Below are 72,089 nucleotides of genomic sequence, written 5' to 3'. Positions count from 1 at the left end.
TGCCCTGAGCACTGTAGCAAAGCAGAGGAGAAAGACAGAGAAATGGTTGTGGTTGGTATGGACACAAGGCCTGAAATGATCTTTGTCTGTGGTAAAGTGTAAATACTTGTAATGAGATTTTATTCCAAGTTTTTAGACCGTTTCTATTGTGCGACTCATGAAACATCCACCCACTGGGGCAGCTGATATATGCAAATGATGGAGTAATGAGATGTGGATTTAGTCTTGGATCTTGTACTCTTATATGCTGTTCTTCAAAAAAGTTGAATATGTTGAGGTTTTTAGAGGTTTTATTTATTTATACATCCAAATATGTTGGTTGTTTTTAGCTAGTGACATATAATATATTTCCCATTTTGTTTGAATGTGGCTATTTGGTTAAAATATGTACACATTGGTCTTAAGTTACTGTTTTTCCTGTCTTTAACCAAACGATATACTGAGTGTTCTTTCTTAGCCCTGTGACTGTTTCTTTAGCTGAATGTCTTCTGAGACGGAATTGCTGAGTGTGCTTTGGGTTCTGTGCTTATTTCAAAGAATAACAGAAATAGTTGCATAAGGTTTTTGGCTTGTTGAGCTTATTGGAGTAATTTCCCCACAACCAAGCCTCCTGGGACTAAAAATGTGATTTCTCTGGTCTAAAAAACATCACCCAGGATCTCAGAATGGGCTGTATGTGAATGTATTTACAGTAGAAAGAGTTGATAAGTTAATGAATTTTAACACAGAGCTCAGATTGACAGCCCTTGGTGAGGGCCTTATTTCATAACCCAAAGCTAGTCAAAGTGGGGAAGCCTTGCCAAATTTGGACTCAATTCTCCATTAAAGAATCTTAACACCAGGGCACTAGTCCGTTAAACATTAAGTCATTACCTGTTGGACAAATCAGTAGGGGCTGGGCCATTCACTGAGCTGGCAGTGGATTCTACAAGGCTCTGATTGTTCAGTCTTGGCAGGCTGAGTTGGAACAAGTGGCTATATGGTGCCGCAGGGTGCAGAACAGAATACTAGAGCCTCAAACTGCATCTTCACATCTTCTGCCCAGTTTCTGTTTTCAGTGTGTACACAGCACAATGCCTATGTATATAATGTATAATATATACTTTAGTCCTCCTTATCCTAACATACACAGTTATACAGAGACATAAAAAGGGGTATTTATTGGCAACTTTTTTCCTTTTTGAAACATTTTGTGCTAATTAGCAGTGTGAAAAATTAATTATTCTTTTGTACCATGTCATTCTCACTTGATAGATTCTGAACTGAATTACAAAATAAATATTAGATTTCTGTGTAAGTGTTGTGTTCCATCTACTGTAAAATAAACACACATGCAACCTGAACATTTGTAAAGATATATTTTAGCCAAAACCTGAGAATGAACAGTGGCATAATCTCACTAAAGCACGTGTTTATAAGTTTGTCACACATTTTGGGTATATGTAGTTAAGGTCCGGGCAGCACGGTGGTGCAGCAGGTAGTGTTTCTATCACACAGGTCCAGGGACCTGGAGGTTGTGGGTTCACGTCACGCTCCAGGTGACTGTCTGTGAAGAGTTTTGTGTGTTTTCCCCGTTTCTGTGTGGGTTTCCTCCGGGTGCTCCGGTTTCCTCCCACGGTCCAAAAAACACACGCTGGCAGGTGAATTGGCGACTCAGAAGTGTCTGTAGGTGTGAGTGAATGTGTGTGTTGCCCTGTGAAGCACTGGCGCCCCCTCCAGGGTGTATTCCTGCCTCGGGCCCAGTGATTCTGGATGGGCTATGGACCCACTGCAACCCTGAACTGGATAAGCAGTTACAGATTATGAATAACTGATTGAATGAATGAATAAAGTTAAGGTCCAACATCAGAGAATATAATTAAAACTACATATATTTTTTTTCAACCACCATGACAAATTGTTTATAGGCGAACAAGTTAATTCATTTTAAGGTAATTAAAAGAAACCATTTAGAAATATATATGAAGTGGTCAAAAGCTTATGAAAACCACAAAGAAATGTAGGCGCTTGTCTTATTTTCGAAAAAAAAAAAATGTTAGTGACTATAAACTGAAGAGTTCACAAGTCCGATTACTTTTTTCTTTTTAAAATTGTGTCCCCAGGGGTCTACTTTCATCAGGTAAAATTTAGAGTTGATACCTCATACTGATTTGAAGTTATTGAAGCTGGAGCAGACAGTGGACAGATGGCCTCTCCAAGTGTCTCTTTACACCCCAAGCTCTCCATAAGGAAAATGATTACTTTTACTGCAAATATACAGTGTATATATCTTGTCTAGACCTAATGTCAACAACTTAGTGTTTTTCTTTACTTTCTATGAGAAACTCGTCTCCTGTCCCTCACCAAATGGCCATTTACCCCTCACCAACAGTAAAAACCCTTAGTTTTTATTCTGATGTACTGAGTTTATTTCTGATGTTTACACTTGTTTCTCACCAAGTACGGTGTTCCTATAAATGACTGACGTGTTAAAAGGCGAGCGCTGCACTCTGATTGGCTGTAGAGCAAGGCAACCTCCCCCACACCCCTGCTGTATTTAAATGTCCTCAGTGGGGGAAATGTAACTAGTAAAAGACATCTAAGCTTTGAAACATGTTTATTGACTTGATTATTGTTTGTGGAGCTTGTGGCTGTCAAACAGAACCGTTTGAGTCTCTCTCGCCGTGTCTGGGTCTGTTAGGCGCTGAAAACATATGCGCTCTGCTGCGTGTTTGTCCCTCCTCCTTGGGTGCACATCGCCATAACTCTGCCCCTGATTGGTCTACAGACTTGATTGACATGTTGTTGGAAAACTGAGTGCATAAACTACGTTGCAGTAACATGGGTCCATGGGGATCATATTTTAACTATTTTTTGAAAATGTGTACTATTTTTTTACTCTTGACACAAACATGAGGATTACTCACGGACGGTTTGACGGAGAAGTTTGACTCAGATTTAGTCTCGTTTTGAAGGGGACTATCTAAGGTAAGCTTAGATGCGCTGCTTCGCTAACTTTGTGTGTGAGCCGCTTGTGGGCTCAATGATGTCTGCATGTAAGATGGCAAAATGGACGCAAGGGGCGCTCTAACAGCTAGAATGACGGAGCTGCCCACAGCATTGCCCGTGTGCATTGTGTAAATATCGGCCTCTTGCGCTAATATATCGGCCGATGCCGAGTTTATAAAAAATGCCAAAAAGATATCGATATATCGGTTGATCACTACTACAGTTTGTTTCCGACTTCTTTGAGTTTCATCCTCTCTGTATTTATCCTGTGGCTACTGTAACAAGCTCACTTCTACTACATTTGAGTTCAGCCTTAGAGAGTGAAAGGAAAGGGGGTGGACTGGATTTGGCGGAGTGTGAGGGAATGGTTTTGAAAGAGAGCAGTGGTGTGCAGTCAAGCACTTTTAAACATTCAGAAAAGGAGTAACAAAAATGTGGATGGAAAAAATTATATGTAATAGCCAGAGACATTAAACAATTCAAACAGGCTATGCTGCATACTTTTGGTTACTATAGAGTGTGGTATTAACCAATCAGTACTTTAGGGGCACTCCCTTGTGTGTGTAACTGCGGCCCATGCTGATGATTCTTTGAAGGGTTCTGTAATGTATCTCTGTTAGCTAAACGACAAAATTTGACCAATCACATTCATGAGATTTTATTATGGGGTTGGCCCATAGCTGTCCCCCCTTCTTAGTGTTCTGAAGTTCATTTAGCTAGCGAGGTTCATATGATGACAGCAAATTAGACAGATAATGTGGCATACCTGACTGAAAATCTTTTTCAAGGCTGTCCTTCAGTGAGAAACTGGGAACAATTCAGCAAGTTCAATCAAAGCCACCTATAAACGTTAATCAGAAAGATATTTTTCTGTATGCACTTTCTGTAAGATGAACTATGAGAGTTATGCCTTCCTAACATCTAGCCCCCTGCATCAGAAGCTGTTTTGCTATGTTCGTAAACTGTTTGGGACAGATTTTTATTGCACGTGGTAATTGGTATATCCAAGACAGCTACATTAAACCAAGAATTTGTGCTGCATCTGGATTACATTTTGAAGCTAATGATGCTCTGTCGAACTCGTATCAACCATCCACTCAGCAAAGCAAAGAATGGATTTTAAAGATTGCGCTGTACTTCTTTACTGCATTTCTTTTTTCCGCCTCAATTGCCTGTGTATTATTTTTGCTAGACAGACGATGTGTCCGAAACTGTGCCCTGTTCACTATGTAGTGCACTATTTTGGGGTTCCACCATTTTGTAGTACTGTCTGAAAACATAGTGGACAATTTTTCAGTGCAATCAAACAATCCCGCAATGCACCGCAGAAAGTAGTGCACAACCCATGTACACTAGCAGATATCAGATTACCCCTCAGTTCGCTGTCTTGTTTGGTGAAAACCCGCATGAGGTAGTGTTTGAAATCACTCACTACCCTCCTGAATTCAGTTCCCTATAATATTGCATTATATAGTTAATAATATAGGGAATATTGAATAGGGAGCCATTTCGGACACAGTGAAGGTCTAGCCTTTAGGGGTCATGATAAAAGTGACAGCTCCATAAAAAGAGGTAATTACAAATAATTTCTTTCCTTGCATGAAGAATGGGACAACTATTTTGGTCATCACCTACCTACATCAACTAAGCAGCCTAGAGGAGGAATTCAGCAGCTGGCACTGGCCTCATTTGCATCTTTATCCAAGGCTTACGGGGAGCACTTGCACTCCATGAAATATTTCACAGGGAAGAAATCCAGAGACATTCTACATTTTCTTCAAATGAATGGACTTACTGAAATCCTCCATAGACCAGTCTCTTGTTGGCTTAATTGTGATGAACCCTGTGTCAACATCCTCAGTTGAATAAAGCTTCTTGGCTCTGAAGAGAAAAAGCTATGCAAGAAACACAACACGACAAGACTGCTGTCCCTGGCACTCATCGTGATCAAGAATTCGCTGATGGAACTGGAAAAAAAAAATGTTTTTATTGTGGGCTGTGCTTGAAGGATTTGGGGATTTTGTCAAAATATGTTTCTCTGAAAGTTAGGTTTAGAAAAAAGGACTGGAGTTTGAAGAGTAGCCTGAATAATATTTCTATGTTACATTTTTGTAATTTGTAGTTTTATGGCTGTAAATATTTTGACATCCAAACTAAAAGGTCCCACCTTAATTTTTTAGGGTAAGTTTGTTGTGCATTGACAGGATGTGAGTGGGTTGCAGGGCTGTAATATAGAAGGGCTACCCACTGTATGCACTGCACAAGACTGAAAGGGAGACTTTGAGAAAAGACAGAAAGGGAGAAAGTGAATGAGCTGAGGGCTGCCTGGCAGGAAAGGGCGCCATCAGCAGCTGCTCTATGAGTCTTTTTACATTCCAAGACATTTTCAAAAAAAACAAAAACCTTAATACACATTGCAGGAGCTGGGGGAAAAAATGAGTGTTTCAGGGTATGCAAATAAAGCAGCTTTCTCTCGCACTCTCACTCTCACTTACTCTCTCTCACACACACACACACAAGCATCCAAAACACAGCACAAAACAAGATGTTGGAGGGCAGCTAAAAGGGATGTGTGTGTGTGAAAGCCCAAGGGGCCCTTCTGGGGCCAAACTGACAGGCCTCCTTGACCCTGCATCCGTTTTCCTCTTTTCTCTGGCAGGCTTACACTGAGGCAGCTAGCACCTGTAGTTTGCAAAACAAACTGTCCATGTATCATTAAAATCTAGGTTACATTACACCCCTGAAACCTTAGATATCTAAAGTTATTGCTGTTTGCATATTACATAATGGCTGACCTACTTTTTTCACATTTTCTATCAAAGCTAGGCATGTGCTACAGTTGATATCATTACTATCATTTTCTAATCTTTAATTGTGATATTATCTTGCACACATCAACATGGTGTATGTATGAGATCATACAAAATGTGGTAATCTGACAGTCCTTGGTGATTGCACACTGCCCTCGCTTTGATTTCCTTTCTGAATTCTAGTTTTGAGTCTTAATGCCTTTTTTTCTTGCTATCGTTGCTAACGAGTTGCTATCGTTCTTGTGAAAGCATGAGAAGAGTTTCTATCACACAAGGTTCTGTACTTCCTTGTCTTCCCCCTGGTGGTATGAAACAGAAGCACCCCAGCAGAGACTAAACTTTGAGTCTTGCTCTCTGCCTGATTTCTATAGGCAGATCCATGTGTTTAGAGGAGGACTGCATTAGCAGAATCGTGATAGCTGTGTGCTCTTTGCGGAGTCTCGTAAAACCTTTACATTATTCCCAGTCTGTCTGAAGAAGTTCCTTTGCTCAGTTTGTCTCTCTTGGTTCCAGCATTGTCTCCAACCAAATCCCCTTTGAACAGGAGTCAGAAACTGAAGCAGCACATCATGTTTTATGTATCCCTTCATACACAACAAAAGCGGAGGAAACTGGGGCAGGAACACGAGATATGGCTTTGCAGCTGTGAGCCAGCTTTCTTGTCCTTGAAATCATTGTTAGCAGCTTATAAAATGTGAAGAGTCATAGAATTTCACCTAATGATCCAGGGGATTCTAAAGCTGAAAAATGAAATTGCTCGTATTTGTTGTGCATCTTTAGTTCTGCTGAAGATAAAAATATCTCCAAGTGTGAGCAGCTAATAGGAGCTTTGAAAATGTCCTGGATGGTGTTATGTGTTATGTAACCCTGAGTCTGTGTTGCTGAAGCAGTCATTCTGAAGCAGCAGCCGTCTGCTGGCTGGATGTGAAATGTTTGATGTCTCTCAGAGCTGCACTGGGTTTGGCACAACTGAAAATTCTCCTAGTGAACTCTTCCATGGACCTTCCTTCTGTCACATCCAGAAATACCTGAGCTTAGAAAAGAACAAAAACACATGAATGAACACAACTATATAAAGTTTTTTACTGATAGGATATGGATGCATCTTAATGTCACACACACATGTTCTGTCCTGTGCTCTTAATTGCATCTTATGAAAGCAAGACTAGCATTCGGTTTCATTTCAGTTATTTACTTACACCTACTACTCAAACTGTAGGTAACCACGACTAAAGCCATTTATCTACCACACTTGATAATACTCAACAGTAGGACAACTGATAATGGTCAGTTTACAGTGGTGTGAACATCTGTATAGAGAGAAAAATATGAGCACTGTTTGTTAGATTGTAGAGAGGCAAGGCAAACTGAGAAGTGGGAGACAGAGGAAAGAAACAATGGAAAAGAGAGAAGACTGAAACAGAGGAGAGAACAAGCAAGTAGTAAAAAAAAGTAAAGGTAAAGGGGGTAAAAGGAGGACAAGGTGGGAGGGAGAGCAGGAGGTTAGGGCAGAGGAGAGGGGAAGAAATAAGAGTCATGAGGGTTGGGTTTAGAGGCCCATGGGAGTCACCTGCCTCATGGACAAATCACAGTGCTGTAGAGGTCAGCAAGGGTCGCTCCGTTGGCTCTTTTTTGAAATTTAAAATGCTAAAGCCTATGTAGAATGCGCCCTGCTAAAAACATTAATTTTTCCTCATTTTACTCACAGTAACTTAATCCTCAGAGGGTTTTTTTTTTATTATTGGTCCCTCCTATATGTAAAGCGTCCTAGAGTTTGGGAAAGGTGTTATATAAGTAAGTATAAGAATTTCTTCTTCTTCTTCTTATTATTATTATAAATCTCAGACATGACTGTGTGAGTTGCAGTGAAGTCTGATTCTCTGTTGGCATGGATCTGCTGTGTATCCAAAAGACGTTCAAGCCAAGTTTTACCACACACACATACACACACACACGCACACACTCTAAGTCAAAGTCAACTATACATACCCAGCAGGATAACCCTTAGGGGTTATACCCAAGGGGCAGTATGAAAAACACTGTCATGGTTATGGCCTTGCCATCATTATCAGCACTGGCATCATCAGCGCACCATTAACTAAGTCCTACCCAATCCCATTTTAGTAGTGAGGTTATACATGTATTTGGAGCTGTTGGTTTTCTTTGTTCATTAATCAAAAAGTCTAAATTGCATCTTCTTCCCCTAGCCTGTATGTAATTAATCAGCCAAGGCAAACTTGTTTCCTATTTTAGACTCTAAACCACATGTAACCTTGCTTTGACCTGCATCAAGATGAATAGGAATCTCAAACAGTTTTTGGTGTCATTGTTGCTGATCATAGAATTTTAGCTTTTTGAGTTAGTTTTGTTCAATTTATATAGATGACTCTATGTTATGTTGTATGTTGCAGGCTTAAAAACTTTCAAATGAAGATTTGTCGTAGATTTGTGATGATTAAGGTTTAAAGCAGTTTGCACAAGCTGGTGTACATAAACTTGTAGCTTTAGAACAAAATTGATTCATTCATTATGACTAAAGGTGTGTAGGATTTATTTATTCATATATATATATATATATATATATATATATATATATATATATTTGTTTTATTTTATTTTATTTTGCTTATTTGCTTTGATGTTTCAAATTAAGCCAGAAGGAGTCACTAGTGTGCCTTCTAGTCCTGATGCTTACAACACCAGATTACAAGTATGGTGAGATCCTTTTTGCAGGAATGTATGGATTGCTAGTGTTTGTAGCTTTGGAGTAAAGTGGCGGTGTGGGGGGTGATGGGGGTTAATGTCTGTCTCTTCTGTTCTGCTCCAGACACCCTGAAGATTGGCCTTTACCATCTGTTTCTCAGCAGGCACTCTCTCACCACTGTGGGTCGGCCACACATTTAACCTACAGCCAGACATGGCAGGAAGACACTGCTATGTTCACAGAGCAGATTAAGATTTAGGTCATGTGAGGTCTGTGCTTGGTTGTGTGACTGAGGGTGAGAGAAGCTGTTCTGTTGTATTTGTGCTGAGACAAATCCATCACTTTGATGACCTGCATGCCCTTCATGCCACAGTTTTACAGTGTATTCTCCTTATCTCCAGGAAGTAGAGTGTCTTTGAGGGCAGAAATGAGAGTGGATCAGTGGAAGTGGTTGTGGTAAGTGGAGTGCAACGCGACTCCTGAGGTCTGTGCCAATCGACTGGTATGCGATGAGGCTCGCCGGGGCCAGTGAGGTCATGGCAAAATCAATGAGCTGCATTGTATCAGTTTGCAGACAGTAATGCCTTGATTGATTACTTAACAGTGTGTTATGCTGCACCTGGTTGGCCCCTGGTCTCATGAGTGTCTCAGTATCTTCTGTGTGTCAGAGTACAAATTTTCCCTTAAATAATAAACTTTTAAAAAATGTTTTAGCATAGAGATTAAAAAAATTACAAATCATTAAGATTAGTTTGATTACATTGTATAGAAAGAGTGACATTTGATTTCTTTACAATAGTAATATTTGAATGTAAAGTTATAATAGATAATTTAGCTTGAGTCCTATTTGAATGGGATTAAAACTACTGAGATTCTCAGGTAATAATTACTGTACTCCACATCCTAAGATAAAACTAATCTTGTCTGAATATAGCTTTAGACTAGTGTTTTTGCCTCTGTCATTTACTAGCCGTCTTGACTTATTTGTTTCAGTGTGTTCAAAGTTTTTTTTTTTTATCCCCTATCCTGGCTTATTTATATTCTTTCCTTGATCCTCTCTGTAAACTGAGGGCAGGACCAGGCACGTGAGGATCCCTGTCTCCTCCACGTGTGTGTGTGTGTGTGTGTGTGTGTGTGTGTGTGTGTGTGTGTGTGTTTTGCAGTCAGGCAGCTCTTAGAGATGTGACCCACATACAGAGGTGCAAGCATAAACCAGATGAAATTGTTCTCAGAGTTTAACAGAGCCAATGCTGTCCTTTCACGTCTCTCACTGTTGTTCAAATAGTTTGGAATCACGTTTTATATTAATGATCATTTAAAATAGAATATTCTCTCATGTCTTTCATAATTTAGACACAAATTGACTTGAGAGTTTTGCAACAAAATATTTTTAATAACAGTTACCATTATATATTGAATCATATGTAATATATTGAATGCATTTTCCTTGAGATTTGAGGAGACCAAAAGATTGTGAACCAGTGAGCTCAGTCTTTTAAACATGGGACTAAAACCAGCTGTTGTAGTCATGAAGCTGTTAGTGTCCATTGTTAGACTCTATAAGGAGAGTCTGGTAGCTTTCACCAATTAATGTGGCAGGTATAGAAAAGGACCAACCACAAATCTTCTACTTTTGTATGATGTGTAGAAGGAGCCAGTCTTTATGATTTACGTCGGACCAGTGCCAGAGCCAGGACAAAACAATACGCAGAAGTGCGAATACACAGAGGTCCAGATAGCCAATCAGAATGCAGTTGGCACAATCCTGACAGTGAGGCTAGCTTAACACACCGAACGTATCAGACTCTCCGTGAACTTGTCGGCGGAGCATGTATGGCCAAGACTATGCCACGGTGAACAATGAGTGGGCCATACTTGCCTTACAAGCATGAGCAACACAAAAGAAGGTGTCTACTGCAGCACAAAATATAGATCAAACACACAATGCAAAGGTGCTTTGCCAAAAACAGTTGCAACCAGTTTGTTTGTTTTACGATGAATGTGCAGTAGGTTTCGAGGGAGGCGTTTGTTTAATGTGCTATGCACAGCATTTTCAATGATAAAAGCATAGCTGTCGTTCCTTGTGGCCTGCTGTAGTGCTTATATCTGCGAATATCAGAGGCTTGTGTGTGTGTGTCTGTTTTAAATGTGACAGTATATAAAAAAATTAATAAGCCATTCACATCCCACAATGTTTCCTTGTATTATACATCAATCAGCCATAACATTATGACCACCTGCTTGTTTCTGCACTCAACGTCCAGCCTCTCAGCTCCTTTGACCAGACAAGATCACTTTGCAGCTTTACAACTCAAAACTGTGGTCCACCTGTTACTCTGAATTTTGTTTGCCTTCTTACATCATGCCCTTCAATGGTCAAGACAACCACAGAGCAGGTTTGATTTTTGTGGTGAATCATTCTCAACACTGCAGTGACACTGTGTGGTAGTGTGTGTTGTGTTGGTTGAACCTACCTTGTTGATACACCTTGTAGATGTAAAGTCAGAAACAGTAGCTTATCCATTCATGCACAGATTTAGTTGGTTGTCCTATAGTCATTCATCTGTGGGCACTGGATTTTTTTGGTTGGTGGACTATTCTCAGTTCAGCAGTGACACTGAATGGTTTACAAATTGCAACAGCACTGCTACATCTGATCCACATTTACCAACACAACACACACTAACACATCACCACCACATCAGTGTCAATACAATGCTGAGAATGATCCACAACCCAAATCCACAACAGATGGTTTATATTCTGTATGCTCCTGCATGGTCAGTGGAGCTGAGAGAATGGACAGTGAATGTAGATAGGTGTGCATTTCACTTGAAGTGCATTCATGACATGCGGTGCACACAAGACAATTTGATTGGCTGCTCTGTATTAGGGCTGTCGCAATAACCACAATTTTGTAATGCTGCCCCTTTGACCTATGGCAAGAAACCACCACAACTGCAATGTAAAGATGTTTTACATTTTTTGCTAGGTCTGTGTTGTTTTACACTTCAGTGTGTGTGTGTAATTAATATTAAATACATTTTTTCTTAATAATTGTACATAAAAAAAAGTGACAGTGACAGTACTACCTGTATTGTGTCCCATACCACAAACTCAAGAATGAAAAAGCATGAATGGGTGGAGATAAACTGTTATAAGATAATTAGGCACACAGTACATGAATGCATTGCAAATTATGCAAAACAGGCCATTTTTGCAGATAAACATTTTATATGGACAGAGGGGATAACTGATATATTTTTTTAAAATATGCTGTGTTGATAAGTAATAAGAGTCTGTAGGATTTAAAGGGGTTAAAGTAGAGGCTGAATGTTTGTGTGTGTTTGTGTCCAGTGGGTGGCAGTGTACTCCTCCTCTCTTCCTGTTCAGGCTGAGGAACAGATGTGTCCCAAGGAGCTTAAAGCCACAACAGCTTAGGCTGGGCTAAACAAGCCTTTACCCACTGACCCCTCCCTTTCTCTATCTCTGTCTATGGATCTATGGATTTATGTCCTCAGGGAAGAGTTGAACCTCAGGAGGGCAGATTCTCATGAACAAGCACACAGACACAGAAACGAATGTGCACTCTCTCCCTGGCTATGACCTCTTCATGCTGTCTCTGTAAACTAATTACAGCCTTTTTCATGCTGCTGCTGTGTAGCTAACATTGCCAAGCAGGTGTCTGAGGTTTAGCACTTGCACATTTACAAGACTGCATTAGGCCTTGAAAGAACGGGAGAGTTAATGCAGCTTTGCTCAGCACTCTCTCAGCCCTTGATACCTGATATTGTTTGTTGCTGTTATACACGGCTTTCTCTGTGTGCCAATTCATTCCTTTTCAGGGCAAAAATATCCTGACTGAGGACAGCACGGTCTTGCGACAGGTAGTTTCACTGTTGCACAGATTCAGGGCCATGGGGCTGACAGTTTGAGCCCTGCTCCAGGTGACTGTCTGTGTGAAGTTTGGTGTAATCTCCCTGTGTCTGCTTGGGTTTATTCCAGTTGTGGTGGTTTCCTCCCACAGTCCAAAAACACACATTGTAGGTGGATTGCTTACTCAAAAGTGTCCATAGATGTGAGTGAATGTGAGAATGCGTGTTGCCCTGCAAAGAACTGGCGCCCCCTGGTGTGTCCCTGCCTTGCACTCAGTGAGCTCTGGACCCAAAGTACAATGAATGAATGAAAAATATCCTGACTGGAAAAAACTAAAAAAAACAGGAGTATTATGGATTGTCAGGACCAACAAACTCTTAATATTAATTTATTTTTTAATTAAACTTAGTGACACTGGTCACTGAGATTATGGTTAGAGTTATGTTTAGGTTTTAGCTCGAGTTAGGGTTAGGATTATTTTCCACGCTTTAAAGTAAATGCTGCTGTATAATACATTGCATCCTTTTTAACTACAATCTAGGATACTGACTTCATGACTATAGTGAACTATACGTGTGTGGAATCATTAATTGTTTCAGGGCTTGTTTTTTTTTTTTTTTTTTGGTTCTCAGTTACCTATAGTCTCTGCTACAGCTTTAGCATGCAGTAACCTCCAACATATATGTCTCTGCAGGTTTGTATTGGAGAAGCCGAGATTACAGTGGTGGTTTGGGGATGTGTAAAGTCTTCTCTTGCTCTGAAGTTTGGGTCTTAAAAAAAGGTAAGAATATTAATCTCATTGTCTTTCTGCACCTTCTACACTTTGCTGCTGTATTTTATGGAATCATTGTGTGCATAGTTCATTTAGGTCCATTGCACTTTTTGTCAAAATTGCCAAAAAAAAAGTTTCCTCACAGTGTTCACGCTCAGCCCTGGCTCTGTAAATGGTAAACCAACATAATGGCTCAGACCAATAAATGCAAAATTATTCCAGCCAGTCTGCAATAAGGAGTGTTTGTGCTTGTGCACAGGACAGGGGAAGGGGAGAGGCAGTGGACACTACCACAGTTGTTACCTTGGATACCTTGCTACCGTGCATACATAAGTTTGTAGGGTGGAGCTTCTGAAGGAGCACTGAAGGGTGGGGTGCATTTGTTTTGCTGTTGAATTCAAATGACATCAGTCCTTCTCTAGAATCATATACAGTGCCTTTAAGATTACATAAAAAGAATGTAAGCATCAAGTAGTGTAACTTGCACAAACTACCGTACAAGTGTTTGAAATATGTGTTTAAGCTGTTTTATGAAAAAGCAAGTTTTCCAGAACATGTTTTTTTTGTCTTTTTTTTTTATTTATTTATTTTCTTTATTTATTTTGTAGATGAGTTTTAATGCTAATGTAGTTAATAGTGCTTTGTTTTTTTGTGAGCTCCCGACTTACTCTTCACTTTTAAAATGGAACTACCATTCTGTTTGGATATAAGCATTCATTCTTGTTAGATACATTATATAATTTTGCACATTTTAATATTTGATATGATTACCTTAAATGCATTTGTAATTCGTTTGATACATAATTTAAAATATACATACAAAGTAGACAATGTTACATGGATTTGAACTGACATTGTTGGTGTCCAGCTTTTGTTCAGGGTTGATTAGCAGGCCCTGTGCTGGACAGTGATTAATGCCTTTAATGTGTGTCAGTCAGCAGGTCGGACCTGACCCGCATAGTAAAAAATAAAGTTCTTTGAAGTATATTTTTCTCTGGGGTCAGTTAGGTGATGGATGACTGAAGCAGTGTGTGACAGCAGCGATGGTGTGTGAGTGGGTGCTGAGGGGTTAGAAGTCAGGGATTGAAGGAACAGTTTTGTTTCTAACAGGGAAAGGGGTACAGCTGAGACAAAGTGACTGCTTCTCAATATTAGATTTGGATCTTGACAAAAGACCAGTGACACTTTAGCTGACATGAAGATAAGAGGCACTCTAGCGATAGTGTAGCCCTTTTTACTGGTTTATTAACTTCATAGGCTAAAATGAGGAAAAAAAATGAGGTTTTTTTGGTCTGAAAAAAAAGACAGCATACACAGACACAGGGAGAAGACCCTGGGTGCTTTGCCAGAGGGGATCTCTTCATCCCCACCCAGCTCTTATTGCTCTGGCCCTTTTGGCCCAGTAACTGCATGTGATTGACAGTAGCTCCCCAGAAGTAAGTAAGTGTGTGTGTGTGTGTGTGGTCTTCTTGGCAGCTGCTCCGCCCCCCCAGTCTCCATCCATACTCAGGCATCCAAACACAGCTGTTTCTTTCCTTCAGTAAATATACCTTGGCACTCTGCTGTATTTCTTTCTCTCTAGCTCTCCTTTGATTCGATCAAGTACAGACTTCAATTATATGAGTACTCCAGTGTTTTTATCTTCATCTGTACTATTAAGTATAATTTTTATATCCTCAGAAAAAGCCCATTTCCCATTGACGTCTCTTATGATTCAATGTGGTAGTTGTGGCCCATACCAATATCAAATAATGTTGTGTATATATCTGTCCATGTTAATAACAGTTTATGAAACATTTATTAAAAACAAGAAATTGAGGAAATATACCAAATGGGATCACTTTCCAGAAAACTTTAACACTCATTTATATAGGACTTGCAAATGCATTTGTTTAAAATACAATTGTAAAAGAGTTTTAATCAATGGCTGGACACTGCTTACTGTGGTGATGCTCGTGTATCAGAGCATGTTAATCAACTAGATATTGCTGCATCCTTTTTTTCTTTATGACACAGGAGTATGAGATTTCTATTCAGTTCTTTCTATTTAGCTGTAGACAAGTCTTTTTTCATCTGTATTTTTCTATGACCAAGTGTTCACAGCGTCTGTTCACACTGTGCTCTCTTCTTTTTGTGTTGTGTGATACTGTGTTTGTTTTTATTTACTTTTAGATGTATCCCTTCCATGGCCTAGTGCTCACACTCATAGCCACTAGACAAATTTTAAATGTGATTTCCCATTGAGCTGTAAACATAGCCAGCTGACCAAGCTCCTCGCAGCCTTTAGCCTTGGTCAAATTCATCTCTCTGCTTGGTCAGCTGTTCCACTCAGAAACATTTTCCCTCTGAACATGACGAAAAGACATTATATCCCTCATAAATGACATGGATTCCCAAAAGAAATTCAATGTTTTTTTGTTTTTTTTTCAGAACACATTTATATCTTGTCTGCTTATTCCAGCTCTAGCAAGTACAGGATTGAGTTGCCTGTTAATTTTATTATAACTTCCTTCTTAATGTTATACAGGGTTAGTTTTTTGGTCCATTTTATGTCTCCTGTAACTCTATTTATAATTCTGAACACAGCTACATTTTTACAGCTTACTACATTATTTTAAACTTTGAAGTCATATATTTAATTTTTTCTCCCATGTATCTACTAGAGATGTTCAGAAGTCAAGCTTTGAATCTTAAAAAGATTAATTTATTCATATTATTAACTGCAGGCATTTCAGTGTTTTATTAAAAATTGAAGCCTTGCTGAACCTGGCAAAATTTCTGACAATGGAGACATGATTGCTCATGACCACAGCAGTACTGACAAACAATGTCACACACTTAAATTTAGAAATGCATGTGTTAGAGGTTTTTTTTTTCATGCTGAAACTTCATGAGTTGTAGGTCTGGAGTTCAAGTTGAGTCACAGATGCCACCCGCCCCCCCAACCCCCCATCCAAAGTTATCTGTAAAAAGATTACATTTATTGTTTTTAACATAGATTTCTAAGGTTAAAATAATATTTCCAAAATTTTTTATGGTTGTGTATGTGCATGTATTTGCATGTGATTGATTGTACTGGCTGGTTGTTATGGTGCTGACTGCTTTGGCAAGGATAACAGCACTGGCCTGAACAAAATGCCAGAGAAACAAAAGCCCAGAGCATGCTGGGAGTTAATGGAAAGTGAGCCGGCAGGCGGGCAGTGAACAGCATTTGACACACTGCCGGCTCCCACCATTCTCCTACTAAGATTTAGCAAGAGAGCAGAGTGTGTGCACGTGTGTGCGTTTTAATAGGTGCCATGTTTTACCTCACGGCTCCGTCCCATAAAGCAGAGTCGATGCTGATATTGTGTCCTTGAATGATTTGCAACGTGCTTCCCTTCATTGTGCCGAAAGACTGCAGTGATCTCTCCGTTCCATTCCCCCACCCTCTTCTGCTCTTTGCCTCTCTCCCTCTCCCTCCATCCCCTCCCTTTTTTTCCTGACTCCTTTCCCATGTGCTCTCCACGGCTAATGACTGCCCCTGAATAGAGTATCGGAAATAAGTAATGAGAAGGTGAACACCTTTCATTGGAGGATTTAGGGTGGACTGTGGGATTCCTGTATTGATTTGAGTTGATCTTCTGTCCCAGCAGTGAAGCATATCTAATCCACTGTTTTTCTTCAGTCACATTATCATGACTCCAGGCCTCCTTCAAGTCACTGGGTGAAAGGTGGTGGATCTCTCTACTTAAGCTTTGTCGTTTAACCCTTTGTGTTACTGTTGTCTTTTATTCTATGGTTAGTTATGGCATTAATTAGAAAATTAATTTGATTTATTTACTTACTTTGTGAGTGGATTTGTGTTTACACCGGTGGCTTCTGCTTCATCAAGTACTTAGACTAAAACTATTAAACAAGACTGTGCTGAAAAATATTTGAGGTCAAATATTAATAATAAAACATGTCCTCTTGTGTTTTAAAACCTGATATTGACTGAAAGTTCAGAATCCATTTTAAAAGAGTTTCCTTGCAATGAGCTACAAACGAGAAATAATATTTTGCACTATCTGCAGTATATAAAATGGGTTTTTTTTGTTTAAAAAAGTTTAAATGGTTATTTAGGGTTAATATTATATTTTATCCAATTAGCTTTATGTTACATGAAAGGGTGTTTTAGTCTAAGTTAAACTTGGCATCTCAAATGAGAGCTAAGCGAAGGTGCTATATTTGGTGCAGTGACACTGGGTCATGAACAAGCAGCTGGGCCTGGTCAGGGCCATGGGCTGTGACTCTGTTTCATCCTCTTAAGCCCTGATCTCTCCAATACAACCAAGTGTCACTAACTCAAGGCCTCTGATATGTTATCTGATACAGTTGTGACAGTGTACTTTTTCTGGCACACTAATGATCTGAAAAAATGTTATATCAAATTTTGATGTCCACTGCTTTTTTATTAGACTTTTATCATTCTTGCACATCCTAAACCATAATATAGTGTCTTTTGAGGACTACTATTACATTAGCATATTTTCATTCCTTGAGTGAAATTACCAGAAAAAAATATTAAATGCCATAAACATATCCCAAAATATTCCCAACAAGAAATACAACAAGCTCTTCAATTGTCACCATAGTTATTGTTGTGGCTATTAGAATAGTAGTTGGTCCCCATTACAAACTCTCATTGTGCTGACTAGGCATTTTCTTTTGTATTTGCGTACTTGTATACAATAACTAGTCTAAAAGATTCCCAGAAGAAAAGAAGCTATAACTGCAGAATGCATCACATCACAGCAAACCATGTGAGAACATTCTCTCCACTGATTGGACAGACCTGGGTGGGACAGGGGCAAGAAAGTAAATTCAGAAGGAACCACTTTTTTTGGGACCAGACTGAGACCATCAATATGGTTGTATTCACACCTGCACAAACAAATGACATTAAGGAAGATAACAAATCTGTGTCATTTGTTTGTGCAGGTGTGAATACAGCCATATTGATGGTCTCAGACTGGTCCCAAAAATGACTAAAATGTTTCATATAGTTTTAATTAAACAGAGACAGATAAAGGAGAGGCTTGTCAATGGTCTGCATTCAGTGCACTTTTATTGACGTTGTGGGTTGCAATCTTCTTAAGAGCTGAATATAGCATTAGCTTTTGAACCAATTTTTGGAGCAACTGCTATTCAACTTTATTCTTTTAAAACACAAAAACCAGTTGTACATCACGTCACTGAAACATCTAGTTGAAAGGCTAAACATCAAGTGAAAGGCAAAATCTGAAAGAGAATTCTTACTTGAAAATTTAGTTCTACCTTAAAGTCTAAGCACCAGCTATATGAAAGGGTCAAACAAATAAATACATTGGAATTTGCGTTCCTAACTTGTGTTTATTGATAGTCAGAAAACATGTTATTTCTTACTAATTCAAGGAATAAGGTTTAAAAGACTGTTGGTTCTCCCCGGTGTTCGGAAGCTCTAATAGACGTCTTGCATGTGACATAGATGGTGGACAACAACTGTAGAAGTTGCACTTAATTTAATGCAAAATGACGAAAAGGTGTGTTGTTTTTGGCTGCAATAATCCAATGAACAGTGGGACATCTGTGCACAAATGGCCCAAAGATCCCAAAATATCCAGAAAATTAACTAAATTTGTCAACTTTAAACAGGCACTTTGGAAAGGACCGTCCGCTCACTCCGTTATCTGTAGTGCTCTTTTCACTGGCGCTTTTCCAACAATATGGGCATGTAAGGAAACCAACGAAAGGTGTTCAAGAGCCTCTGTAACATGGAGGTAAACAGGGTAAGTACGCTTACTTCGCCTGTTTTAGTTGGCGTTAGTTAACGTTAGCTTGACTTGCTAAACTTGGTGGCTCAGATTATACTCGGCTACGTAGCTAGTTGCATTACGGAGGTTTATAGTGTCGGATGAATTTGAGTTCGACTTCGATCACATTTGCAAGAATAATGGTACCTCTAAATTTGAGTTTAGCTTATTGCTAGGCTATTGTCATGAATAATGTTTGTTATTTAGCTAGCTAGATACTGTCATAACAGTCAGTCATAACGGTGTTTTACCGCGGCTTTGTTCAGCTGTTGTCCACTAGTGACGTCACGGTTGCATTCAAGAATTTCCATCAATTTAATAAAATTGTTAGTTTTAAAGCAAATTAAGCATGCTATTTTCATTTTAATTCATACTTATATATTTCAGTCACTAAAACATTGTGAAATATTCATGGAGGTCCATTAAGTGGTGCTTAGCCTTTAAATAGATGGCTATGCGAAACTAAAGCTATTGCTAGGATTTATAAACAAAACTAATTTTGAAACAATTCTTATTTCCCATTTGATCAGTTAAAAACACAACCCAGTGTATCATATCACTAAAACATCTGGCTACCCTAGTTGAATTCTCTATCTAGCCACTAGCTTTGATTCACTTTTTTTATATAAAGCACACAAACTATGGAGTTTTCTCATTTAATCTATATATAGGCATCTGTATATCTATATTTTATTCATAAATTACTTGCTTACCTGTGCAGGGAAAAATTCTCTGGATCTGTCTTTTAGTTTTGCTGTTTCTAAGCTGCCTCCATCTTTCAAACACATGGCCAATATTTCCTCTCATTTTACTCAGTGTCTGGAGCTTTTTAGAAGGGCACTTTTGCATTTTTGGGGTATTGTAAATTCTAACATTATATCTGTTTGCATGGTCACTTCATAGCTGCAGGATGCTATGTTTGTGTACCTGGCAACATGGGGGTTTGGACTGTAATGTAACAGAGTGCAGGATCTTAAGCCAAAGCTCCAGAAGCTCCTCTCCGGAATGGGTACTTCTCAAAGAGATACTGGCCTCAGCACCCCTCTCAGGGATGCCAGTATTTCAACTTAAGCTGTTTTCTTAATCCATGAACACACATAGACATTTTTAGACTAAGGACTGTAAATATATTACAGATTGCTCCTTTAAGTATTTGTGTTTCTGTGTTTCCTTGAAGCTGAGCAGGCATTTCTGTGAGAGCTGTAACTGAAAATCAATAAAGCTAGTGTATACTTAAAACAAACAGATACCGTGTAAACAGTGTAAATGCACTTTTAAAGGTACAACAGTGGTTTTGGAGTCCAGTTGTGTTCCCTAAAGGTACATTACATTGTCTTTTCCAGATGGAGAATATTTATGATATTATAGAACTGTGTAAAACTAAAGAAAATAATATAAATCCTGGAAATTAAATTGAGTGATATTAAATCTACAAACATATTAGAATATGGTACAATTATGTTCCCTAACTAAAGGTACTCTATAGGTACCTTTGAGGGTACTGCCACAGTGACAGCCAAAAGTACCACCATAGGGCACAATCAGGAAAAGACACACACACACACACACACACACACACACACATGACAGTCTCTATGTTGTTTCAGTAACTCACAAATGCAAGCAATGTACACTTTTGTTAATCTGGACTATTTCTGAAGTTACAATGCTGTATGTAATCTTTCCTGGAGGGTAAAGTGGCTTTACAAGAGAACATTGTCATTTACACACAGTGCACTTTATATTTTCATATATCAATATGATATATTCCCATATTCCCTAATCAATATGTTTTTGAAATGGCATCAGTTGTGTGTGTGTTTTTTGTTTTGTTTTGTTTTGTTTTTTTAATGCATAATATATTGTGAGGTTTATGCAGTATGCATCAACAAAATGAAAGGGGCAAAACTTTGTGTGATTCAGACCTCATTAGGACCTCGGTCCTCTCATTTCTTTGGTTCTTTGTCCTTCTCATTCTTGCATACCCCCAACCCCAGTAGATGAGGGGTTAAGTGTTTTGTAGGGGACTGTGTGTGTGTGTGTGTGTGTGTGTGCTTGATCAGATGGCTGGGTGTGTGTTGGATTAGAGCATGGCTCAGCCTGTTGTCCCCCCGCACCATCATTAGTCTCTCTGAAATGGCTCCATTCCGTTTGATTGCACTGCCTCTGACTGGGAGCTGAATGGGGGAACTGAACGGCTGGGAAACTTCCATTGAGCCTCTGTCCCCTCCCCCACGTATGCTCAATCAAGCAATCAGGCCTCTTCATTATGATCTCCAAAGATTCCCACATCTCTCGTCCCCTTAAACTCTAGGCTTACGGTTAATCTATTAATCTTAACATATGCATTTTTCCTCCAACTTCTAATATACCAGATCAGCCTGGACATGTTTGGTGTCTGAATTTGCTTCCTTAGTGTTTCAAGTAATAGACGCATTTTCTCCAATTAGCATTGTGCAAACACAGTTTTAAGCAATTGTGTGACTGAAGTTTGTATGCAGTTTGCATTTTGCAATTTTGCTAATAATGTTGACAGTTGCTGTGGCACGGTGATGCAACAGATAGTGTAGCTGTTACACAGCTCCAGGATCGTGGGGTTGTGAGTTCGAGCCTTGCTCCTGGTGACTGTCTGTGAGGAGGTTAGTGTGTTCTCCAAGTGTCTGCGTCGGTTTCCTCTGGGTGCTCGGTTTCCTCTGGGTGCTCGGTTTCCTCCCACGGTCCAGAAACACACATTGGTAGGTGGATTATTTACTCAAAAAAGTGTCCATGGGTGTGAGTGAATGTGTGAGTGTGTCTCGCCCTGTGAAGGACTGGCGCCCCCTCCAGGGTGTGTTCCGGCCTTGCATCCAGTGATTCTGGGTAGATTCCGGACCCACTACAACCCTGGTTACTGACAATAAATGAATGAATGTTGTAAAGGGGAATTTGACCAAACATATTTTGGCTACTCACATTTCTTGTTTTTTTTTTTCTGGAACTATTGATTTAAGACATAATATACAGTAGCTTTTTTTAAGGCTGTGATAAAGGAGTTCTGGATCCATTGACAAATTTCTGAATATTAAGAGGTTAAACCAAGAGATAATGCTTTTGTATGTGTGCATGAGTGTGCAATATCAAGTTAAACCCCCTAGTGAATATATGTGCAGTTCATGTTCATATGATGACTTCCCTGGAGGTCACAAATGCCCATTAATCACTCAAATGTTCATCTGTTCCAAATGGTTCATTACCATCCCCCCCTCTCTCTGTCCTTTTCCTTACTGCCCCCACAGATGCATTCCACTGGCTTTTTGACTTTCCTCAGGTTGGACCCAGCATGATGTTCTTCTCTGCTTTTGTTCAGTCCAGTCATAGGCAGTAATTTACGTAGAGGAGTGGCCACTCAGTGCACATGGGGGAGACTGCAAAGACCCCTTCAAAAGAAAAACTCTCACAAATGTACCATTCCCACTTTTTCTTACCTCTTTGGAGGGAAACCATGGCCTGTGAGCTGCTTAGATTGGAAGAGGTTCAGAGAAAAGTTGCACTGCCTTTGCACACAAAGCTTTCATCTCAGTTTTCATACTGCTCTTTGAGCACTTCGATTTGGTGCACGTGTAGGGTTACAGTCTGATACAGTGCATCATATGTACTGCACTTGTCCATGTGTTTAAGCTTTTTGAAGCACACAGACACAAACTGCACTACAACTTCACAAAGTCCAAACACATGGAAAAGTGCGTGATATGTCCTTGTCTTGTCCATGTGTTTAAGCTTTTTGAAGTTTGTGTCTTGTGTGCTTAAGCATTTCTTTGGATTTTGAAAGCAGATTGTTTTGTAACATTTAGAGAGATTTTTAATGCAAACCCTGCTGGCATATTATTCATTTAACTGCCAAGACATTTTTTTTACACTTAATACCTGCAAGGAAATAGTCGTAAGGCATGTCATGATTATGACATACACTGATCAATAATAATATTATGACCACCTCCTTGTTTCTACACTTATCCTCCATTCTCTTAGCTTCACTGACCAGACAGGAGCACATTGTAGTTCTACAATTACAGGATGTAGTCCATCTGCTGATCTGTTGCTGCACAGTTTATGTTGGTCATAACCATTGAAGAACAGGGTGAAAGGGAGCAAACAAAGTATGCAGAACAAGAGATGGACTACAGGGTGCTCCTGTCTGGTAAGTGGAGCTGGGAGGATGAACCAGGAGTGTAGAGACAAAGAGTTGGGCATAATGTTATGGTTGATCTGTGTATTAACAGATAATTAATTTCCATTTAAATAATTTTAAATATCCGTTAATCTATTTCCGGTTTATTGTATGCACCTATAAATGTAGAAACCTTTATGGCTGAATAGTATTAGGGGTTCTAACATTAATTATTATAACTATAGATTATGAAATATTATGAATAATTATTAGTATCGTGGTCATTGGTAACACAAAGTATTCAAATAAACAAACATTACCACACACTGCCTTCTAAAGATTGACAAAGCCTAAATCATATCTAAATAAAGAAGCATTTAATTTATGCAGTTACCAGTTCACACAGTTTGTAGCAGATACAAATTTCTTTTTAGCTACATGTTAGCTATGTTAGCAAGTTAGCTCCAGTGGGAAACAAAGGAAAAATGAAATGGATTTTCTGACAAACTATTGATTTAAAATGTATTACTCATTTAAGGCAACAAAAGGAATGTGTAATTTATGAATTATTTAATGAATTAATTTATGAATGTTTAAGGGCTTAAAGTTAAAAAGTAAAAGTATTGTGTGTGTGAGAGGGAGTAAGGGTGAGAAAATTAAATAAGCAGTCAGTCCTATATAGCAGCTAATTAGCATTTCTCCTGTTCTAACTCTTGTCTTTCCAGAAATAAAAGAATGAGAGTAGAAGAGAGAAAATAAACTAAAGAAAGAGAGGCAGAGATACTGTGCCTTAGCATGAGAAGGGATTATGTGTGTGTGTGTGTGTGTGTGTGTGTGTGTGTGTGTGTGTGTGGGGGGGGGTGGGGGTGGGAGGGAGGGGGCAGGGAGAAAGGGGGTGGAGCTAACAGAGAAACGCAGTGGAGGAGAGAGGAAGGGGCTTCAGAGCCAGCGCAGTGGGCAAAGAGAGGAAAGTTTGACCAGAGGAGGAGTGCAAGAGGAGGAGCACTGAGAAAGTGTGTGTGTTTGTGTGGACGTGCGCGTGTGCGTGTGTGTTAGTGTTTGAGAGAGTGTGAGTTTGTGAAACGGAGAGAGAGGAACTGCAAGCAAGGCTGAAAAGTGGAATGAGGAGGCTGGGATTTTGGACTTAGTTTTCCCCCCAGGACACACCGAGGAAATACAAGGAGACAGCCATGAGGAACACTATGGGTATGTGTGATATACTATCTCTCTCTGTCTCACACACACACACACACACAAAGAAGAGAGTGAGTTTGGTTTACTACTGTTCCTGTAGGACACAAAACTGTGTGCTTTGAAATTAATTCTTAATTTTCTGAACACAAAGAAATCAGTGGGTTCAAAGTGGTCTAGCAGCAAGGAGTAGCAACATAAAGACCTACATTTACCAGATAGATAGGGGATTAGATCAATTGATAAATAGGCGCTAGGGATGCACAGTGATATTGGAATCATATTAGTATCAAGAAATAATTGCTTTAAACTGTCGGCATCAGAGAGACTTTTAGGCACGATTTGTCTTTAAAGTCTGTTTTGATGTAGAGCAGAACTTTTAGTCAATGTGATGCTGTTCTGCTTCAAGTCTGCTTTCTTTGCTTCCACTACATATATACATTCTTTCTCTGTAATTCTCATTTAGTCCCAGTTCTGGCATTTTAGAAGCACTGAAATGTGTATATAATAGGATCACTGTCACATCGGCAGATATGTCTGTGATAATGATTGGATATTGAAATGAGACCAGAATCCTATAAAAATGTGAAACTCGTGGCCTAAAAGACTTTGCTTTTACCTTATAGTGCACATGTTTACATTCTGATTTGCTCATGTGAGGGTGTGTGATGTTAGAAGGCTGCTGTTGGTGTTGGGCCTCTCAGTGGAGTAATCTGCAGTAATGGACTTACTCAGCCTGGGCCATTTGGTCATGGCAGCCCAGTGGAGGCTGCTGGGGCAGAGACGTTTTTAGGAGCGTGATTACTGCTGTATGCATTACTTAGAGTGCAAGAGCAGGAGGCAATAATCTGCTGGACAACTGGTCTAGACAAGGCAGTTTAATTCACATACTAGGGCTGAAAGATGAAAGCTCACAAGCTCTCCCATTTTAACCATAGCCTTTATTATAAAAAGTGTTTTGATTATTAACCTGAAAACCTGAGCTTATATATTTTATGTAAACGTCTTGTGTCCCATGACAGGACAACCACAAACAACTGACAAACTAATGAGCTATGTTCAGTGCTCAAACCTCAAACCAGGAAAAGAAAGCATAAGCTTAAATCGCAATTGAAGTCAGTAAAATTGCCATGAAATATTTCCACAAATTGTCTGTCTTTAACACATAAGGAGAGTATACAGTAATTATTACACTGTTTCAGATGAAAATATCACATCTCACACAGCAGCATGGTGTCAAAGAGCTATCTTTGTCTTTTTTAAATTACACTCCTCAGGTGGCCTGCAGCCTTGTTTGTTGACGTGGATTAACACTGGTATGAAGTTTCCATTGTGCTCCTCCTGAGTTTACTGGGACTTAAATGCTGGAGTTTGTGGTCTGACTCAGCTCAATGGTAGACCTGTGTACAGTATGAGACCAAAATAGCATATACTGTCACTGCAAGTCAGCACCCCACAAACATTGCTTTAACCAGATGAGATCACCGGGGGGGGGGGGGGGGGGGGGGTGCTTGCGTCACTGAACTGGAAAATAATAGATGTGTTAAATCACTGTCATATGTGAGCAAGCGTTTGAAATATGTCCTTATGCATGCGTTTTGCCTTTTTTGTCTTGTTAAGGAAGTTTGTCATCTCAGACATCAAACACTGACTGAACACAGTGTTGGGCAGCAGTAAATGTAACTTTGGGGATTTGAGCTTTGGATTTGAGTTCAGAAATTGGACAAGGTCTCTTGAATGGAGATTATCATTCTTTTTTCTTCTCTTCAGCACTCTTGAACTTTTGACTATTTTCTCTTGTGCTTTCTTCCTTTCCTCAACATTCTTTTCTTCTCAAAAACTCATCCTTTCTTTCCATCTTCAAATTTCCACTTCTTTTTCTCATCTCCTCTTCTCTTTGACTTTCTTCCCTTGCTAATCTTTCCTCTCCTTTCCTCTCCTCACAATTGGCAGGTATTTATATAAGGAATGAGCAGTTTGTAGACGTGTTTCTTTGAGGAGCTCGAGCTTGTTAGTCCTGGGCTCGGCTCAGCTGACTGCGCTGATTCAGAACTTTCCATGCCATACTTTTCCTCTCTGTCTGAGCTCGCCTGGAATCTGCAGTGACGAAGCGGTCGGCATCCACAGCCCTTTTTGGCTCTTGTCACTGTTGCCCATTTCCATGTTGCAATTCCAAAACCCAGAGAGTTTTTAAAGTATTTTTCCTGCTTTTGGTGGTTTCTGTATACTTCATTGCAAACGTATGGCATAGTTTGACCTGAGCTGTTCTGGTTATGTAAGTGATGCGTCCTCTCCTCTGTGACACTTTTTATTATGACTGCAGCACTTATTTGTGTACCACACATGCTCTGCTCATAACGATCATCGTGGGTCTCAAAATTACTTACTATTATTATTTCAATAAAAGTATATTACTGTAATAAAAAAGGTGTTATGATATGCATTAAAATGAGATGGCTGTAGCAGTTTAATTCATGTGTTGCAGTGTGAGGGCCTCAAGTTATAAATGCTTTAGGCCCTACAGTGTCCCAGCATGGGCCCCACTGAAGTCTGGAATTGATTGCAGAAATTGATTCTATTAAATGCAGACTTTTATATTAATGGCAAGGAATTATTTGGTAATTATTTTGATTTGTTCTAGGAAGTTAAAAACTTGTGTTAGATTTTGAGCGCGTTCCCAATTCGACTAGAACTTTATTCACAGTTCTGTAGGAAATTTGAAGCAAGTGCAAGAAACACCTTTTTGTGATGCTGTGAAAACTGAAATATAAGCCCTTATTCGTCCTAAATGCTTTTAGTCCTACACAAGCTGAAAACAGGGTTTAAGCCTAGACAGAATTTAGAATGAAGCACATTTAAGAACCTGTTTGATTTTTAAAGATAAAGAAAGTTTGGAAAATAAGTTGTAGCTATTTTACATAAAAAGTAACTGGATACAGAATTTGAAATCTGAAATAATTTAGCATCTGGGACAATTGTGTACAATTTATAATTTGATTTAGCTCTAGGACCATCTATTATAATTTTGATGACACTCAAAAGCTGTGCAACATTTGAAGAGCATCTATACATCAGGCCCCCTCTCTGGTATTTTTAGTGGATGGATTTGGGCTCCCCCTCTCTCTTTCTTTCTTGCTGATTGTAGCGGATATCTAATACAGCCATAAACACTATTCAGTGACCCATCCCTTCCACTGTGTTGAAAGAGAGCATTCCATCACCTCATTACCCTCCCATCAGTGGCATCTCCGCAGAATGACCACTCTAACAGTGGTAAGCTGAAGAGGCATTAGCGTGGCGCGGCCGCAGTTCCTCTCCTGGCCTCTCCTGTTCTCAATGTCTGGCTCCCTGACCACTGGCCTGGGATAAATAATCATTAGCGGTTGGAAATTCCTGTTGTGGTGTCCGGGAGCAGAAGAGGAGACGCAGGAGCTCTGCTGATGCCGATGGCTCTAACAGAGCCACTGACTCAGGCAGCCGTCTGGAGAACTCTCACGTACATATGCCTGCTCCCACGCAACAGAAATGCTGCAAGATTGCACAGGGCAACCAGGGGTTAAAAGAAGTAGTGCAATTCATACCCTTTGTGGCTGAAGTCCAACACAGCATAGAGATTTTTTTTGTGTTCTGACCAACTCAGTTCAACTAATAACTTAATTGCCAGGTTTAGTTGATGCATCATAGCACGGAAATCAGTGCTGAGAGCTCTTCCTCTAGGCTCAGAATAGATCAGCATGGCAGAAGGAATAATTTAGCTGTTTTAGCAACCCTGACACTTTTTTCAAAGCACAGGTGCCTTATTTGGATATTTATTTAATTATTAGCATCACAAAAATGTTCTGCTCTTGAATTTGAATAACCATGTTTGTTCCTTTGTAAAACGATACACACATTGGGTTATAAAACCCCTGTAGGTGGGGCAAAGGGCTGACTAATATCAGAGCTGCCCCCAATCATATTATCATCCATCAAGTTGAGACTCAAAAGCTAAACTCAGCGTGTCATGTGTCAGACAAATGTAGAGAGAGAGAGAGAGAGAGAGAGAGAGAGAGAGAGAGAGAGAGAGATCCTCCTTTGATTTCAGCAGCATATGTAAAAACATTTTTATATATCTTTTACAGCTTTAACTCTGTCCTTCTTCCAGTGTGTGTTGGCAGTTAGAAGCAAAGGTTCTTGGGGCCTTTTTTAAAACAGGAATGACCTTTGTAATGGTGAAGAGCCTCAGTGCTTCATTTAAACAGAGCAAGCTCCAGCAGTTCCTCGATATTTCCCTGGCCTGGATGGGCCTGGCCTTTGGTCGGGTGCCAGTGGGGCCCAGCACTACTGTATGCGAGGCAGAAATAAAGCTCTGTACTTTCTGCTGATTGGCAGGTAATGTTTTCCCATATGGCGGTGGCTCCTGGGCATCTGCCTGCTGCAGTTTATTGGAGACATGTTGGCAGCTGGTTGTTTTTGGGGCCGGTGGATGACAGTTTGTGGACAGTGGACAGAGAGGAGAGGCTGAAAGTTGTGTGGCAAGTCCAACATCACTCTACCTTACTTTGAGATGCTTAAGAGTCTCAAAAGTCTTATTTCTGTCTGTGTTCATGCTTCCAAGATGGAGACAGTCCCATACGCCATTATTTATTCATTTCTCTCTGTATACTTTGTTACTTTCATGCAACCATAGAGAAATCCTTTTTATTTTATCTCTAGTAAACCCAATTATTTGAGGTAAAAATGTAAATAATTATATAATAGTATAATTATAGTTAAGCAGACTGCAGTTTATGTATAGCTTTCACATTTTGTTGGTTGATGTCTTCACAAACAGAACATAAATTGAGTGTATTTTCATCCATGTAAAAATAAAAATCATCAGCTTACTTTGCCAGACTATAACAGTGCTACTTAAGTTACATGGTTATAATGTCACATTGTTACTTTTTCTTGTCATTTATAGTCATATTTATTATTGTTGGGGCATTTTTCTCTAAAGTTTAACTGAATTTCTTTCCATATCTCTACAGATCTAGTACATTTGTACATATGTCTTGCTCTCACTGTCTCATAATCTGTTTTTGTACACCCCCACCCTTTCCCTTTTGTGGACTGTTCACCCCAGGCTGCACACATGTAGGCCTCAAGTACCATGGCAACGTCCCCAAACACAAGCACAAGTAAAAGCCTGCTCAAGCAACAGGTTGGCGATGATTAAAAAAAGCCTTAGTGAGCCAATTACCCTTGTTCTACAGGCTATGTAGCAGCTTTTAATTTAATCCAGTGTTTCAACAAAAGCAGTACAGGACTAGCAGGGTGCAGAGAGGGGTAATTGTGAGGGGTTAAAACTGGCAGCAAGGGGCTGGGGTGAGGCAGCAGCTTTGTGTAGAGAGGGAGAGACTGAGAGAGGGTTCAGCTCTGAAGTTCTGTCTTTGTTTTAGATTGTGCTTTGTGTGCATGAATTTTAGAGCCATACTTTTTTCAGCAAAGATTGAGAGGGTTTGTGTGTTTTTGTTAGCTCTGTGGGAGAGCAGACACTAAAGGAATTTGTGACTCATAACTCTACCCTTTAGCTCAGATTGATGATCGGATCCAGTATTTAACCTCCATTTTCACAATTTTCACTTTCTCTCTTTTTTTCCACACAAATCTAGTTAATTACTGTTTACCATGCAAACACATTATGACTATTGCTTCCTCCGTGTTATAATCCACGATGCTACTGGTGAGTGAGGATCACTCGTGCTGAAAGGAGACACTGTGTCTGTGTGTGCTTGGTTCAGTTGGCCGCGTCACCAGGCAGCAGTGGGGATTTTCCAGATCCATTGAAAGCAGCGGTGTGTCAGTCGTTTTCTTGTAGACTTCTTTTTATGCTGTCGGTCTGGTCTGAGCAGCACACCTCAAGTACACTTAAGCTAGTGTTATGAAAAACTATACAGATCAGCCCATATATTAAAATGAGCTTGTATCTACACTGATTTTCCAATTTGAGCTGCACTGACTACAGGTGCACTTTGTAGCAATTACAGATAGTAGTCCAACCTTGTTTTGCATACATTGTTGGCTCGATTGTACCTTGTTGTACAGGGGTCAGGATTATGAGTTTTGATTTGTTCTCAGCACTGCGGGTATCACTAAAATGGTGGCTTTAGCATGTGTTTCACTGGTGCGAATTGATCAGACACAGCAGTGCTGCTAGAGTTTTAATTCCCTCAGTGTCACTGCTAATAAAATTACCTTTAGAATTAGAAAAAAAGGAAGTCATTTTATTGTCATGATTTATTTGGTGTACAGAGAAAACTGTTGGTATATTTTAGCCAGTCTCTCATTATCCATTTGCTCCTTATTTGTAATAGCAATACACTTGGTCTATGTGTAAAAAGAAGCTGTTATTTCAGTTGGCCATCCAGGAGTAAATATGCTGTGCATTCTATGCAGTCCACATACACCACCATGACTGGAGGTCCTTGTTGATGACCAAAAGTTTTCAGTTCCTCTCACCCAAATCTCTGTAACAGTGTGAGTGCTGCATTTAAACTTCATCTGCCATGCTGGAGAGTATCATTATGATGCCAGCAACATTCAGAAAGAGTGAGCAGAGAGCAGTGTGGCCCCCTGCGGACCTTATTCTCATGTTAGGACACACTGCCCTGTTTTAATGGATTCATTGGCCCACAGTGCAGAACAGGTTGTATCTTAATGCATTCAGAGGTGCAAAGTCGATTAGACCTTTCAAAGTTATTGTTCTGCAGCATAAACATTAAGATAAGTATCACAAGACTGCACCAAGCTGTTTATTAAAGGGTCATGCTCATAGGACATGCACATTTATGGCTCTGGTCTGAAAATGTTCTTTAGAATTGAGGAATATTTTCAGACTAAAGCTTCTAGAAGAGGAGTAATACCACTGTTCCTTTTCTGATACTGAAACATTAAGTAGAAATATAAAAACTTAATTCACTTAGGCATTTATTCACATGCAAGTCTGTTGTGGGGCGGATCGCTGGCATAGCAGGTAGTGTCACTGTCACACAGCTCCAGTGTCCTGGGGTTGTGTGTTTGAGCCCCACTCCCAGTGACTGTCTGTGAGGAGTCTGGTGTGTTCTCCCAGTGTCCACATAGGTTTCCTCCAGGTGCTCCAGTTTAGACCCACAGTCCAAAAACACATTGGTAGGTGAATTGGCTACACAAGTGTCCATAGGTGTGAATGTGAGTGTGTGCCATCTTGCGAAAGACTGGTGACCCATCCAGGTTGTGTTCCCACCTTGTGCCTTGTGATTCCTTATAGGCTCTGGACCCACCGTGACCCTGAACTGGATAAGCTGTTACAGGCAATGAATGGATGAATAAGTTTGTTGCATAAAGCAGACATGTTCAATTACTGTCACTTAGCAAATCAGCAGGGGTGTGTGATTTGTCATTTGCAAACACAGCATAACTGATCCAAATCAGTAATATTTTAGTGCAGTTATTTAGCATTTAGGGAAGTCTAATTCGTTCCATATAGTTTCATGTGTGTATGTGTATGAATGTTTGTAGTAGGCCTGTTTCTGTATCGTTCCACGACTGTCCCTAGATATTGCAGCTATCTGATGGAGAGACAATAGAGGTGCAGCTGGCAGGAAGTGTCCCAGTGGAGAGCTGCCGTGCCAGGCTTTCTATAACTGCTCTCTTGGGGGTTAGTGTAGTGTGACCAGAGCAGGACATAGATTCTTATCGCCGTCCTTCAACCGATTTACACTATACACCTGCTCTTCACAACAGTGGAGCATATGAGGGAGATTAGAGCACAGAAGCGGTAAGATGATGAGTGGAACAAGTAAGAGAGAGAGAGAGAGAGAGAGAGAGAGAGAGATCCTCCTTTGAAGAGAGAGAGAGAGAGGGGGGAGCCATATTGTCTAAAAAGGGCACAATGTAGGAATAGGAAATGTTAACAACAGTAGAAGGACATGGCTAACAGGAAATGTGCAGCCAGGTGTGAAAGACGATTTTGCAGGAAGGAAAAGACATTGAGGATGCTGGAATCTGTGGAAAAGACGAGGGAGTGATTACAGGAACTGGTAAAGAAAAAGGAAAATATCATGGCTTTAAGGACAGGCATGGAGCGTGGAGGAAGACTGTGTTAGGCTTTGAAGAATGGTAAATTATTGAAAGATTGACGGGACTTGGAGGCTAGGAGGAGGTCAAAAGGGTATGCACTCAGGACTATAAACACACCCACAGCTGACTTTTTTTAAATTCAGCCATCACTTAAATAGCTTTACTCTGCTGCTCCAGTGTTAAGCTGCTATAATTAGACCTGGTCCATTTGTTCTCAAATGAGAACAAAATAATTTATTCTTGTGAATTTTCTTTGGCCATTTTTAGCCATGATGTGTTGTGACCCGCAGGCAGTCATAGTTGGTGTATAACTGTGTTTGTTAGCACAGAAGAATTTATCACCATTTATTAGCCATGTTTATAGTTACATGACCCCCAAAGTTAAGGACTCCTTTAAAGTTGCCAAAACAATGAATGCACTGCAGAAACATAAATGGTGTTATTGGAGTCCAGTTCTCTGTGAGTCTCCTGTTTACAGGGTAAACGCGGGCATGTGTGGGACAGCATACTGTCATGGCCAGCGTTTCCATGGAAAGGGGCTTTGATCAGGATCTGAATACACATCAAACATCTTGGCCCAGCAGAAGTGTCTGTGCCCAAATGGGATTAGGGCTGTGGGGATTTCTGTGCTGAGATCTGGAGCTCCGCTGGGTTCCAGGCACTGCTCTGGCATTTCCCACCCATTTTCCCTCAGTCTCCAAGAAGACGCTGAGCGGTTCCTGGGAGATTCACGCCTCAACGCTAATCCTTTCCGGCAGCACTGGAGCTATTAAGACTTATCATAACGAGATTTCAGTGGCCAGCCCCTGCTCTCGCTGCAGGTTTGATTAGAAACACCTGCAGTGGACAGCTGCAGCATTCACTCACTCTCGTAACTAATAGAGATAAAAGAGCAGATCCCAAGTTCTGAGATAATTGGCCTGTTTTGTTTTGCCCTTGATAAATACCACTGGGTGGAATTATACTGCAGTGCATTCTCATGGTTTTACTCATGATAATAAATTAATGCTTTCATTATACTAAAACATCTTGATGATTTCCCAGATGGAGTTGGGGACTGTATATATACATCCTTGCCTAATGTAGCCAAGAAATGCTTGCTCTGACCAGACACTGCCATTTGGGTCTGTGTGAAACGCAATCCATTCCGCAAACATCAAAGTTCTCATTTACTTGTGATATAAATCAATTACTGAGGTTTTTACAAACCAAGCCTATGAGATGCTTCACTTTATAAAACTGAAACATGGACATGTGAATATGTGGAAGTGGACAAAGCCAGTCAGAATAACTTGCACAACTAGTGCAATGATATCAGATGCTCTGTGTGCCTCTGTGGGTGGAGCGTCTGAGACTAAGAATAGGGAAGGGTCCTCAGAATGTAAAGGAGTCTGTAGGTCAATAAAACGAGCAGAGATAGGTCTGGGAAACGCTAGGGCTGCCCAGAATGGAGTTCACCAGTTTGGGGGAGGTGTGAGGATTTAGGCATGGAGGACCCTTTAATCATATTATTCTGGGCTCAGCAAGCTATGTTTGGGTTGTGGGGAGTTTTGGGTGAGTGTGGTCACAGTGCTCTGTGTTTGAGGTTGAAACGGCCAATCAAGGTCAGTGCAGGGGTGGGGGACTGGGCAGGTTCTCCATGGTTTCATGTGGGTGGATTTGAACACTAAGGGTTGAGTGTGTGGGCTTACAAAGGTGATGATGAGTTAAGTATAAGGAGAGTGAAATGATCCATGATGATGCAGGCCTGGGAAGTTTAGGACTGGGTGAGGGAGTGATGGACACATTTAAAGTTCTGATCTTTTTAGACCTCTCTGCTGACAGCTCATACCTCAGAGGCCTACACTCAGCCTCAATGGCTCAGTGGTCAGTTTACTTATTTTGTATGTTAGGGCATTTGTACAAGAGTTAACTTGCGAGAGTTGTCTTAATGCTTTCATAGAAGTTCATGGGGTTTTTTTGTTTTTTTTTGAGATGATCTGGTGTGGTACAGGTGAGTAGAGAAGGAGAAAAGAGTGAAGCATACTTCAGCAGGGAACCATACTACACCATGAACACTGGATATATTTGGAGTAGTGGAGTGAAGCAACATGCAAAATACTGCTCTGGAAATTTCCTCTCAAAATGTCAGGGCACCCTTTGACTTACCCCTCTCATTTACTCTCTCTGTCTCTCTCATTTTCTGTTCTTCCACTTCTTTTCTGTCTCTCTTCAGTCTTTTATATCTTACTCTTTTTCCATAAATATGATTATGTATCAGAGTATCTTAAAATTAATGTTTGTTGTTTCATTCAGACTTGTGTGTGTGTGTGTGTGTGTGTGTGTGTGTGTGTGTGTGTAACTTTGTCGTGTATCACACTACATAAATCTCTTTAGTACCTGGCCATTACTTATATGTAATAGGAAGATTCTTTCAGTCAGAAATATAGAGAGAGTGCCTGTAAAGCTATTGCAGGCTCACACACACTGGAAATGAAGTTACTGTTGCAGAATGAAAGAGTACGCTACTGAAGGGTAGTGAGACTGACATTAAGGTCAGGGTTACCCACGGTCATCACAGGTCGTGAGAAACAGTGCCCTCCTATGCATCTGTTTTACCCCAGCAAAATTTAGACCTCAGCTGAAATGGTACCCTGTGTGGAGCGGCTGGGATTTGTCCTTGTTTTGTTTTGTTTTTAAAGCTGATATCTGCCATTTTTCTGCCATGTTTATAAGTTTAATATCATAGATTTAATGTCATAGGTTTAATATCACAAACATATGTACAATAATACTACAATAATAATGTGATTCTTCATGGCATTTTAATAAATGTTAAGAAATCAACAAATAATCGTTAATTTGTTACGGCATTTGAACACAGCAGCTGTCCGTCACACTATGTGAAAATGTTATGATGAATGGACCAGTAGAAATACTCAAGAATTTCTTGGAATTAAATCTTTATACAATAAGTTCAATTGAAAGTTAAGAAGATTTTTTCCTAATCCTTTAAAGTTGTTATTTTGAAGATATTTTTCATTGGACAGTGACCGTATTTAATAATATAGGTACACATATATTGTGAAAACAACCTACTTCTGACAGAACATCTGAGACAAAACTGCGATTTTTGATTCTGTATTCAGTGATTAAAAATTATTCTTATTTGAATGTTCAATATTTTGCTGTTTAAATTAAGCAGTTGCACCATTTCACCTCAGTCTATCTGTTCTGACTTTATTTCTTCTAAGAATTTCTGTGAAGGAAAATGTGCTATCTTACTAGGGCTGGGCAATTAATCGGAAACTAATCGAAATCAACTATCAGAACTTGTAATCAACAATCTTGACTATATCGATTATATTGATTATTTTTATTGTTATGTCCCCACTTTGTGTTCATGTACTGTCCCTTTAAAACTACGCTACCAACCTGTAGTCACATGATTCAGGCCCTGTCTGCCACATGAAAGCAACCTAAACTCAGGCCAACCGAGTGACTCGAGCAACTCGTACCAAAGAAGCATCTATGGTTTGGACGTGCTGTGTTTTGACTATAATTAAGACGACACTGAATAAAAAGAAGTCAAATGTAAACACTGAGAAAAAACAGTTTCAGCGACCAATGCACACCACACGCCAAATATAAACAGTGCTCAAAAAACAAGAGAGGAATAAGCTCCCAGCAACATTAGAAAAAATGTCCCAGCTTTAATACTGGAGCATATTTACAGCACAAGCCTCATCACTGAACTATGAGGGTCAAAAACACAAAAACAAAATAATCGTCATTAATTGCATTACCCAGCACTATATTTTACCAAAATGTTTGTGTGCTTCACAATATTGCTATATAATACTCTAACTCTCAGTCTTTTGGTGTGCTGTAATTTTTTTATCATAAAAGGCAAAAGCACAAAGTTTTCAGATTCGTGCTTGCTGTATGTGTACTGCTCAGAGTAAAGGGAGGACTGCCGTTTCCTTGGCAATGTCTTTGTAGCAGAACCCTTTTAAATATCTCTCACTCTCAGTACATTTCTCATAAAAGGTCTGAACCAAAAACTACACCTTACAGCAGAGGCTGAATAGACAGGGAAGAGAATGTTTTATGTAATGTACGTTTCACAGGGTGACAAAATATAAGAATCTCCTCTCTGTATATTTCTGTGTTTCTTGGGGTTTAGGAATGATACTCCACATTGATCTTACTCTTGGTGATGTGGTTCAGTGTGTTCCTCTTCTATGTCACAGTAAGGAATGTTCTTTGAAGTGCAGAGGGAGTGTGTTTTGAAGTGCACTGGGGGTGTGTGTGTTGGGGGGTGTAATTAATTGGACTGACAGGGTCTTTGCAGGCCTCGCTGCTTGCATTATTCCACATGGCAAGATGGCTTAGAGCTTGCAGCAGAAGTAGCAGTCGAAATATAAGAGTTACACACTGTCATAGCAGCTTCTGATACCATAGCATACTCTCCTATGAACAGATTTCGGACACAGCTTCCTGTCAGCTAAGATAAAGATACAGGGATTTCTACATTTATTATACTTTAAGCTAATGCTGTAATATAATTATTTGCCAAGTTCCAGCTAGCCAAACCAATATAGTACAACAACAATATAATGGTATTTTAGCATTACAAACTGAACAAACTCAACATTATTCATCTGATTCAATGAGATTTTTAACAAAGTTCAGTACATGTCGTCCAGTTTTGCAACATAACACAAACGTAAACAGAGCCTGGTTCAGCCAATATATGTCACGTTTACAAATACATTTACCAGTCCTTCCTATTTCTTCCATTAGTAATCATCTCTCCTTTGCTTTCCCTCTTTCTGTAGAGAGTGAGTGTTGGGCGCACAGTCGCCATGGCTTTGGTTCAGGCCCTGCCGGTGCCCACTGATCATCCTAAATCCAACGCTGATATTGAGCAGTGTCATTCTGTTTCACCACCCTCTGCAACCGCAGGCGTCATGGGCTCCGTCAGCAGCCTGATCTCTGGACGCACTTACCAGGAGCGCCACTGCCGCGCCGCCAGCGACTTCAGCAGCAAGTGCCGCAGATCCACTCCAGCTACGAGCTGTTTCCGGCAGCAGGAGGGAACCCTGCGAAGTGCCAGTTCCCAGGAGCAGCTCCTCACCAACCAGCCTTCCCTGAGCTCCAACAAGTCCTCCACCATCATTGCTGCTGGCAATGGCAACTATGGATATGTGAGCGATGAGTTGGTGGGTGACTGGAATGACAATCTTGTGACAACATGCAGCCCATGCAGTGATACAGAAGAACCACGGGACACCCGGCCCATGAACGGCAACATCGGGGGTCCTCCTCCAAAACTCATCCCTGTGTCCGGTAGGCTGGAGAAGGTGAGTTACAACAGTTTTCTGAGTTTATAAAGAAAGTGCCGCACTGCCACTGCCGGCTATTGGTCTGCTCTTCTTAAAAACAACCCACATGGTTTACCCATATAAAACCATCCCTTTCATTTAACTGTACTGACTTTGATGAAATTAGTTACATTTTCAGTTGCTTCCTATTTTGTATCGATTGTATTTAAGATTCTTGTTATTTTCCAAAAGTATTCTATTTTTCCCTCAAATTGTGTGCTCAGTAACTTTGTATTAGATTTAACCTTAACTACTCTTTCATACAGTACATTACCACTAACACAGACTGCATTCAGGCAGTTAATGGTCATGTATTTCATGAATAAGTGTTTAATGTTAAATATGATGAAAATTAACTTTGCACACAGAGTGCAGTCTACATAGGAATAATGGCCTGGGGGCCATGCAGTGACATCCTGCAGCAAAAGAAAGCCAACATCATATTAATGCCTATGGTTTTAAAATGATTTGTTTAACCACCGCATGTGGGTTTGATGTTTGTAATATTATGGGATCATATTAAATAATATATGTAATTGTGTTATAATATTATACCTGTATAAACCATCCATCCACGTAAAAAATATAGAAATAGTATTATTTTATAATAAATAAATAATATTTATTAAAATAGAAATATAATATACCACCCCTCAAAAAATGTCAATTCCAATGACAGACCTCTATCACTGACAGGTATGGAAATTTAAAAGGGTTTTGTTTACATTATGGTGTAAAATAGTGTTTTGTATGTTTTTACACAGAAAAAACATTCATGTACATGACACTCAGTGTGACTGGTTATAAAATGCTTATTGAAGATTACCCACTATTAATATCATACAAGTTTCATCAAAAAGGAGAAATACTTTTGAAAAATAGATGTTTATTAGTCTTTTGAAGGAATTAATACATACTTTTAACATTTTGGGCCCAGGGGAATAAGGTAAACTAAACACAGATTTAGGTTCCCTGAGGCTCTAAAGCTAAACGTTACCTGCACTCACACCGTGAGCAGAGGACAGGAATTTCAGTGATATTCAGTGTTAGTCAGTGTTGCAATTCCTAATACCTTCAAGATTTAATCAGACAGTGTTTGAATATTTTAATTTATTACAGAATATGGAGAAAGTGGTAATCCGGCCCACCGCATTCAAGCCTGTAGTGCCCAAGAACCGCAACTCTGTGCAGTACCTCTCCCCAAGGCCAGGGGGCAGTCTGTCTGAGAGCCAGGGCAGCCTCAACCTTTTACTTCCAGGAGGTGGAGCAGGGCTGGTGTGCACTGAGAAGCGCAACTCATACAGTGGTGGCCGTAACGCGCGCAGCAGCCAATCCTGCACCATGTCAGACTCGGGCCGGAACTCTCTGTCCAGTCTGCCCACCTACAGCAGCACAGGGTACAGCTTAGGTCCCAGTGAAGGGACATCTGGACACCCAGAACCCGCTCGGGCAAGTGGCAGCCACGGTCACTCAAACTCAGATAGTGGACGTTCTTCTTCCAGCAAAAGCACTGGCTCTCTGAGTGGGCGGGGCCAACCACTGTCTGACAGTGGGTCATGTGGGAGGTCACCCGCCCCACCAGAAGGATACGAGGGTGTGGTCCGAGACCTAGAGGAGAAACTGAGAGAGAGAGACCTGGAACTGCAGCAGCTCAGAGACAACCTGGATGAGAACGAGGCAGCCATTTGCCAGGTGAGGAATTGGACTCATATCTCAAACATTTTTGAGAACGTTTTTTACAGTTAAATTATATTATTCATTCAATAAGCTCTAAGATATCCTGGCCTTGTTCAAAATGTCAGAATGCTGTGTGTGCAGGTGTATGAAGAGAAGCAAAAGCGTTGTGAGCAGGAGCTGGAGGAGCTGAGGCAGAGCTGTGCATCTAAGATGAAGCAGGCACAACAAAAAGCACAACGGGCACAGCAGGTACTGCAGCTGCAGGTCTTCCAGCTGCAGCAGGAGAAGAAAAAGCTGCAGGAGGACTTTTCACAGCTGCTGCAGGAGCGGGAGACACTGGAGAAGAGATGTGCCTCCATTGAGAGAGAGCAGACACAGCTTGGCCCACGACTGGAGGAGACCAAATGGGAGGTGAGACCTGGAAACTTTCAAAAAACTGTTCAAAGAAACGGTTAGAATTTGTGTCAAGGAAAGCCAAACATAGGCTAAATTTAAGCAGTTGGCCTTTCCCTGAAAAGTTAATAGAGCAACACTGCTGCTCAATGATGCTATCTATTTGGCATCACTCTAACCTCTAAGGACGCAGTGTCACTGAATTGAATCATCAACCTTGCATCCCCACAGGGCATACTGACAACATGGCTGACACAATTAATTATGGTGGTTTTAGTGCAGATTTACATTATCAGTAACCCTCTGTTCTGCTGCAACAGCAGCAGCAGTGATGTGCTCTCAGTCCTTTTACCTAGGTAGTTTGTTTAGTATAGTTTCAGACCTTGTACTTAAAATACACAAAATTTTTTAGCACAAACATCAATGCGTTCTTGAGATCCTGCTGGTGTGGGTTCATGGTTTCCCCTTTTGCAAACCCTGTGTTCAGATACTTACCGTGTTTCCCCGAAAGTAAGACAGTGTCTTACATTCTTTTTACCCCCGAAAGTCCCACTATGTCTTACTTTCGGGGTATGTCTTATATTGGTAAAAAATGTCGATTTTTGTTTTAACCATAAAATTAACATTTATTAACAACCTGAACAGTATGGTATTCACCATAAAACAGTTTTATAAAAGCAAGTGGCAAGAATGTCTTGTTACAACCGTATCATGACGGTATTTCCATGTATAACATTACAATAACAAACAATTAAAAACCGTAAGAACGAACAGTTTGAATATGTTATACTGGAAGATAAAACAGATTTATTCCATGACAACCATGGCCATGCCAATCAGAGCGACCACCAGCGGCTGCACATGAGGGCACTGAGGCTGCATGTTGGACCACGGACAACATTACTGCTGCTCCCGCGGCCTCCACGTACCTCCGCTCATTCCGCTCCAGATCCGTCCGCATCCCGCTCTAACCGTCCGCATCCCGCAGTTAATGCAGCAAAAGGTACCGGTACTATGGCTTATATTTTTCCAACGTTCAGTTTACTATGTCTTACTTTCAGGGTACGTCTTACATTAGCCGACCCCCCTAAAACCCACACTGCGTCTTACTATCAGGGAAACACGGTATTAAAAAAAAGATTTCCCCTCCATCATCCGATTACTAAACTTGCTGCATGCACACATGACAGCAGTTATTATTCCTTTTAACAGAGAAATGATGCAGAAACAACGTTGTTGATGGAAGCCACCCAGGTCCTAAAAACTCCATATGAGGAGACTAAGCTTTTGATTTACTTTGTATCTAAAACTGACCTATTTTCTTCCTGTGTTTTTGTAGGTGTGTCAGAAGTCAGGAGAGATTTCCCTCCTGAAGCAGCAGCTGAAGGATGTGCAGTCAGACCTGGGCCAGAAGGCGGCTGAGATCGTGGCCCTGAAGGCCCAGCTGCGTGAGGTTCGCTCTGAGCTGCAGGCCAGCCAGGCACGCTCCCAGGAGGCCCACACTGCTGCCCGCACCCGCACACTGGAGCTGGAGGTTTGTGAGAATGAGCTGCAGCGGCGCAAGAGTGAGGCCGAGCTGCTGAGGGAGAAGCTGGGTCGTCTGGAGGAAGAGTCTAGCCGTCTGAGGGCTACTCAGGCCACACTACCTTCCTCCAAAGGCCAGTGCATGAGTCTGCCTCTGCCTCTGTCTCAGGGACGCAGCCCTGCCTTCCGGGATGGAGAAGAGCAACTGTTGGTGTATGAAAGTGACGAGGCCAAGGCTCAGCGACAGAGCAGTGATGCGCTGCACATTCTCCACCAGCAGGTGGAGCGACTGCGTGCAGAGCTCCTATATGAGAGGAGGCGTGGCCAGGACCAGTTGGAGGCCTTTGATGAAGAACGGCGTGTGTGGCAGGAGGAGAAGGAAAAGGTGATTCGCTATCAGAAACAGCTGCAGCAGAACTACATCCAGATGTACCGGCGCAACCGAGAGCTGGAGCGGGTCATGAGAGAGCTGAGTCTGGAGTTGGAGAACAGGGACATGGAGGAGTTTGATATGCGTAACAATGACATCCACTTTGAAGAAATCACAGCCACTGAGATCTAGCGCATTTTCATACCACACAGACCCCTTAGATCTGGAGTGACACACATCAGTCCTGAAAGACCGCAAAACTGAGTTTAGCATTCTACCTCCTGTAACATACCTGGGTCAACTAATCAGCCATGTAGCAAGGCCTTCCTGAGTTGAATTCAGTGTTAGAACAGGCAATACACTAAACTCCAGTACCTGAGTTTAACACCCCTGCCTTAGCTTGTCCTCTGAGTCTGATGACCTCCAGTTGTGAGGCACAGATCACCACAGTAAATGCAAAAACAGGGTTAAACGAGTGTTGAGGACATTTAATATTTCTTCAACACCACCTTTCTAAGCATTTTTATAATGCCACGTCCCTATACGCATGTTCACAGATACAAGCCAGTGTTATGCTGAGCTGCCTGTTGTGTAATGGACACAGTAACAGCACTAATGGGAGAAGGGCACCTGCACTAATGGACTTCTCTGTACCAGCATTAATATTGATGTCATGGATCTCTTAAGTGGCATGGTCAAATCATCTAGGGAAAAGCCTACAGTTGCTGTCCTGAACATCAGGACACTTAATGCATACAGTGCATTCATTCTTGTAGTTGTTCTAATCTGCATCTGATATATCAACGGCACCCTATTGATAGTTGTCATGCAGAGGCCCAGCACAAAACAGAGTAACATATTTTTTGTTCTCTCAGTGGTCACTGGCTTCTGTGTGTCCAGATACTAATCACTTTATCTAGAAGTACTATTTTTCTATGTAGATCTTTAAAAACAGCCAAATGATATTTTTGCTTGTCTTTTCTTCAGACCTTAATGTAATTCCAATTAGTGCAAAATATTGCAGTGCACACAGAGTAGAGCGAACAGCATGTGAGCATGATACAGCATAGTTCTGTCTGGAGATCGTATTTATAGTGTTCTCCATGGAGATGGGATGTCTATATGACGTCACACCTTAAGCTCCAGTTAGCATTGGCTCCTCCCACAGTGGGTGGAGCCTTTGCTCTCCTTAGTAGCTTAGCTAATGTATGCATAAATGTCAACTGCAGTTCCTCAAATACTAATCAGACATTTGTGGTCACAAAAGAAGGGATATATAAATACATATATACACTATATAAACTATGTTGTTTTTACAGAGCAGATTCTTTAAAATAAATATGAATGAAATATTGAATATATATGATGTATATTTTTATATATAAATATAACTATATACATAGCACCTCAAACTATTTTGTGGTAACACAGGTAACCTTGTGGGTTTAACAGTTCTGTATCTCATCTTTTAACAAGTAATACAACAGAGGGATCATTTGCAATCAGCTTTTCGTAAGACGTTTGAACTTTTTGTTTTTGTTATTTTTAATTTTCCAAAATTCAACAGACTGAAAATGAAATTTGGATATTTGTGTCACAATTTTCTAATTAAGCACTAATTGAAATCTTCATATTTAGGAAGGTTAATAGGTTTTTCTATTACTTCTATCAGAAACAAAACCATAACTGTGCTGTTGCTTACTGCTGATTGCAACTGACCCTCCATTAAACAACTTAGCAGCTTCTTTTGAATCGTACTGTATGTATTGTCTCTGTTGTAACCAGCCAATCAGACCAGCACTATTAATCAGTAAGGTCTCGTTCTGCTAGTTTTCTCTGAAATGAAAGTCTGGTCATTTTTTTTTGTTTGTTTTGATTATATACTTTTCATAAAACCTTTCATTCAGTGAATTCCTGTGTTAACCACAATCTAAATGTAGCCCTATATCCACACTGCCTAAGATCTGTATTTCAGTTCAGACAGAGTAGCGCTGAGATTGGATGAGGAGAAATAGGTGCTCTGACCCGGATCGGACTGTTGTTAGGGGCCTCTTCAGTTTCATGGCAGCACTGTCCTGTTGCACAAAACTGGAAAAGGCATAAAACTAAAGAGCCTCCTTTTATTCACAGTGCTTTCTGTTCTTCAAATCATTACTGTCTCATAACCGTGACTAAAACACATGTAAATATTTCTAACATTGTATACAGTGACATATTGTAGCCTATATGCAGACACAGTTTTGATCTCAAAAGGTGTAGGCACTGTGAATAGACCAAAGCAAAGTTACATATTTGTTTTAACCTTTACTTCCTGTCCGTTCTTTGTGTTTTCTTTGATGGCTCATGGTGTTTGTTGCCATTCATGTACATTTCACGCTGTACATTTCTTGTAAAGAAACTGTGTTTTTAATTAAAAAACCAGGAAGTCACAAATCATAGTGATTTTTGCTGCTTTTTTAAAATATTTTTTATTGTATGACTTTACCATTTACTTATTATTTACATAATGTCCAGGAGGAACGCAACTGAAATAACTTAATGACAAGTGGAATATTTCCATTTTTATTATAGAGGAATCATGCAGGACTTTTGTAATAAAATCAGTTGCAAACATATTTGCCAAGCACATGCCCTGTCTAAATCACAGTAGGGCCTAAGTATGTTTATAGTGAGAATCTCAGTGCCTAACCTTGACCTCGCCAGCATTTCCGATCCTGTCGGTCTGCTGCACTGTTAATGTTCCGATGTAAGGCACTCTGCAAAGATGAAAGTAAAAATGATCTCATAATGACCAAAGTGTTTAGCCCTGCAAACTCACAGACCAAGGTATGTACATGCTCACTGTGTCCTTTAAACACTGGCTCGGGAGACAAAAAAGAGAGACAGAAATAGACTGCGATTTGTAATAATCTACCAGACATTCACTAAATCAAACCATCAAGTCTGACATAATACAGAGAATTAATCTGAGTGGAAATCTGGTAACCTTGTTTAATCTCTGGTGGATGTGGGCGGGAGAGCTCCACAACTCTTCACTCCCTTGCCTCAAAGGGATGAGTGCTGGTGTTATGACTTAGATTATCACCATGCCAACGTGCTGCTTATCACATTACACTGGCTGAAGCAAAAGCTACGACCAAATTTAGACACAAACCCTTGTATTTATTCTGAGTTGCAAACCTCTCACTGGAGTGGAATGGAGATGTTGAAGTCCTGAAAGAATGTATGAGCAAATTCAGGAAAATATATAATGTCATTAAAGAAATATTATAGCAGGTTTCAACCTAATCTCTGCCTGCTCCATTTGTATCGAAAACCCCTGGCAAAACAACTGAAATAAGCACATTTAGAGAATGTACTCACAGCTTTTTTCATTTTTAAATAAATGGGTCACAGATACGAATCAAACTCCTTTTGTTCAATAGCATTTTTGGCTTAGTGTAACACCTCAAACATATTCCGCTAAATTACTTGAATTAATAGCATCTTTAACAGATCCAGAAAAATTAGTACTTTGTTGCTGTTGCCTGGGTTTTTTTTTAACTGCCTGGATTCACAAATGACAAACAATATTCTGTAGCAAGACCCTTTATTATTCTGATTAAAATACTGCATCCCGAAACCTAATGAAAAATGTGCCATTAATTCATGTAATTAAAAAAAAAAAGATCTGAAAAAGAATATTTTGTGTCAAATATGTGATTTTCTATAAAGTAAACATCTGAGTGAACACCCTCTAAATGTTTAAATTGCATCATTTTTGCCAGGGGTTGTATTGTCATGGACATGCTATTGTCCTGTGGGTTTTACTATAAATGTACTTCTGCTGCATTTTGAGTTCTTTTATTAGGAACAGGAAGCCATGCTGAAATCACTGGGTTTGTGGCAGATGTAGTGCAGGTTAAAAACATGTAGTTTATCATTTATGTCATTGAATCTTTATAGACATACATTGCTCAAGTAGCCTAATGATTATAAAATACATTGTAAAAATGATTATGAAAGCAGAAATATGACTGGTCTCGCCAGTCACTAACTCTATCTAGCTTTCTCAGGAACCTCACCCTTGGGTACACTGGTTCACATTACACAATGGCAGCTTTGCTGTTTTCTAACGGTTCTATCCTATAGGTTTTATTTTTATAGGACAGACTTGCTCTCATTCACAGTCATTCTCTCTTCTTTGTCAGACTCACCACAGGGAGAACAAAGCTCATGTCTGCACTGCACGGTCAAACACATTTCTCTTTCAGTCTCTGGCATTTTTCGGGACTTTGACTACAAACTCCATAGGGTCTTTGGCCTTGTTGCTGAAAGCCTTCCTTATGGCATCCACTGCATACTGGTGTGTGACTCCCTGGAGGGATTCTCCATCAACCGACACAAGCTCGAATCCAGCCTATAGGCACAGACGCACGCACGCACACACACACACACACACACACAGAGAAAAAAAAGGAGTGGTAAGTTCTGATTTGTTTTCACTCTCTTGTTCCTTTCTTATCTAGTGACTGCACAGGAACCTGTGCATATTCAGCTCAGACTGAGTCTCAGGGGGATTAAAGGTGAGCGCTGGATGAATGGCAGGTTAGACAGATGCTTGAGGCAGACACTGCTGTTCACCTCCTTTGTTCCCTTCCTTCCGTACCTGAGAATGAGCTCATCCAATCTGTGTGTGTGTGTGTGTGTGTGTGTGTAAGCCAGTGAGTGCTGCCAGAGAATTACATCATCTCCTGTTATATTACTCCAGACGCAAGTGTTTTACCTGCTCTAACAGTAACTAATAACAGACAAAGCACAGATGTAGACAACAGCTCACGAGGATGTGTTTTTTCTTGTTAAACAGGGCATTTGTTAAAAATAAATAACTAAATGTTTTATAAATGTATTAATAATTATAAAAATAATAATAAACCCAGACTTTTAAAGGTGTCTTAATGAACATGGCGCATGAAAATGTTGGGGACATGTTTTTCAGACTGAGACATGAGAGAAAGTGTTTCTGTCAATTTACAGGTCACAAGTTTCAAAAAGTAAAGAAGCACACATTTCGTTTATTTGTTTGCAGTAAACTAATAAAATATGACAAGGCAGGTGTTTACAGTCAGCATCATAAATACAGGCATGATCCGTAAAGTAGATCCTTAAAAATGCTTAAACTTACGTAATAGGGATTTTGTTTCCAGATGTTTCCAGATTTTTACCCTAATATTTATTGAAAATAAAATAGTCTGATAAACTATTACAAACATCCCTATGAACACATGCTTGCTTTCTTTTGGCTTATTCTCAGACGTTGGGTGGAGAGTGTGCAGCATTAAAAAAATGTACATATATTTCATCCCCTAATGTGGTCTCTGTTTCGATGACTGATTGTTTTACACTCTCTTTCCTCTTAGAGATATGAAGTGATGGGCCTGTTTAGTCTCACCCTGCTTGCTCTACTGTCCCTGGACATCCAGCAGCTCTATAAATCTGACCTGTTCACAGCCTGTCCTTTAGAAACCTGCTGATTTACACCAGTACTGCAGAGAAAAGGATCCCCTTCAGCCCAAGGTCACACACACATTTACAACACACACATGTAAGTAGGTTCCATTTAGGGCCACTTAGGCTCTCTCAAAGGATACACCATACATTAATTAGTAGCTGTGCTCTGCACAAAAACCCACAACCAAGAACCCTGAACTAAAATCATTTCCTTTGCCACTGCCTCCTGCCAGGATGCATCTGTGTGGAAATGTCCCAACACCAATCCTGAGTGATTAGAGGTGTTTTCATAGCTGCGCTTCACTCAGCTACAACAAAGAGCGTTGTCTCCATAGGCCAGACGAGTTAAAGCTTCAGCATAAGCCTACAATCCCATGACATTACAGTGCTTCTCCTAAAATAAATATAACTTCGTACTTCCTCAGCTTCATAACAACCAAACATACGGACTAGATTCAGTGTAGAACCACAGCAACTCTAGTAGAGCTCTAGTAGTCAAAGAGGCATCAATACACTAAATTATGTATAAAACATATAGGAAGTAGATCTCATAATAGGAAAATTCAGCTACTTTAAGGTGCACTCATTATGAACACAGACATGCAGTCTAGGTCAGGCCAAGTGGAATTTACTGACATTTCAACTACAGAGAGTGTGCACAGTACACAGCGAAACAAAACAACATTCCTCCAGGAACAATGTGCTAAATAAAACAATTCACACAGGTTAAAGTGTGCGAGTGCCACATGTGCAACAACCAAGACATGTGCAGCGATACAACAGCATCAAAAATATGCTTACAAAAAATAACAGCCGTTCTGCACACAGCTTGAATAAACTCCAATTAAAAATTTTACACTCCAGAAATGTCACCTAAGGTCACCATGTTCGATGTCAAGCTTCAGCTAAAGTCACAGGGCTGATATCTGTAATAGTCTGGAAAGATGGAGGAAAATCCAATACTTCTGGGTTGTGTTGAGTTTGTGATCCAGAACTCTTTATTCAGCTTCAGTACCAGACCTCACTAAGGTTCTCATGGCTAAATGCATCAAATCCTCAAAGAATTTTGTTGCTTTGTCCTTGCACGCTTATTTCACAGAAAAGTAAATGCTGTAAAGTATTATAAAAAATAAATAAATAAACAGCACTTAAGACTCAAAACAATTCAAATAAATGCAGTATAATCTGGTTTACACTTTTTTGACTTTTTTTTTAGAGCTACAGATTTATTTACCCCTCTGGCTGTGTGTTTTTAGAGCCATTTACCGTAAGCAGGCTAAAACAAACCTGCAGTAATGAACATATGAAGTTTCACAAGCCTGGTACACTCTTAGTAATAAAGATACTAAACACTGTAGGGCTTTTATTTAAGGAAAATAATGGCACCATATTTTATTGCAGCTATAGTTCATAATCCGATTACACATGCTCTGTCCTGTTTAGTTTTTTTTTGGGGGGGGGGAATTTATCATTGGCCGTAACCTCTTATACAGTTCAAGGTCGCGGTGGGTCCGGAGCCTACCTGGAATCACTGAATGCAAAGCAGGAACACACTCTGGGGGGGAGTCACACCTATAGATGCTTTTAGAGTCGCCAATCCACCTACCAATGTGTGTTTTTGGACCGTGGGAGGAAACTGGAGCACCCAGAGGTAACCCATGTGGATACAGGAAGAACACACAAAACTCCTCACAGACAGTCACCCGGAGTGGGACTGCTGCAACACCGTGCCGCCCTATCATTAATTAATTACTTAAAAAAGGCAAAGATTTATTTAGTCATTAATTTATTATTTTATTCATATTGATTGCTGCTGTACTGTGTACTATAAAATTATCTCTCAAGAAAATCAATGGGTGGGGTGCAAATCTGATTAATTAAAAATTGCTCAAGAATTGAATTGGGGAGGTAAAAGCCAAGCAGCCCTGTCTTTATACAGGTAATGTTGTAGTAGTGGAGGAGCACTGGTGCTGTTTAAATTCTGAAACTACCCTGTGGTCTGTATCTCTGTCAGAGTGTGCAGAAACAAGCCCTTTCACTTACATTTCACTCCTGAGGGAGTCTGGGTTTGTAATCATACAACTCGGCTAGTTGCATGATACTTCGAATGAACTCTTGGGAAATATCTTGCACATCCATAAATGAAGACACTACATTTGTGAAAAATAAGAGCCGCAGGCTAAAACAATCAATCTGAACAGATGTTGATAGGCCCCACCCACTGTCTTTAATGAGTGATGATAACAGGTTTCATTATTTACTGGAGAACTGTAGAGTGGCAACCATGAAACAAATAAATAAATCATGGCTGAATATTTAATTAAATTATTTAAAGTCACTAATTATTCATTCATTGATTGTTAGTAAGGGCGGCATGGTGGTGCAGCAGGTAGTCTCGCAGTCACACAGCTCCAGGGACCTGGAGGTTGTGGGTTTGATTCCCGCTCCAGGTGACTGTGTGTGAGGAGTTGGTGTGTTCTCCCCGTGTCTGCGTGGGTTTCCTCCAGGTGCCTCGGTTTCCTCCCACAGTCCAAAAGCACACGTTGGTAGGTGGATTGGCGACTCAAAAGTGTCCGTAGGTGTGAATGTGTGTGTGTGTGTCTGTGTCTGTGTTGCCCTGTGAAGGACTGGCCCCCCTTCAGGGTGTATTCCTGACTTGTACCCAATGATTCCAGGTAGGCTCTGGACCCACCGCGACCCTGAATTGGATAAGCGGTTACAGATAATGAATGAATGAATGATTGTTAGTAGCCACTTATCCAGTTCAGATTATCAGTGGACTGTAGGGGGAACTGGAATACCCGGAGGAAACCCACGCAGACATGGGAAGCACACACCAGTCCTCAGAGGCAGAGATCAAACCCACAACCCCAGGACCCTAGAACTGATGTATGATGTAAATATGTTTTTTTATATCTATGCTCATCCATTTATATAATACATTTGCAAAAGTCTGTTCATGTCCACATTCCAGACTTTTTAAATTGTTTTCATATGAATATTTATAATATGTAAAATGATTAAACAACAATTTTATGTTACACAACTGAATCTTAAGTGTACTGTGTAGATTCAATTACCAGAGCAAGTTCAGAGTTGCATGTAGTTTATTTAAATTGTATTTGCTTTGGGGATGTAGAGAGGTGCAGCAAAGCATTTACAACAACAGTTCTACTGGGGCCATATGCATGATACTGTTCCATGTCAGTTTTAATTAAGACATAAGCTGGCTAATTACACTGAGGGGTGCAGAGAGCAGAACAATCTATCCCCTAGGAACATCCAACAAAAGCAGAGGAGTGAAGTTACAAGGGGCTTCAACTAAAATGATCCTTAAGTGTGCCAGGACTCTGCTGGCCCTCTCTTGTCCTTCTGTGTCCACAACGGATGTGGAAAATCGACTGGGCCTGTAGACCCCAAAGAAGGGGCAGGAGTCTGGTGATGCCTGTGTCAGCTGCGATGATAACACACCTATCAGCAGGAAGTGTGTTAACTGCACACTCCAGTAACTCACACTTCCATTGTATATTGGCATGGACATAACTGCAAAGTTGCAATTGATAACAGCTCTGGAGTGGCCATAACATGCTCTGGCTTTGAGGTGTGAGAATGAGCGATATATTAGCCACTACTCTGTGTAAAAACAGACATGAACACACACACACATACACACTCATATAGTGTCAAGGCATTGGGTCAAAACAGATTTTGGATTGTGGACATGGCCTGGTGTTTTTCTAAATAAATATTTGCCAGTATAAATGGCTTTATATGTCATTCACAAAACTCTATTCTGACAGTATGAAAGCTTGTATGTAGAAACCAAAAATAAATAACAGTTCTGCCCTGCCAGTTAAAGATTCATGCATTCATCCATTATCTGTTACCCTTATTCAGTTCAGGGTCGCGGTGGGTCCAGAGCCTACCTGGAATCATTGTACGAAGGCGGGAATACACCCTGGAGGGGGTGCCAGTCCTTCACAGAGCAACTCACACATTCACTCACACACTCACACCTACGGACACTTTTGAGTCACCAATCAACCTACTAACATGTGTTTTTGGACTGTGGGAGGAAACCGGAGCACCCGGAGGAAACCCACGCTGACACAGAGAGAACACACCACACTCCTCACAGACAGTCACCCGAAGGAAACCCACGCTGACACAGGGAGAACACACCACACTACTCACAGACAGTCACCCGGAGGAAACCCACGCTGACACAGAGAGAACACACCACACTCCTCACAGACAGTCACCCGGAGGAAACCCACGCTGACACAGGGAGAACACACCACACTCCTCACAGACAGTAACCCGGAGGAAACCCACGCAGACACAGGGAGAACACACCACACTCCTCACAGACAGTCACCCGGAGGAAACCCACGCTGACACAGGGAGAACACACCACACTCCTCACAGACAGTCACCTTGAGTGGGACTTGAACCATTAAATAAATTAAACGAATTTAAAAATTAAATAAATAAATAAATAAAAAGAACAATGGAAAAATATTAAAAAAGGGGGATTAAAAAGAAAAAGAAAACAAAGATTGGTACAGGCTTATATTTAATCTCATCCTAAAAAAAGTAGTTTTTTATTTGATGGAAATTAAAACACTTAGAGTTGGACAAATGATCTCCTCTCTGAATGTAACATGAGTCTCTCAGAGAAGAGTAGGGAAGTGCCATTACTTGATAGGCTTCCACCAGAGCAGAAACACAAACACAAACACACACACACACACACACACCTCTATGTGCTTGGGATTCCGAGGGTTTGACCTAGCTTCCAGGGTCATTGTGATGCTGCTGCTGGTGTCAGTTACCTTTAGTAAGCTCTGGTAATCCCTACTAACCTTAACCTAGGAACCCCCCCCCCCCCCCAACTCACTCTGTATATGGAGCTAATACAGTGATAATATGCTGATGAGTGTACAGTAGGACAGTATATATGTCTGTGATGAAGATCACATGCAGAACAAATTCACCAATTTTATTTAATATAATACTTATTATGATAAACCCTTGGTAGCAAAGTATTAGGCTACTGCTTAGAGGCCCTGTCACATAGCAAGACACTATCTGGAGTGTTCAGTGTAAGCTCATCAGTCACGGACAAGCTGTGTCACTCAAGCCCACAATAAAATGCATCTGGGCTCAGCTCACATGTCACTGAGTGGCACCAATAATCACAACAGTCTACATGTCAGCAGCAGCAGTCACAGAGGCCAACCAAAGGTCATTACTGGACCCAACATCATGCAGCTCAAGTCTTTAATGCTGTGTTTCAAAGTCAAATCATTCAAAAAGGCAAGGCTGAAACCTCGAGGACATGTGTGACAGCAGCACTGGCAAGGTGTAGATGATATTAGACAGCTACTACTAATTCAGATATCACAAGGGCTGTATGACTACTAGCATTTCAAATATAGTTTTTTATTTTAATAAAACATTTTTGTAGCATTTAAACACTCAACGTTTTGAAATATACCGTTCACTCTCTGTGCAGACCAAATTTATGCAGACCAAAGGCTAAACAGCCTGCTTTTAGCTCAATATTTTAGGGATGTCTGAAAATCAATGCATGCACATAAGTGTAAACAAGAATTAAGTATTACTTCAGCATTGAGTTGAGGCACAAAGACGGGCAGTGAAAGGAAACCGCTAATCTACATACACGATTCTTAAATACATAGTAACAAAACAGCCTGTGTAATTCTAAGAGAAGGGAAAAACCTGTTACATTTTTTGGGTCAGGAGACATGGTGGCGCAAAAGGTAGTGTGACTGTCACACAGATCCAGTGTTCTGTGGTTTTGATTGCTAAGGTTCTGGGGTTTCCTCCGGGTGCTCCTGTTTCCTCACAAAGTCCAAAACACATGCTGGTAGATGGATTGGCAATTTTTTTTAAAAACAAATGTCTATGTGTGTATAGATGTTTGAGTTTGTTAAACCCTGTGATGGAATGCCGCCCTGTGTGTTCCTGCCCTGTGCCAAGTGATTCCAAGTACTCTCCAATGGTCCTATAATGTCAGGTTGATAATGTCTGCAGCAACAGATGGGCTATAATTATCTGCTACTGCAATGACCAACGAGTGTAAAACAAGGTAAATGTACCTAATAAATTGAAGAAATCTGTATATTAGCTTTTTCATTATGTTCACTACCATCTGTACTACTGTTTTCCTTTAAAGGTTTAGTGAAAGTCTTACTAAACAGGAGAAAACTGAAAGATGACACCCATATCAGGTTGGTGTAGCTCTGAAGCAGGCATCATATAGTGTAAAGTGATAGTCTCATTAGAGCCTGTAGTGCGTGTTGTATCTGCTGTACACATTACATTCAGATCAGAATTTCTCAATCCAGGCCCTAGAGGCACCATGGCCTGTACATTTATTGTTTTCCCTTCTCCCAACCTTTCTGATTCAACTAATCAGTTAATGAACAAGTACTTTCAGAACTGCAGTGGGTGAGAAATATGCAGGACAGGGTGCTTCCACGACCAGGGTTGAGAAACACTGATGTAGATTACGGTGGATAATGTTTAAATAAATTTTAAAAAATTATAAAGTGGGCCGAGTACCTTCAACACCTCAATGGTAGAAGCAGCTCCCCCTGGAAATATCTTCTCAATCTTCACCACTGGCTGAACCTTGGATTCCATCCCGCCTGAGATGCTTATACCTGCCAGAAGCAGAACGGTGGGAAGCACACTTCATCATTACTGTCTTTACAATGTCATTTTCATTCATTCATTCATTGTCTGTAACCACTTATCCAGTTCAGGGTTGCGGTCTGTGTCCAGAGCCTTAAAAGCTCATGTCATATATGAACACTTTTGAGTTGCCAATCCACTTACCATTGTGTATTTTTGGACCCTAGGAGGAAACAGGAGCACCCAAAGGAAACCCATCCAGACACAGGGATAACACACCACACTCCTCACAGACAGACACCCGAAGGAAACCCACGCAGACACAGGGATAACACACCACACTCCTCACAGACAGACACCTGGAGGAAACCCATGCAGACACAGGGAGAACACAACACACTCCTCACAGACAGTCACCTGGAGGAAACCCACGCAGACACAGGGAGAACACACCACACACCTCACAGACAATCACCCGGAGGAAACCCACGCTGACACAGGGAGAACACACCACACTTCTCACAGACAATCACCCGGAGGAAACCCACGCTGACACAGGAAGAACACACCAAACTCCTCACTAACAATCACCCGGAGGAAACTCACGCAGACACAGAGAGAACACACCACACTCCTCACAGACTGTCACCCGGAGGAAACCCACGCAGACACAGGAAGAACACACCAAACTCCCCACAGACAGTCACCTGGAGGAAACCCACACAGACACAGGAAGAACACACCAAACTCCTCACAGACAGTCACCCGGAGCGGAGCTCGAACCCACAACCTCCAGGTCCCTGGAGCTGTGTGACTGTGTGATGGGACAATGTCATGTCCCTCCAAATTTTTAAAGTGACAGGAAAAGCCAAAACATTCTAAACTTAAAAGTTCAGGGTTCATTGTTGATCAGTTCTGTTCATACATACATTATTTAAATGTAAAGACCAGATGGTTGTGATATGACCATCTTTCAACCTGAAATACATACAAAAAGCCCAACATACACTGACTGTGTTGACAGTTAAATTGCACACCCAGTCCTGTGCCAGCTCATCCCATATTATCCTAACCTTCCATTAAATGCTCTCTGTAGAATTATTTAGATGTGAATGGAGGTTTTGAATCCCAGCCATCTGTATTTGGAAGCATGTTTGATCCCTTCATTTCCAGGGATTGAGCAAACACTGCTCTGATTGCATGGCTGAGCTGCTTTGAGTAAATATTACAATACAGTGGGAAAGTAATGACTGTCTGTTTCTGTCACTGTTCAACACTGCACAGAGCTGCTGGGAGAGAGTTTTCTCATAGGAGGAGATTATGTTTCATTGAAGCTTTCTCAAAATGTCATCTGTCCTTTTCACATCTAGAGACACAACAGGCCCACATTTTTTTCTTGAAAGACATCAATGATAGAAAGATTCTCAGATTTCATGGCTACATCAACCTCTGTGAAGCTAATATATTGATTCCACGCTCACTTATCTACATTTTAGCAGATGAATGAAAGAGCATTTGACTTTGCCATCGCATGATTATAGTATTTTATGAATGCACTGGGTGACTTACTGACCCCTACCGGTGATGTGAAGTATTGGTCAACATACATTTTTAAAATGACACCATGCAGGATTTAGCGAATTTGCTTCAGGGAAAAATTCACCCAGTGGACACATAAGTATCATGTTCTGTATGATTGATCTCAGCTTTTTGTTATTTATTGCTTTTAGAATTATTAATATTTTATTATTTTCCAAGATGTTAAAATCTTTGATTACCTATTTTTCTTATAATATCAACTAAACATGTACTCTGACAAACTCTTGCACCAGACTGTTGCTTTGGTGGGACAGGATGACAAAGTCTGATGATGAAGTTTGACTTGAGTATATTAATGTAGACTCACCCAGGGACTGTTTGGTCTTGGGGATGGAGACAGTGGTCATATCGTACTCCTGTACTGACTGGGTGTCTTGACCATTTGTAGATAAGCCAGTGTGTCCGTTCACTGCAGAGTGCTTCATACTGTCTGACCCAAACACTTGGGTTAGTGGCGTTCTGTTCCTCTTGTGTGCACTCATCACTGTGTACTTAACCTCCTTCCCATTGGCAGCTCTGCCATGGCCATTCCTGTAAGGTGACCTTCCACGCTCTGTGGTGGATTCTCTTCTATAGGAGTTGTCCTCATATTGTGCATTCCGTGGGGAGACATTTCTCTGTCTTTGTGGGGAATGGCTGTGCCTCTCTGTGCTGTGGGAGGACTCACTGAGCAGCCAGTTGGGACGAGCAGGGCTTGTAGAACGCTGACGAAGAGAGCCTGAGATATAGCTGTCCACAGGTATGTCCAGCAGAGGAGTGAAGGCCCGGGGCGGGGGAAGCCGGCCAGTGGGAATTGTAGCTAGCCTCAGTCTCTCCAGTTCCTCCACTAACTGCCGATCTTTCTCCAGATCCTGAACAGCCTGCAGCTGGAAACCCCCCCTGTAGTCTGAGGCAAGACAGAGACATTCAAATGTATTTAAGTCAGTATTATTCAAAAAATACAATACTGTGGAAATGTTAGGAATATTTATCAATTTTCTTTTGTTGTTTTTATTTAATAAAAGTATAAAAAGTGTAGAATGAATAGTTAATTACTACTGTAAACACCAACTTAAGTGATGATTGACATGGTGTAGTTGCAAATTAAATATTTTAATTATTTAAATTATTTAAATATAAGTTTTCCCAAGATTGGATGATTTTTTTATCAAAACAAAAGGCATCATAAATGTATCATTATTATAAGCTACACATAAGCTTCTTGAACATAATGTGATTGAAACACATTTTCATTTACATTTCAGTAAAGTGTGTGTTCAGGAACTCATAAGCCACAACTGTGATATTGAAAAAAAGTCACATTAGGGTCAAATTCCCCACAATATTCATCAACATGGGGAAGACAAATACAAATGAAAAGACCCCAAAGTCTCTTTGCTTAAAAAGAAAATAGCTACACCACTGAAAAAATGCTCATATTTAGCATTTGAGTAATAAATAAGAGCTTTAAAACTACTAAAATGATAGTAAACCAGTGTTCTAAATGCAGTGGGGCAAAAGAATAGAACAGATTGTTTCTTGTACTTTTCTGATAATTACTGATCTGACATCAGAAGACCTCTTTAGCATTTAATGCAATTGCTTATGCATGTTCTTTCATTCTGTATAAAGTACACCAATTCAAACCATTCATGTACAAAAAGGAGCTGTGATGTTGAGGCACACTTACACAACCTTGCTCAGATTTCAGTGTCCTCTGCCAGAGAAAGGGTAGAATTACTCCTCTGTGTCCAGTACAATGGACAAAAAGAACTAGGAATAAGCTATGGATTTGCGTGGGCAGTCTCTGAAGGTTAAACAATGCAGGGAGCCTTTCTTACATTTCAGAAATGATTCCCATTCAAGAGTCAGGGGCCCAGAGCAAAGATGCTGGCTGACACTTGCCAAGTCCTGCATCAGAGGCCATTTGCCTCGCTTAGGTCAGTGTCCGAGAGGTCATGCCAGGGGTCAACCTGGAACAGAAACTGACATGATAGGGTCCAGCTGCTCATTTCCACTAGCGGAGATGTGTGACCCCAGGCAGGCAGTGATGCAGTTTGGCATCTTATGAATGACTTTGATTTTTATGTAACAAAATCACTTCCACAAACGCATTATAAAAGAGGGAGGGGCAGAGTACGACAGCCGGGGCTTACACACATTCATGGACATAGAGGATTACACATCAGCAACAGCATAAGTGCAAGTTTGTGGCCCTCATAGTCCAGCATTCAGGATATGAAATGAGTAGAGGAGGGAGGAGCAGGAGGCTGGTGGTTATATAATTCCCCACTGGGGTCAGAGTGAGCACAAACCACAGTGGAGAAAATGTAAGGATGATATACAAACACACACACACAAATACATATGTAAAGCACTGAGAGGGTTACCAGGAATGGGTGTAATGAGATGACGCCGTGGGGTTCCACCATGTCGAGGGGAACGCAGGGCTGGGGAGCGCACTGACAACACAAAAGCACACATACAGAAATACATTTAAGGCCACCAAGTGCCACATTCTCAATGCCAGTGTAAGTTACACAGTACTGTGCTAAACCTGGCACCACGTTCATTTATTTAACTTCCAAAAGTAGAACTGCTATATGTTTCATTGTCATAAAAAACAGGAAAAATATACTTAACAGATCAGTTACAGAAGCCTCAAAATCTAAATATTTCCAGTATTTTGAATCCCCACCTTTGGATTTGCAGTAGCTTCCTTTTTGTTCCAGGAATTTCTCATTATTTTGTTTGATTTTAGATGTTCTTATTTTTCCATTTGGATATGTAAGTGGATTATTTTATTATTTTATCTAATTTTCTCAAAAATTTCTTAAGCACACTGTCAGATAAAATATGTAATAAAATGTGATATTTTACAAACTTAAACATTGGACGTATTGTTTAAAACTCTAAATGTCTCATAATCTTTCCTTTAAATAAATAAATAAATAAACATTTAAGAATATATATTTAAAAAGTGCCAGTTTTAAAACATCTCCTGATTTTTTAAATTCAATTTTCACTCTCTACTCCCACCACACCCACATATAAATGAGAAGTTGTTCCACTACCTCAGAGACCTTCCCAAATACAGTGTTTTCATACTCAGAAATATTAAAGGATACACACTGATCATGATTTTAGTATGAGAATGATTGTTTCGTAAATATTTCCTGATTAAGAGCACAGAAGAAGATTCTCTTACCAGAGCGGCTCTTTAAAATGTCATAGGCCTCCAGTTCAAAAGGCATAACCATGCTGTCAAACCGGCCCAAGTCTGTGGGAGGGATGATCATTCTAGACACAGGAAAGTTTTAAATAGATAAAAGCCCACTGTACATTTGAAATGTCAACTTAAAAACAAATGTAAAAATGTTTTATATTTAATGTCTCTGCGAGTTTAGAACCAGGCCAGTAGCCTGGGGTCACTGAGCATAACCCCTCCTTTCGCATCTGACCTAATCTCTCTCAACAGCAGCAGCTTCTCAGGCCTGTCCAAAATGGCCAGCAGAGGGCGCACCAGATCCTCAATTACCCGCTCCGTCAAAAACTGCAGGATACAGGATGAAAATAAAGTTAATAAATAGCTTAAATTTTCCATCCGACTACATATTCAAGGACATATTTAGGATGACTGCTGTTTGGGAGACTATTAGATATTATATGAGCTGATTTAGAGTTAATAACAGAATTTCAGACACTCCCAGAAGTGAAGAGATATTCAGTTTATATCTATGGATTTTTAACATCTAAATATTTGGTGTAAAAGAAAAACATGGGTGCAGACATCTATGACATTATTATTGATATTACACCTTGATATAAGAGAAATATTTAATTGTGATTTAAACTCTGGTGTCTACAGAATAGTGGCAGACAGGGGTTCAAATACCAACCCATGCATTCCCAATACAGTAAGAGTCCTTAGGCAAGACTCCCAACAGTGCATCCAGTCGGTCAAGTCTGTGCATTTTTAACTAATTTGTACAGTAAGGTTGTAGAGTCTTGTAAAGATTTCTCCTTTATATTTTTACCATTTCTTAAAATTGAAAGAGAAAAGCCAGAAACACTGGCTTGAACTTCTTGAACTAAATAGGAATATATTTAATTTAATTGTATAATTATTATATGGAAGGACTGGCGCCCCCTCCAGGGTTTATTCCCGCCTTGCGCCCAGTGATTCCAGGTAGGCTCTGGACACACCGCGACCCTGAACTGGATAAGCGGTTACAGATAATGAATGAATGAATGAATGAATGAATGAAATTATTATATGCAACAGCATGATTACATTTACAGAGCACAGCAAATAAAATTTAATAACTGTACATTTCTAAGTGTGAAAGACCTCTCACCCTGTTACAGTGTCTCATCACTGCAGCCACCTCATCATCACTCAGTAGTTTGCGAGCCATGTCCTCAATCATAACCATGGTCTCAGGACTGGGCATGCGCTCAGGCTCCCAAACTCCAGCACGTGTCTCTCTGGGAGAGCTCAGAAGGCTGATGATGGGCCGACCACGCTCCTTTACTAAACAAGCAACAGCAGGGATTCATTAAAATGTCAGGAAACATCCAAGAAGATTTTATGTCCTCCATGGCAATATTGAGAATAATCTGAGAGGGTATGAATGCTCAGCACGTCTTAGTTACCCCCTGTAATCCGATTGAGCAAGGGATTACACATGAAATATGTAGGAGCTCAATAAACAGGACAGAATAATATTAATTACTTATAATATTAATGAATGTTTCCAACAACTAAATACAGTCTGATAAGAAAAAAGTTCACAGTACGTATTAGGCTTTTTAAAATTCAACACACACTTATATTTAGAATTTTCGGTTGTTGTTGTAGGTGGATTGGCGACTCAAAAGTGTCCATAGGTGTGAGTGAATGTGTTTTAATGAATGAATGAATGAATGAATGTTGTTGTTGTTGGGAACCAGTAGATGTGTTAACATAATGCTTCCTTCATTCGATATAAAAAATTAGGAGATAAAAACTTTCTGGCCGAATTGTTCAACAGTTTGAATTTTATTTTCAGAGAGCTCATGTGAATCTATGAACCAAATAAACCCATTTCACAGATATATAATGGGCTAAGACATAGAAAATGATAACATTAACCTATTTTTACAACAGGTTGGCATTGTTCGAGCTCCGCTCCGGGTGACTGTCTGTGAGGAGTTTGGTGTTCTCCCCGTGTCCGCATGGGTTTCCTCCAGGTACAAAAACACATGTTTGTAGATGGATTGGCGACTCAAATTTGTCTGTGAGTGTGTGTCGCCCTGTGACGGACTGGCGCCTCCTTCAGGGTGTGTTCCTGCCTTGCGCCCAGGTTAGGCTCTGGACCCACCGTGACCCTGAATTGGATAATCGGTTACAGACTATGAATGAAGTAATTAATTTTTACAACATAGAAACAAGGTCTAATTTAACTAAAATCAAATGCTTAATATTCTGTTCTCTGCATTAAATTAAATTAAATTACAATACAACCTGAGAGAGCCAATACAATCAGGTAGTGTCGCAGTTACACAGCTCTAGGGACCTGGAGGTTGTGGGTTCAATTCCCGCTCTGGGTGACTGTCTGTGAGGAGTTGGTGTGTTCTCCCCGTGTCTGCGTGGGTTTCCTCCGGGTGCTCCGGTTTCCTCCCACAGTCCAAAAACACACGTTGCAGGTGGACTGGCGACTCAAAAGTGTCCGTAGGTGTGAATGTGTGTGTGTTGCCCTGTGAATGATTCCAGGTAGGCTCTGGACCCACCGGGACCCTGAACTGGATAAGCGGTTACAGATAATGAATGAATGAATTAGATTTCTACCTAAACTTTCTTTCCAAACTGAAACCACAGAATCTACAGCACAAACATCAAACAGACTCAAGATTATACACATCCCCCTAACTCTTGTTTCTAGTTCCAGACTGTGCTCTGAAATTGCAAAGACAAAACCGAAAGCAATCTTTGTTTAGTGGAGCTTTGTTGAGTCATTTCAAAGCCTGAAGGGGCCTAGATTATTTTCTGCATTTTGGCAGAATTGAGCTAAAGAGGGTGTAGGCGTTACTCATCATTAGCTAAGCAAAACTACTGGGGCCGGACTCAAGGCCACTGCACAGGAATTACTGCATAATTAACGGCAAAGCAGCTCTCTCTGAGCCAGATTCCATAAGCCCTCATTATGCTGCCAGCTTTCAAGTGCAAATGCACTGCCTTCTCCGCAGTCGGCCTCTCCTGCAGCCTCATATTCATTCTTCACAACAAGCTTGTTCTATAACTAAGACCAGCTGAGTTGAAACAAACAGTGTCTGTATGCATGCTTGTCAGTGTGTGTGCATGTGTGTTTATACTACCGTGCAAAGACAGGAATTGCAATGTATTTATTATGTTAATGTATTCATTTATATGAATATATTTCACAGGAAGTTAGACATTAGTAATCAATTTGCACAAGGATGGTGTTAGTCAAAGGGAATTAAGTAAACAAAATTTCAGAAATTCCAAGTTTATAAAAGATACAGAGGAAACTTAACTGTTGACAACCATGCGAGACCTGATAGAGAACCAAAATCCTAGCCAGATAATACAAATATTTATATTAAATAGCAGTTAAGAATTAAGCTCCAATCTTTGTTCAGTTCTTTCTTGAAAAGACAACTCAGCACTATGGGACCGAAAAGACATGTATCTATCAAAAAGCTATTAAAAAATTAAATACTGGAAAGGCAATGCAAATGTAACAAAAAAGTATGTTTAACCAACTACTAAGACAACCACATCAATTCCTAGATAAGTAATAAATTAACAGATATGGCAAATATAGAGAAATGTTGTGCACTTATTTGGAAACTCACCTTGCTCACTATGTGTAGGGGATTTAGAGCGTCCTCTGCGTCTGCCTCCTGTACCTGTATCTTTCCTGTCTCTAGAGCCAGACCTGTCCCTCTTGCGGCCACTTTTAAACAGCAGACTAACAAAGGTCTTGGAACGCTGCAGGGTACTGCCTGTAGCTTCAGCCTTCTCTGTCTGCTGCTGCTGCTGTTTCTTCTTTTTCTGTTTGTCCTCTGCTCAACATGGCCAACACAAACACATATAACGTCAGCTGAACAGAACACCTTTTTGTAGATAATATAACTATTGGAATAGTAGCAACAGAGCAAGTGTTGGAGAGGTTTCATAGAAGCTGAAGAGTAGAAATAAATATGATTTATCATGGGAACAGTAATAAATTTGCAGTGAAGGCATTGGCTAAAACACCACTTATTCATTGCAGAAGCATGAGGTGCCAAGGCTGGAAAATAGAACTAGATTACATATGCATCGTTTAGTCCATACTCATTCCTCACAGTGCCACAGTCTCCCCTCTCAAAGTAAATCTTCCAAAGAGAAATCCCACCCAGTAATATTGATGTAATATATCAAACACATGCAACAAAACAACTGTGTAAATATATCCTATAATATTTACTGTAACTTACTGACAGATCCGCTGCCCTTACAATACTGTAACTATATTTTACTGTATGACATTTATAGTAATTTACTGTAGTATTAAAAGAAAAGTAAGTGCCACCAGTTATTTCAGTCACAGACTGAGACCTGGATCAACCTAGCAACACCAAGCCACCTTCAGATTCATTCTAAAGGTTCCTATACTACTGATTCACTGACTCCTGCTACACTACTGATTCACTGATTCCTCCACTACCACTGCTTCACTGACTCATCCTATACTACTGATGTACTGACTCCTCCTGTACTACTGATTCACTGACTCCTCCTATACTACTGATTTACTGACTCCTCCTATACTACTGATTTACTGACTCCTCCTGTACTACTGATTCACTGACTCCTCCTATACTACTGATTCACTGACTCCTCCTATACTACTGATTTACTGACTCCTCCTATACTACTGATTCACTGACTCCTCCTATACTACTGATTTACTGACTCCTCCTATACTACTGATTTACTGACTCCTCCTGTACTACTGATTCACTGACTCCTCCTATACTACTGATTCACTGACTCCTCCTATACTACTGATTTACTGACTCCTCCTGTACTACTGATTCACTGATTCCTCCACTACCACTGCTTCACTGACTCATCCTATACAACTGATTCACTGACTCCTCCTGTACTACTGATTCACTGACTCCTCCTATACTACTGATTCACTGACTCCTCCTATACTACTGATTTACTGACTCCTCCTGTACTACTGATTCACTGATTCCTCCACTACCACTGCTTCACTGACTCATCCTATACTACTGATTTACTGACTCCTCCTGTACTACTGATTTACTGACTCCTCCTGTACTACTGATTCACTGATTCCTCCACTACCACTGCTTCACTGACTCATCCTATACTACTGATTTACTGACTCCTCCTGTACTACTGATTCACTGACTCCTCCTATACTACTGATTCGCTGACTCCTCCTATACTACTGATTTACTGACTCCTCCTGTACTACTGATTCACTGACTCCTCCTATACTACTGATTCACAGACTCCTCCTGTACCAATGATTTACTGACTCCTCCTATACTACTGATTCACTGACTCCTCCTGTACTACTGATTCACTGACTCCTCGTGTACTACTGATTCACAGACTCCTCCTGTACCAATGATTTACTGACTCCTCCTATACTACTGGTTCACTTACTCCTGTACTACTGATTCACTGATTCCTCCTATACTACTGATTCACTGACTCCTACTGTACTACTGATTTACTGACTCCTCCTGTACTACTGATTCACTGACTCCTCCTATACTACTGATTCACTGACTCCTCCTGTACTACTGATTCACTGACTCCTCCTGTACTACTGATTCACTGATTCCTCCTATACTACTGATTTACTGACTCCTCCAGTACTACTGATTCACTGACTCCTCCTATACTACTGATTCACTGACTCCTCCTGTACTACTGATTCACAGACTCTTCCTATGCTACTGATTCACAGACCCCTCCTGTACTGCTGATTCACTGACTCCTACTGTACTACTGATTAACTGACTCATTTTCATGAATGCATAAGTCATTAATGCATATTCTATTATGCGAAAGTATAAGTATAGTACGTAAGTATAACATATATAATAAGTATAATAGCTCCCAAGCAGGGCATCCCTATGAAAGACTTTGTCTTAATACTAATTAGGATTTCCCTACAGAGTCAAATTGAACAATCCCTAAAGAACTAAACCTTGATCTTTTTAACTGTGCCCTGCACGTGATGTCCCTGCACAGTAAGAGATTAATGTGACTATTTGTAGGTCACTTGATGAAACATTTATTAACTAGGAGGCCAAGTACACTCATAATATTATCTGTGTGTGATCCAAAAAGTCATGAAATTGACTTTGCAGCATAACAAATATCACTGATATTATTCAGTTTTTAAATTGGTGCTCTGATTAAAGTTCATCATTGCATATGTCAGACAGACTGCCTCGAATTAAGATGCTCCCACTAGTTTCTGAATTCCTCCTACACCTTATAGAGAATAGTGGTCCAATCTAAACTAAATAAAATTGGGAGACTGAGGGTCAGCTTTTTCTTGTGAGAACAGTATTTCTATTTCAACAAAAGGTTTAGAAACTTAAGCAACATATTTACCCAGAAATTTAGCACTTGCTATATTATGTTCCCACAGATCTCTCTACTTTCCTACTTTCACAACTGTTCACCTTGGTTCAATGAAACTTTAGTTGAGTAAATGCTTTACCTGAGACAGTGATGTGGCTCTGTGATCTGCGGATGGGTTTGCGGGGCTTGCTAAGAGCCATGAGCACAGCAGTTTTTGGAGAGTCCAAAACCTCTTTGTCTCCTGCAGAAAACGTCCTTGTCCGAGATCGGCCACTCTTATCAAAACTCCCAGTCCGGATCACTGTGTCCTTCAACAGAATGGTCTCACCGACAGTCCGACTAGTGTCCGTTGAGATAACCCTACTGGGTCGAGGCGATGCGTCAGCCTCCAGAGGCTCTGTCTGGATGGCGGTTTCTGTTCGGTCAGAGCTGGGTCTACGTGAGCGATCCTCAGTGGAGATACAAACATCCACCATCTCTGAGTTAAACGCAGGAGGGAACATGACCTGAGACAGACCACTGAGGGAGCTGACTGGTGTACCAGAGGAGAGAGATGAGGTGGAGGAATAGGAGTCTGAACCCAACGAGGAGGATGGCTGGCCTCCATTACCCACTGAAAGTGAAAATTGAGACTGTAAGAAAGAGTGAGTTTCACTTTGTACTAAAGTAGTTTAATATACTGCACATTGTGAAATATAACAACTACAACAAGTGAGTTGCCCTGTGATAGACTTGTGCTATGTCCATGGTGTGTTACTGCCTTGAGCCCAGTGATTCCGTGTAGGCTCTGCACCCACCTCAACCCTGAACTGGATAAGTGGTTAAAGACAATGAATGAATGAACAAGAGTCATAAACTTTGTCATTTGAGTGTAAATTCTTGATGTGAACAACTAAACAAACCCTCATTCATCTAAACACCCCTAAATATGAGCCCCAACTATACATAAAGCACAAGTCTCTATCCTCTAAGCCTGATAACCTAAATACCCTTAACGTCCCCAGTGTGAGAAACATGCACAATCCTGCTTACTTAGTGACTTTATACCTAACACTGTAATCCTGGGCTATTTTCAGACTTGTACATATTAAATGAAAGTAGTGACTGTGAGTACTGTGAAAAAACAGAGCTTGACATGAGGTCACTCAGAGATCTCCTTTTAATCTCTGTGGAGTCTCTGCCAATATATGCACTCAGTCCTGCACCCTATCATGCAATTACATGCTGTTCCCAGGAAAACCACAGAGAGTTTACTCATAAAACGAGTACCAGGGGCTTTTTTTGTAGCAAATGAATGAATAAATAATTGGTGTATGCAAAAGATTTTACATACATTTATTGAGCCAGCTGTACTCTGCTACCATCTCTTTATATGCAGGATACCTCCCAGCCTCCTGTTTTAACAAAACAAAGGTGAAAAAAATAATATTTCTTACATAACAGTAAGCGTCTGTAAGCAATGAATGTGAAATTTCCATCGGACAATTGTGAAAGGAATATGAGCTTCACACCTTTTTACCATTTTACCTGATAACATTGCATTCATTAGCTCTAACTTTTGACATAACAACATGCCCTATTTGTTGTCTGATATTCTTCTTAATGAAAATATATTTGGAAGAAAAAACATGTCAAAAACGTACTAGGTATTTTTCATGGCTCCACATGGAGATCAGCCAAAGATCTAAAGACGCGTGATTCTAGCCATCTGAGTGGGGTCAGAAGACAGTCACCAGGAGAATGCCTCCACCACCAGCACTGGGAAAAGCCAGCTTTTGACGAGCTTAACCTGTTCACAGCGCCATCAGGGGCTTGATTCAACACTGTACCACACAAGTAAAGCAGGCCAAGGAAAGGCCATAAAAAGACGCTTTCTGTTGATTATAACCTGATCCCCGTGGCCTGGTGAATAATGCACATCCCCTAGCTGTTTTTCACAGGCGGAACCTGAGCCCCCCTGAGTAAAGTGAGCAAGCAGGAATGTGACGACTAAATGCCAGCTGTCTGCTTTACTATTCTGTCTCTTTGCCGGGCTCAATAAGTAGCTGTGTTGTTTAACACACGGTACAATAGTTAATGTGCCACTGTGCTACGATAAATTGTTCTTTATGTGTTAATGGAAAAAAGAGATTTTCAAATTTAACATTGTTTATTTTATGTCGAGATGCAATGAAATAATAGTTCTGGGCTTCTCCATTTTTATATCTGCTGATACCAACACTGATACATAATTAATAAATATAATCACTAAAAAGATCGCTAAAAAATTGGAAGCAAAGTTACAAAGAAATGTAAAAAAAACTTTTAAAAAACAATATTTTAGCAAAGTATCATGCACCATTTAAGTATTCTGTACTTCTGAATTAGAATAAATAACAGTCAAATATGAAATATTATAAATGTAAACATCTCTCTCATGCCAGTTTTGTTTTTTTAGCAAGTACCTAAAAAAGATTCTGATATCAGTGCATCCAGACGTTTAACATAAATGATTTTCTTTGTTAGTTTGTAATCAGGTTTATTTTGAAGAAAACAACAGCAGAAGCTTAAATATTTGTGACAATTTTGTTGTAGTGATGCTCACATTCAAGTTCAACCAAGGTTTTCAGAAAGAATTTGGAAAAGTGTCAAATCATTATTTAGATTAAAATGTACACTCCAAGGAGGAAGATTAAAAACCTGTAACAAGGGGTTCCTAAAGTTTTGACAGTAAGGTATTTATATTAGAAAATATTCTACATTAACCTTTGCCTTTTTTTAGTTTACTCTTCTGTCTGCCAGCTGGTTGGGCTGTTCAGATTAAACATCTTGTAGGAAATTAGTTGCCACTTAAGGTATTGAATAAATGCACATAGGAGGCTGCTTTTTAATCACACAAGCCTCAAGGGTTTGTAATTTGTCTCTGTCAGCCAAGGCGGAGTTTCCAACAGAGAAGTGATCTTACATTCAATAGACTTTGTCACAGGCTATAAATAATGTTAGCTTTTTCAAGACACTGTTCATAATACTGTGCAAAAATCGGGAATTGCTACATTTCCTTCAGGATCTGTACAGTATCTATCTGTCTATTTATCTACTTATCCATCATATATATAAATATATTGTCATTGTCAGATCAAAACTTCATATCTACAAAATGATAAACTTTATATGACAAGGAGAAAACTTTCTTAAAATTCATGAAAACGGAAATTCATGAAAATATATTTTATTTCAAAAATATGAAAAAAACAGCAACACAATATTAGATAAAAATAGAAATAGAATGTTTTATCTCAATATCAACAATGTTCTGCATTACTTTATAAATTTCTCTAACATTAAACTATAGGGTCATGCTGCATATTTGACCCCAAAAAGAAACTCCTTACCTTAATGGTCAGCATGACATGGGTGTGGCTCTTGAGAACTTCCACAGCATTGCTATGTGTGATGTCTTCAAAGCTCACACCATTTGCTGCCAGAATCTGGTCTCCCATTTTAATGCCATTTTGCTCTGCCAAGCCACCAGGGTCCAACCTCATCAATAACAATAAATTAGCAATTGTTTTAGGCTTTGTCAAAAAAGAAAAAAATAATAATAATGTATAAACATCAGAGTCATATCTATTTCCATGTGGTTCATACTTTGAGACATAAATTCCCAGACCAAACTCCTTTCCCCCACGAATGTTAAAACCCAAGCAATAGTCATCTGATGTAGTATAGAGGTGCACTATCCTGCGCAAAGCCCCATCCGAGCTGGCCTCTGAGGGGGTACGACCGCTTTCCTCCACCACCATCCTCCGATGGATCAGATCCACCCTACACACAAGAATATGACAATAAAACACACATCAAAAATCATCTATGTTCATATTCCGTAACAATTTCACAAGTCACTCAAACCTAAATATGCACATACCTATACACAAACATTTTTTTTAGATTAGCACATAAGCATGTGTTCAAAAATAATCATGGACATGCTCTAATACATCTGCCCTATCAACTAATGAGATGACTCTAAAGACCACTAGCGTAACACTACCACCTATGCATAGTGAAAGAGTAGCTGGAAGGAAAGATAACAAGGAAAGGCCAAGAGTAAGTGGGTTTCCACCCTGCTGGGCATGAAAGAGCAAAGACAGTGGAGAGAGTCAGAGCAGCAGCCCATCACTTATTCTGCTTGTCTTTTCACTGGGTTACCTTAATTAAACATGACCAATCAGCATAGCATCAACACTGCTTACAAAAAGAATAAAAATTATTATTTAGTGTGTGGATATCTGTTAATCTTTATGGCCATACAATGTATACATATTCAGTAACATGAAACAAAAAATGTCATAATATAGTTGAATGTAACCCCTTTTCCTTCCTTGTATCAACATTAGTTATATATCAGTAATGAATAGTAGTGAGAGAGGGAGGTGAAACAAGGTATTATTGCCTAATGTTATTTTTCTTCACCTAGTGTTGCATGGAGGGGTAATCAAACGACACTTTCAAGGCAATACGCCATGAACACAGAATTCAAGAAAAGAGTAATTTTCTCATGTAAATGATATATGATTAATTGTACCATTGATATTGTCTTAATATTAATAGAAAAATTAGCTTAAATCATAACAAAAATATTTAGACTTTAGGTAGCTAGGGTTCTGCAAACTAATACCACAGAAGAATAATTACAATATCTTAAAGAACATTTCAGAACATTTCAGTGGATGGGAAATACGTATGGAAATATGTAAATGGGGCTTGTAATTGCAAAATAATCAACATCCAACACAATGTAATGTTGTATGATAAAAAAGTATCTGTCAGAACCATCTAAGCTCAGTTTATTAAAAATGAACTCTATATATTACCACGTGGTCTTTTCTTTGGAGTAGCGGATGCCAGGCACTTTCCCAACACGTCTGACCACCATGCGTAGACGGTTGTTCCCCGTCAGGACTTTAACAGCACTGCTCATTGTGATGCTTTCCAGACTGATCCCGTTCACCTCTACAAGCTTATCCCCAACACACAACCCTGCAAATTCTGTGGTACACATACATAGCATAACACATTACAGGCCCAGGCACAAGGAGCATGGCAGCTTTATAATTTCTAGAGAATTTTTACCACAATAAGGTAAGGAACACTGTTGTTCAAAATGCAGTTTGTAATTATTTTTATTAATTTTGTATTTTGTAATATCTTAAACAAATATAAACAACACATAATACAAAAGTGTTTATCTACAATAACATATGATTTGAACGACAAAACGTTTATGGTGTGTATTTATTTACAACATTATCCCCAAGGTTTGATCATTGCTGTTCAATCACAGAGTATTCTGGGTTTATTGATTCATCATTCTAGACACATCTCCAGTTTTTTAATTAGCTGTTGTCTTTGAAAACAGACTTTGAACAAAATGACTATATACAAGATGTCTATGCCTGTTGTTATATAGTTGGCCAATGTGCAAAACAGTGTACCTGCAGAGCTGTTGTCCTCCACCTTGCTGACAAAGATGCCAAGGCCATGCTCAGAGCCTCCACGCACACTGAAGCCCAGCCTTCCATCCTCACTTTTGTCCACGGTGATTGTGTGAATATCTTCACTGTCATCCCCACCTGCATCGCAAAAGCACCAAACACAAAGACAGCTCCCCTGTACAACACTATTGTACTGATTGTGTATTAATAAACACAGGAAATGTACATTCATCTAAAATATGTATGAACCTTTATTACCAGCATTTTACATCAAATATAAACTACCAGTATAATATCAATCTGAAATATCAGTAGTGTGATTACTGGTGACATCCAATATAAAGCATTGATGTCTGTCTGACGAATATTAGTCATAAGTGTCAAACTTGATACTGTAATAAGGGTCACTATAAAATTGTAGAACATTATGATCATATATAGCACTATACTAAAATGAATATTGTTGTATAACAACTCCTATTGCCTGTTAGCACTGATCTAGAGACTAAAGATAGAACTGTCAACTCACCATCCACGGGGGCATTGATGAGGATGACTCTACCCATTGGGGAGGAAGATCTAACTCCTTTATACCGCTGCTGCTTCTTGTGCAGGTACCGCGGCAAAGTAGAAGTTCCAGAAACGCTGGGGTGGGTGCTGGGATGGCTTCCATTCGTCATCTGTCTACGTGCCTCATCAGACGAATGAGCCATGGCAAGATCGGGTACCCCCTCTGAAGTCTCATTCAGGGTTTGGGGATCAACAAGAAAAGAGGCTGGCAGGACTGGAGAACTGGTAGTTCAGTGCCAGTTACAGGAAGATTCCACAGGACAAACAGTGCTAAAATAAAATCTGTTCCATGCCACAGGAGAACAGTATTGTAATGGGTCCAGCATTGGTTGCATTATATTTTCAGTGTCTCCTTATCCAATAAAATGTCAGCGTACTTGCATCCACAGTATAAAACAATAGAAATTTTTTTATCAAAGGACACATTCAGGAAGGCATGTTTTGGGTAATTAGGATGGTCTCTTTAGAAAATTCTGTCCAAAAGAAACATGTCCACTGGCTGGGTAATGGCCTGGGGCTGATGCACCCCTTTTCTGTTCCCAAATGTTAATTGGACTAGAGCTATCTCTCATCCACTCTTTCCAAGCCATGGTGCTGATAAACAAAGACTATGAAGATAAAGTGATCTGAGAGACACTGGGTCACAAGCAATGACTAATTTCCCAAGGGATGTAAAGTGATATGAGCGCTTAATACAGTCTAGAAAAGAGGACCGTCCAGAGCAGGTTTTTCACAGTACAGACCATGTAATTCATGCTTAGGAACAGTCTCTCTGATTCTCTTTTGATAATGACTCGGCATTTCTGTTCTACTGTGTATATAATGACCTTATCATCAGCACCATGGACAGCACTCGGCGCATGGGCTCCTCAAACACTGTCCTTTTCTTTGGAAACCAAACCCAGCACAACACCTTCTGGATTCTTCCACTGGAAAAGCAAGGAAGAGAGTGTCTCCAGCTCAAATAAAACAGACCTGAGGC

General features: G+C 40.2%; 2 protein-coding genes across 2 annotated transcripts; one reads left to right on the top strand and one right to left on the bottom strand.

The window, feature by feature from the left end:
* Nucleotides 1-24,087: 24,087 nt before the first annotated feature.
* Nucleotides 24,088-44,131, top strand: lzts2a (leucine zipper, putative tumor suppressor 2a). Its single transcript, XM_066680062.1, has 5 exons — nucleotides 24,088-24,316; nucleotides 37,201-37,725; nucleotides 38,866-39,438; nucleotides 39,565-39,834; nucleotides 41,156-44,131. The coding sequence occupies exons 2-5, from the start codon at nucleotides 37,228-37,230 to the stop codon at nucleotides 41,900-41,902; spliced, it is 2,088 nt and encodes a 695-aa protein (XP_066536159.1). The 5' UTR covers nucleotides 24,088-24,316; nucleotides 37,201-37,227; the 3' UTR covers nucleotides 41,903-44,131.
* A 1,679-nt stretch (nucleotides 44,132-45,810) lies between these two features.
* pdzd7a (PDZ domain containing 7a) lies at nucleotides 45,811-71,250 on the bottom strand. Its single transcript, XM_066680037.1, has 15 exons — nucleotides 71,067-71,250; nucleotides 70,538-70,675; nucleotides 69,917-70,091; nucleotides 68,691-68,867; nucleotides 68,435-68,582; nucleotides 66,397-66,457; nucleotides 65,203-65,676; nucleotides 62,300-62,509; nucleotides 59,800-59,975; nucleotides 58,903-58,994; nucleotides 58,650-58,741; nucleotides 57,832-57,903; nucleotides 55,770-56,348; nucleotides 53,792-53,892; nucleotides 45,811-46,109 (listed from the first exon to the last, which is right to left on the bottom strand). Exons 1-15 carry the CDS (start codon nucleotides 71,248-71,250, stop codon nucleotides 45,960-45,962), a joined length of 2,829 nt encoding a protein of 942 aa, XP_066536134.1. The 3' UTR covers nucleotides 45,811-45,959.
* Between the last annotated feature and the right edge of the window lie 839 nt (nucleotides 71,251-72,089).

This window comes from Hoplias malabaricus, chromosome 8 (genome assembly GCF_029633855.1).
Source record: "Hoplias malabaricus isolate fHopMal1 chromosome 8, fHopMal1.hap1, whole genome shotgun sequence".
NCBI classification, from domain to species: domain Eukaryota; kingdom Metazoa; phylum Chordata; class Actinopteri; order Characiformes; family Erythrinidae; genus Hoplias; species Hoplias malabaricus.
This window is presented reverse-complemented; position numbering and strand designations above follow the sequence as displayed.

Excerpts from the sequence above, each read along its gene's own strand:
- lzts2a (XM_066680062.1), top strand. The coding sequence starts at position 37,228 with ATGGCTTTGGTTCAGGCCCTGCCGGTGCCCACTGATCATCCTAAATCC. Across the intron at positions 37,726-38,865 it reads TGTCCGGTAGGCTGGAGAAG|AATATGGAGAAAGTGGTAAT; the intron begins GTGAGTTACAAC and ends AATTTATTACAG. Across the intron at positions 39,439-39,564 it reads ACGAGGCAGCCATTTGCCAG|GTGTATGAAGAGAAGCAAAA; the intron begins GTGAGGAATTGG and ends CTGTGTGTGCAG.
- pdzd7a (XM_066680037.1), bottom strand. The coding sequence starts at position 71,250 with ATGGCTCATTCGTCTGATGAGGCACGTAGACAGATGACGAATGGAAGC. Across the intron at positions 65,677-66,396 it reads GTACAGCTGGCTCAATAAAT|TGGGTAATGGAGGCCAGCCA; the intron begins GTATGTAAAATC and ends TTTCACTTTCAG. Across the intron at positions 59,976-62,299 it reads CCCTACACATAGTGAGCAAG|TAAAGGAGCGTGGTCGGCCC; the intron begins GTGAGTTTCCAA and ends TTGCTTGTTTAG.